The 72089-nt window shown below is 44.5% G+C and overlaps 2 protein-coding genes across 4 annotated transcripts; both read right to left on the bottom strand.

Moving 5' to 3' along the window:
* Window positions 1–17647: 17647 nt before the first annotated feature.
* LOC132387617 (zinc finger protein 850-like) lies at window positions 17648–33747 on the bottom strand. Of its 3 annotated transcripts, none has more exons than XM_059959988.1 (3): window positions 33684–33747; window positions 32591–32758; window positions 17648–21518 (listed from the first exon to the last, which is right to left on the bottom strand). In XM_059959988.1, exon 3 carries the CDS (start codon window positions 21122–21124, stop codon window positions 19223–19225), a length of 1902 nt encoding a protein of 633 aa, XP_059815971.1. In that variant the 5' UTR covers window positions 21125–21518; window positions 32591–32758; window positions 33684–33747; the 3' UTR covers window positions 17648–19222. The 3 variants fall into 3 exon arrangements, with proteins under 3 accessions (XP_059815971.1, XP_059815972.1, XP_059815970.1); XM_059959989.1 differs by having other exon boundaries at window positions 32591–32754; window positions 33684–33722; XM_059959987.1 differs by lacking the exon at window positions 33684–33747 and adding an exon at window positions 33193–33295.
* Window positions 33748–62153: 28406 nt separating this feature from the next.
* LOC132387614 (uncharacterized) lies at window positions 62154–68792 on the bottom strand. The gene is made up of 3 exons (XM_059959985.1): window positions 68674–68792; window positions 65935–66134; window positions 62154–62626 (listed from the first exon to the last, which is right to left on the bottom strand). Exons 1-3 carry the CDS (start codon window positions 68790–68792, stop codon window positions 62154–62156), a joined length of 792 nt encoding a protein of 263 aa, XP_059815968.1.
* Window positions 68793–72089: the final 3297 nt, after the last annotated feature.

Raw genomic sequence — 72089 nt, 5'->3', positions numbered from 1 at the left:
TCCCAGACCAGAAACACTCGCTCAACACCTCATAAACCGGGGCAGCTTGATCCCCGGGTCCAGTTTACTTGGATCTAAACAGGGGTGCAGTGCACCTCCGGACCTCACCGGAGCAACACACCAGCACATCTGTAAAAAACACTAGATCCCAGACCAGAAACACTCGCTCAACACCTCATAAACCGGGCAGCTTGATCCCCGGGTCCATTTTACTTGGATCTAAACAGGGGTGCAGAGCACCTCCGGACCTCACCGGAGCTCCACTCCAGCACCTCTGTAAAAAACACTAGATCCCAGACCAGAAATACTCGCTCAACAGCTCATAAACCGGGGCAGCTTGATCCCCGGGTCCATTTTACTTGGATCTAAACAGGGGTGCAGAGCACCTCCGGAGCTCACCGGAGCGCCACTCCAGCACCTCTGTAAAAAACACTAGATCCCAGACCAGAAATACTCGCTCAACACCTCATAAACCCGGGCAGCTTGATCCCCGGGGCCATGTTCCTTGGATCTAAACAGGGGTGCAGAGCACCTCCGGACCTCACCGGAGCACCACTCCAGCACCTCTGTAAAAAACACTAGATCCCAGACCAGAAATACTCGCTCAACACCTCATAAACCCGGGCAGCTTGATCCCCGGGGCCATGTTACTTGGATCGAAACAGGGGTGCAGTGCTGCCGGAGCTCACCGGAGCACCACTCCAGCACCTCTGTAAAAAAAAGTCAAATTAAACAAGCGGGGAATTTAACAGCGGCCGCATATTAAATAGAGGGCATTTTACAGAAGTGGGGGTTGGGGACAGGGGTTGGTGGATGGGGGGGTGGGGAGTGCCACTAATAACATTAAGATAAGATGTTCGATAGTTTTTGGTGAAATCCTGGAGCCGTGACTGTGGTGGTCCGTGGATTACTCGCTAATACAAAAGTAATTTTTTCTCACTTATAACCCTATGGCTTCTAAGCAAACGACTTTACTCCACTTGCTTGGTAATTATATTTTATGATTATTAGTGAATGCAACTGTGCAATACTTTGTCATATTATTAAATTAAGTGTTATTTGTTTTATTGTACCAGTTATATACTGAAATGCAGTGATTGGCTATAATCTTGTTAATGTCTTAACTATCACCGTATTTCTGTGGAGCTCTGGAATTCATATATATTTCTTTGTTTAGAGTTTGATATTATAAAAAGCCCAATTTGTGTACGTGCTCATCACATGAATGGTGCAAGGAAGTTACCCAGTACATGAAAGGAGCAGGTACACAAATTAGGTGTGACATACAAGGGGTGATTGATAAATTCGTGGCCCAGGCGGAAGGTCGATTTCAGAAAAACTAGCAATTTTCCATTATCTGAAACAGAAATACAACAAAAGTTACTGACTTCAAACTTTCTGTATAATCACTCAAAGAGTTAAACTGCAAGTGCATGTACCATGAGCTGTATAACTTTAGCCGTTCTAACAGAGGCCACAAACTAATCAATCACCGCTGGTACAGCTAAAAGATTGGCATTGCACCCCTGCTGCAGCCGTCCGGCAGAGCTCGGGTCCGGCCCTTTCCCAAAGCAAGTGGCCCCCAATGTACAGAAATCCGCCGAGGTCAGACCCCATTCACCCCCGCTCTAGTCGGAGAACTCCCAACAGCCGGAGTCGGCACTGCGCATGCGTTTAACGAGAGGTTTTCCGCAGCACCACCGGTGGCCGGAGGTCTACACATCGTCGCCAGTGGCCGGAGGTCCCTACAGCGCCTCCTGTGATCGGAGGCGGGAGGGACAACGGAGAGGCCAAGTCTGCAGATAATACACACAAAATGCTGGTGGGACACAGCAGGCCAGACAGCATCTATATGGAGAAGCACGGTCGACATTTCGGGCCGGGACCCTCCCTCTGGACTGAGAGTGGACGGGAAATGGTCAGAGAAAAGAGGTGAGGGTTGGGGATGGGGCATGAGCTGGGGAGTGAGAGGTGGATCCAGGTGAGGGGGGAGGTGGGAAGGTGGAAACAGTGACAGGGGGGGAGGTGAGTGTTTGGTGTAACACGGGGCTGCAGAAGATGGTAATTAATTCCACAGAGGATTAACAAAGAGGTTAGAGCGTATTTGTTATAGAGAGTGCAATGAAGATTCACCAGACTGATCCCTGGAGTGGTGGGTCATCATATGGAGAAAGACTAAATGTGATAATCCTTTCACTTAGAGAATCCAGAACTGAGGTGAACACTTTGAAATGCACAACATCATAACCAGTTGAACCAGGGATCCCAGTCATTGAAAAAGGGGATGGACTGTCCCAGACTGAGCGGAGGGGGAATGTCTCCACTTTGAGGGTGGTAAATGTCTGTAAATTCCCACCACAGAGGGCGGTGAAGACTCAGTGATCGTCCTCACATAAAACAGAGTCCGGCAGATGTGTGGGGATCGAAGGGATCGAGGAAATGAGGATCGGGCAGAAACATGTATCTGAGATGGCAGAGCAGCCGCCATCTTGTTGATGATTAGAGGGGCTGAATGGCCTCCTCCTGCTGTTTCTCACTTGATGTCTCAGTGTTCCTGTCCAGTGAGGCTGGAGAAATGTGAATAGACTGATTTAAATGAAACCTGCGCACTTCCTGTTTGGGTCTGATTTGTGTGTTGTACCGTGATGTCAATCGAGCCCATGACTTCGTGACCATAGCGGTGGAGGGAAAGGGATGTTTCTGATGTAAATATTAAATAATGTGGGAAATGCGGCGGATGGGGCGGGCAGTATGTGAGGGTGAGGAGCGGAGACACTGGTTCAGGTGGGACACCCTCCACCCGTCACCTGATCCCGTTTCCTGTTCACGTTTCTCTGCAGATCTGCAGCATCAGCGGGTCACTGCTCTACATGTACGTGTAGCTTCATCTTTCACCCATTCAGCCAAGGCAGTGAGATCCGGATCTGTCGCTTCCTCTCGTTGTGGGTGGACAATGTTCTCTTCCTGCAATACGTTCAGCATGTTTCATCCCACTGTTTCACCTGCTGAAGTGCAGCCGATGTTTCTGGATATGTGACCCATTTATGTGAGAATTTCGCCTTTTGATTTATCTGAGCTTCTCATAAATGTGTACAGTTCAGCTAAGCTTCACTGCAGAATTTACAAAGCAACAACCCAGTCAGTCAAATAGTTCTACACAATTAAAAGTTTATTACATTCTTTGTACTACATATATAATTTATCTATTTAATATGAATCAGGTTCTACTGCTGCCGCAGAGGCAACAAATTTCATGACATATGCCGGTGCTATTAAACCTGATTCTGATATTGATATGGGAGACCCTCCACCCGTCACGATCCCAGTTACCGCAGATCGTAATGCGAGGTTGAAGCCTTTTTTATTTATTTGCATTCCTCAGAAAAGGCAACTGTTAAGTTTCCTTCTGTGGTTCCAAAGCAGAAGCTCACTCTGTCTAATGTTTCCACACAATTATGGGGATATTGTTTATTATCATCACGTACTGAGCTACAGTGAAAATCTTGCCTGACGTACCATCCACACAGATCAATACATTATGACAGGACATTGAGTTGATATACGACAAGACAATAACCGTAACAAAGCATTATGGCTGCAGAGAAAGTGCAGTGCAGATAGACATATGGTGCAGTGTCACGTCCAGTCCATTTTATCATTCATTTGGCTTATAGCCACAGACAGGAAGCCGACCTTGAGCCTGGTGTTACGCACTTTAAGGCTTTTGTATAGCTTCCTTGAAGGGAGAGCAGGTTTGCAGCAAGAATGTCCAGGTTGTGAGGAACTTTGAGTTCATATCCTGCTTTTCTGAGGTAGGGGGAGTGTAGGAAGAGTCAATGGAGGGGAGGCTTGTTTCTCTGATGTTCTCGGCTCTCCAAAGTTCTCTACAGTTCCTTGCAGTAAAGGGCAGAGCAGTAGCCATACCAAGGCGTGAAGTGTCGACAAGAAGCTCAGAGACCACAGCCTGCCTTGTGCAGCTGGATCCTGGTCTTCCTGTCAGATCGCCGGCAGGTGCTAAGAGTGGCCTCCCTCACTTCTGTCTCTCTGACCCTCAGCACACATACCCCATAGGGTTGTCTCCCTGGCCCCCTTCTTTACTCTCTGTGCACCCACGACTAGTGTCGCCACTCACAGCTCCAATCTGCAAATTAAACTTGTTGACGACACTACATTGATTGGCCTAATCTCAAATAATAATTTTCAATCAATCTCCTGACAAGACTTGGTCCAAACAAACTTGCCACCCTTCTTCAGGAGATCAGTCAGCGGAAGAGCGATACCAGCAAAGTTCTTACGGAACTTACAATAATATCCAACCATTCCCAGAAACCTTCCAAGAGCCTTGTTACCAGTTGGAATAGAAACTTCAGAAAATTGCCTGGACTTTTGCCTGAACAGGAACCAATTTGCTTTGACCTACAACATTGCCAAGATAGGTCACAATGGCATAGCCATATTCACTCTTAGGTGAGTTAACTGTAAGGTTGGCCTGGGAAAGCCTGTCAAACAGCTTTTCTACTGCAGAGATACGGTCATTCCAAGTGTCTCTCCCTGTGACAACGTCATTAGTACAAGTATCTGTGTGTTCCAACCCTCGAATTACAGAATCAATCATTCTCTGGAATGTTCCTAGAGCATTTTTCATTCCAAACGGCAAAACATTGTATTCGTACAACCCAGAACGTGTCACAAACACGGAAATTTCTCTACCTCTGTCGGTCAATGGAACACACCGATACCCTTTCAACAGATCAATCTTTGTAAGAAATTTAGCCTTTCCAGCCTTATCAATGTAATCATCCAACCTAGGGATAGGATATGCATCTGTTTTTGTTACTGTATTTACCTTTCCATAATCAGTGCAAAATCTAGCAGTGTTATGCATATATAGGTGTAAAGATATATTTCACAAACTTAGCTGGTAAATGATGCAGTCTTACGCTGGTGTGGTAAGGATATTCAGTTCACGGCATTGAAGTGAGTGAGAGATTTTGCATCCAAACAGGTGTTGTCGACCCTCTTCCAATGTCCTCCAAATCTTCCAAGTTAGCCAAACATGACCAACTTAAGAGCACCGTCTTCAAGTAACAATCTACCAACCCAGGCAAGGGTTTCTAGCAGATTTCACAGGGTTGCTCTTACATGCACTAATAGTCACAGACTGATTCCTCCTAACTTATCCTCAACCCCACCCCACCCCCCCGTGGGCATTTAAAACATCAGTGACAACTCTTCCCACTAGCCGTTGTGTGTCTGCGTGTCCTATGAAACAAACAGCAACACTCCTTTAAATACCATTGTGCTGAACACCAGCTGTCCATCATGCAGGCCCTCCGCTCTATCTGTCTCTGTAACAAGCTGCTTGTTCTCGTCTCTCTCTCTCTCTTTTACAGACATGGTTCTTAGAGGCACAGTCCATAATCACAGGCCTAATAATACCATTGTTCAGCATATATTCAATTTCTTGCTCAGCCAATTTACACTTTTCTACCTTTGTGCAATATGGGTGTTGTTTAATCAGTTTGGCTGGACCGAAATCTACGTCGTGTACTGCGACCGTGGTTTGCTTGGGAACATTGGGAAATAAACCTTTAAACTTCAGAATTAATTTCTTCAGCTGTTGTTGTTGTTTTGGCTGCAGATGAGCCAACTTGTTATCAATGCTTTCTTGAACAACCAAGTTCATTAGCCTAACTGGGACCACGTTTGGCGTGTGAAATGTCTCAGATGGGTCAATTGTTTCATTGTCAGGGTTGCCAGATTCATATGTTTTGATAACAACACCCACAGATGGTGTCTGCTTGTCAAAATAAGTCTGTATCATATTTATGTGTACCACCTGTGTTGGTTTGCATCGGTCGGGTGTCTCAATAACATAATTCACGTCATTAACTTGAGAGACTATTTCATACGGTCCATTGAGTTTCGCCTTAAGTGGATTCATCCACGTTGGAAATAAAGCAAGCACCTTACCCCCCCCCCCCCCCCACCTGGTATTTTCTTTCACAAGCCTGTTTATGAAACCAAAACTTCATTTTGCTTTGAGAAATCTATACGTTTTGTCTTGCTAGGCTACAGGACTGGTGTAGTTTGTTTTTGAACTTCAAAACATAGTCTAACAAATTAACATGTACATCCCATCAATCCACTGTTCCTTTAACAAGGTCAAAGGTCCCTCACTCTCTGACCAAGTACAAGTTCAAATGGACTAAAGCCCATTAATTCCTGTACTGACTCTCTCACTGTGAACAAAAGCAATTATATTCCTTCATCTCATTATTTTCCATTTTCAACAAAGTATGTACTATTCATTGTTTTGAGGGTGGAATGAAATCTATCTAAAGCCCATTGTGATTCCGGATGGTACACAGATGATGTAATCCCTTTAGCTCCCAGTTCATAAACCACCTGCTGGAATAAACCAGATGTAAAATTACTTAAAATTACTTAAAATTGCTTTAGGCAAACCAAACAGAGTAAAAAAAAAACTTGGCAAGAGCCTTCGTCACAGTTTGAGCTTTAATATTCCTGAGAGGTAGTGCCTCTGGGAATCTGGATGAGGTACTCATAATAGTGAGCAAATACTGATGGCCAGCTTTAGTCTTTGGCAATGGGCCAACACAATCCACTATAACTGGAAAAGGGTTCACCGAATGCAGGTATAGGCTGGAGTGGGGCCATTGGTGTGACCTGATTAGGCTTATCCACAACTTGACAAGTATGATAGGTTCTGCAAAAGGTCATAACATCTTTCCTCAAATTAGGCCGTAAAATTCCTTCATAATCCTGTTTACAGTTTTATTCACTCCAAAATGGCCACCTAAGGGCATACTGTGGGCCAAAGTTAACATTTTTATCCTATGGACTTTAGGAACTACAACTTGGTGAACAATTGCCCATTCCTCACTCACAGGTATAGCAGGTGGCACCACTTCCTGATTAACAGTCCATCCTTGAGATAATACCCTACTTGCATTTTCTTATTATCATCATCTGAGAGAGCGGTTTCTTTTAAAACTTCAATCTCAGGGTCTCGGTTCTGTTCTGCTATAAACTCCTTTCTAGACAGGGATAAGTCTTTCTCATCAGACTTACTACCTGAATCCTGTTGAAACACTGAAGGCAGAAAAGTCCGACAGGTCAGCATTACCTGAATCCCGATTTTGGCTATCATGGGTATCAGAATCATGCTGCACAGAACCGTCTGCGTCGGCAGACTTTTTAGCCATACTTGGGAGTTACTACACAGGAAGAATAAATGTTAAAATCCATCTGTCGGTCATCAGTGGTTGGCTTAGTTGTCAACTGCACTGCAGGAACAACTTTATCATCTGCCAGGTCATTCCCTAACAGCAAAGTAACATCTTCCACCGGTAAACTGGAGTATAATCCAATCTTAACAAGTCTGGAAACCAACCGTGACTGTAAAGTTACCTTGTGCAATGGCACAGAAGCCCCAATGCCTTTAATAAAATGCTGCTCCCAATGCCTTTAATACGATTTACCTCACCAGTCTTAGTCTCATCACCAAACGTTAGAACACTGTCTAATGTAAGTGACTGAGAAGCCCCAGTATCTCAAAGAATTTTCACTGGTACAGGGGTTGACCGTTCCTTTACTTCAGATACAAACCCATCTGACATAAAATGATCGAATCCGTTCTTAACTCGGTCAGACCTCTCAGTTCTTAACTGACCTTCAACAGAATGTTCAGAAGCCTGTCGGTTTATAGGTGCTTCAACATTTGGGACTGCCTCCTTTTTTCTTTTTCTTATTCAGGATAGAACAGTTAGCCATCATATGAGCAGCTTCTTACAATAGCAACAAGTAAGACCAGAATATTTCTCCTTCAGCTGCTTCCCTTCATCCTTACTCGTGTCACTAGTCCCAGCTTTAATTTCTGGTTTACCCTGGTGATCCCTGCTACTCTTTTGGAAACTCTTATTCTGGGTAAATTTAACATTATAAGTTAAAACAAACTCATCTGCTAATCTAGCAGACTCCTGCAATGTAGCAGCATCCTTTTCATCTACATATGTCTTTATGTCATCAGGGACACACCTTTTGAATTCTTCAATTACAACCAACTCTTTCAAGCGGTTAAAATCATCATTTATATTTTTATATGTGCACCAGCCAAAACACAAACTTCTCACAAGAAAATTCCATATAAGTCTGGTTCACAGATTTCCTTGAATTTCTAAATTTTTGCCTGTATGATTCTGGGGCCAACTCATAAGCTTTGAGCACAGCCTGTTTCACTAGGTCATAATCAGCTGCTTCATCAACTGTCAAGGCAGAATATGCTTGCTGAGCCTTCCCCTTAATTACACATTGTAAGAGAATAGGCCAACCCTTTTCTGGCCACTTTAAACTATGAGCAACTTTCTCAAAATGCTGAAAGTATTTATCAACCTCTGCCTCGTCAATTGGAGGTACCAATTTAACTTCCCGACTGTGCTCAAACTTATCACCAGAGTCTAACACCAGACCCCTTTGCTGTAATCTGTCTATCTTCTCCAGCCGAACACCCTCTGTCTTTATGCTTCCTCCCTGTTTTTCTGCCTCTCTAGCCTCAAACTGCCTCTGCCTTTCCGCAGCCTCCATCTTTAACTTTTCTAAGTTGTATTGGAGCTCAAGTTCACTCGGTTTACTTTCAGGAAACACCTCCAACTCCTCCACTTTAAACACACCTCAGATACATAATGTTCAGCTATAATCCTCTGCATCTGTGCCTTTCTCATTGTCAATTTCACCTTAGCAAGTTTAAACCTTTTCACAATACACAACAACACGATCCTTCTGGTGTCCTCTAATGCCTCAGAAGTTGGTGCTTCCAGACATTTATCAACATCCATTGCTGCTGTTTTTGCACGCACAAATAAATCAAAAGGGATTTCCCCAATGAAATCAATAATTAATTAATCAACACGCCCTCAAATTTGTTCATATCCCAGATGCAGGCCCCAATTTTGTTATGAACAAAAATTTAGAATCTAAAGCTTTAGAAATGAACCAGCAGCAATACACTACTCCTGGAGTCTAGTTTTGATGTTAAAACCACTATCTTTATTAGTATGTACTAATAATAAAGTAATTTAAGCAAGATAAACAAAAGTTAACATTGTTATGTGTATATATGTGTGTAAATTGTTACGTACCCCGTAACAGGGTCACTTACCAGCAAAGATAGAGGTCCGTTGAAGTCTGATGGTACCATTTTTAACAGTATTTATTGATAAAAATACAGAAAAATAATATCAATGCAAACATACAGATAATATACGTCATCAATACTAAATCTAAAAGCGCGGGTATAATAATAATCAATAAGAAATAACTCTATTGTTGTGTAGGGGATAATGTATTGTCCGATACAAATGTAAAACTTATTCAAATTCATGCAGGCTGCAGCCTTTTGTTGGAGTCAGGAGAGAGAGAGAGATGTTTTAAACTTGCCGGCTTTCCTTTTTATGATGTCGATCCTTCGAGAGTTCCGTTTTTGAAGTCGGTCCTTTAGCTAAGCCGTTCCGTGGAAAACTCGTCATCCGGGCAAGGATGGACACACACACACACACACACACGAGTCACCACCGGCTGTCACTATTAAACGCTGTCACGGGATTTCTATCGTTTCTCCTGGTGCGTCTAAAGGGGTTGTTCCCCAGACCCTCTTTTATCCTTACTCACGGGGTCTCAGATGTCAATCAGGTTGGGATGATGCAATCCCTCAGCCAGCCCCCTCGGCTCATTCCCTGAGGGCTTCAAATAAATAGTACGGTACTGAATACACAGTTAGGTCTCCAAGAGACAATGGCCGTTTCCCGGGGCCAGGACATTCCAAACCCCATGTGGATTCTGCGTGTCTTTCTCTCATATCCTGGGTCTCCTGACATGAATTAATAGCGATCCTGCGATTCTCAAAAAGGAGGGGGCTACTTTGTACACTTCTGCTGCTCAGAGTTGGGGCACAGGCGTAACACCCTCTTGTTTCAAACCGTTTTAGTAATACAGAGTCTTACAGGATTTTAGAATCTAACAAAGCTTTTTTTTGCATTACAGAGTAATAAGGTTATACATTCAATTCGGCATCTAAACTGTTAACGATTACATTTTCACTTCCTTTAATAACTCAAAGTCTTATAACTTACTAAAGTCTTGTAGCATCAGACTTCAATTTAATAACCACCTGTGCTGTCTATATTTAGTTTATAGTATTTTCGCTAGTAATTCATTCGATAGTATTTTCTAGTTAGAATTAGAAGTGTTTAATATATATTCATAGCATGTAAAATATATCGGTATGCGATGACGTCACATCCGGTTTCGCCGCGACTTGTGGGAGAGTACCGGTTTGAAATTAACGCGAGGGTGGGTGCTCACCACAAGGCACACCTGAGCAGAAGTTGTTTTGCAGGCATTAGAAATCACAGTGAGAGCAACGCCTTTTCACCATATGTTAATGTGAAGAGTGAACAGTAAATGGTTAATCTTACTTCAAACTGGTTTCATTGACTGTGGTTTATCTCGACGTTGAATTCGGCGTTCCGTTACACCCGAAGGAGAACGTTACAGTGAAAAAGCGGCATTATCAGGTGTTTCAAGTGCTGCAATGTCAGCTCGATCCAGCATCAAGTCGATGGCGCCCAGCGACAAGGACAGTAGAGCGGCATCAAGTAAGTCCACCCAGGCAAGAGCCAAGGCAGAAGCCACCAGGATGCGACTGCGTTACGCCAGACAAGAAGCAGTTTTGAAAATGGAACAGGCCACAAGAGAAGCCGAAATCCAGAAGTAAAAGGCTGCCAGAGAAGCCAAAATCCAGAAGGAAAGGGCCGCCAGACAAAGTGAAGCGGCCGCCAGAGAAGCCGAAATCCGGAAGGAAAAGGCTGCCAGAGAAGCCGAAATCCGGAAGGAAAAGGCTGCCGGAGAAGCCGAAATCCAGAAGGAAAGGGCCGCCAGAGAAGCCGAAATCCAGAAGGAAAGGGCCGCCAGAGAAGCCGAAATCCGGAAGGAAAAGGCTGCCGGAGAAGCCGAAATCCAGAAGGAAAGGGCCGCCAGAGAAGCCGAAACCCAGTTGGAAATGGCAAAAATATCGACAGAGTTGCAAGTGCTGCAGCTAGAAAGAGAAGAAGAAGCTGCCAAGGCGGAAGCAGAGTACATAGAAGAAGCTGAAGGGACGCATGATCTGACCGAAGTAAGATCTACTTTAGAAAGGACCAGATTGGAACGCACAAGCGACTACGTACAATATCAAACAGACTGGCAGGCTCGTCTCCCCTCTCCATACGTATTCGATAACTTCCCCAGCTACGAGGAACCTCAGAGAGTCACGATTGCATCACATCCATACGAGGAAAACAATTTACCCTCGCGACTCCGTGATGAAGTCAAGAATGAAAGAGCTGACAACCAATACTTCTCGACACCAAACTTACAAGGTTTGATGCGAAGAGATGCAGAGGTCGAATCCAGGATGGCAAATTCCATAAGAAACGTACGCTCTCAGTCATATAGGCACAACGTACTTCTCCAGCCCGCATGCCGCTTACAGCTGATCCCACGATGCAGTATTTAGCACGACGGGATCTCGTCACTTCGGGACTGTACCAGTTTGACGATAAACCTGAAAATTACCGTGCATGGTACTCCACATTCACCAACGCGATCAACGGAGTCCAGCTCAGTGTAACCCAAAAGTTGGACCTTATGGGGAAATGGCTGGGGAAAGAATCACGCGACCAGGTGAGACGCATACGTTCAGTGTACATCAACAAACCCGAGCTAGCCTTAAGCGAAGCGTGGGAGAGACTTCAGGAGAGATATGGGGCCCCCCGAAATTATTGAAGCGGCGCTATATCGACGTCTGGAAAACTTTCCTAAGGTGTCAGCCAAAGATCACTTTAAGTTAAGAGAATTCGGAGATTTACTCATGGAGATCCAAGGCGCCAAAGAAGATGGCTACTCAGCTGGTCTAGTATACCTAGATACTCCATCCGGGATTAGACAAATCGTGGACAAACTTCCATTTGGGCTGCAGGACAGGTGGCTGACTGTTGCCTCAGAGTACAAGGAAGGCCACGGTGGTCGATTTCCTCCCTTTAGGCACCTCACTGAGTTTGTGTGCAAGGAGGCGAAGATGCGAAACGACCCTAGCCTCGTGGGTCCAGGAAGCAGTTCGATTTACACCAAGCCAGGTAGATCCTCTTCGAATGTTTTCAACATTGATAAACCCGTGTCAGTGCTCAAGTCTGAAGCCCTTACAACTAACAACGACCCTAGCAAGGATTGTCCACCGCAAACCGACGACGTTCTTTCACCCCCACAACAGGACGGCGGGGAGGGAGAGGCTCACTCCAGGACAACAATTGTCAGCTCGAACTGTACAGAAGTTTGCGGTCAAGCTCAGTCAAGCCGTTCTTGTTCCAAGATCTGCCTCACGAAGGTGTACCCTAAAGGAGCCAAAGACAAGGCCATCAAAGCCTATGTGATTCTGGACGATCAGAGCAATCGCTCACGAGTCAGTCCAGATTTCTTTAAATTGTTTAACATTGAGAGTGAACAGTTCCCATACTGCCTCAAAACTTGCTCAGGCAACATGGAAACCCAAGGAAGGAAGGCAGAAGGCATCCAGATCGAGTCCCTGGATGGTAAAGTCGTCATCTGTCTCCCTCCGCTCTTAGAGTGCGATGGAATCATGAATAACCGCACTGAGATCCCGACACCAAGTGCGGCGCTACACCAGCCACATCTCCACCACATCGCCAAACACATCCCAGAACTGGATCCAAAAGCGGAAATACTCCTGCTATTAGGAACAGATGTAATCCGGGTACACAAGGTTAGGCAGCTGGTCAATGGACCACACGACGCCCCCTTTGCACAACGCCTGGATCTAGGCTGGGTGGTGATAGGAGGGGTGTGCCCTGAAGACGTACACAAACCGATGGTTAACACACTCAAGACCAATGTGCTAGAGGGTGGCCGCCATTTAATCTTTCAACCCTGCCCGAGTGTCCCGTGCATTAAGGAAGCACAACAAGACGTTAACAAGCGTAAAGTAACTGACGAGACGCTAGGTCAGTCAGTTTTTGTTCAAACCGAGCACGGAAATAAACTTGCACAATCAGCTCAAGATGCCATTTCTTTAAAAACAAAGGACACCAAGGTCTTCAGAGATGAAGCAAATAATGGGGTTGCCCCATTGCCTTTCAGAGAACCACGCCAGCGCTCACCAGATAACAAAGAGCAGGCAGTCAAACGGTTCACGTCCTTACGGAAAACCCGGAAAGGGAAACCTGAGTTGCAGCAACGCACCCGATTGACCCACGAGGTACTGTGCACCCTAATGGCAGAGGTCACAGCCATTATAAACGCACAACCACTCCAGCCTGTGTCCTCTGACCCAGAAAACCTCTTCATACTTTCGCCATCAATGCTCCTTACACAGAAGGCAGGAGCACCTCCTCCACCAGGAGACTTCTCAGACAAGGATTTGTACACAAAGCAATGGAGACAAGTCCAGGCTCTGGCAAATCAGTTCTGGTCTCGCTGGAGACAGGAATATCTACCTTTGTTGCAACAGAGACAAAAGTGGACAGAACCCCGCAGGAATCTTCAAGGAGACTTAGTCCTGCTCAGGGACAAGCAAATCGCCCGCAACCGCTGGCCAATGGCCAGAATCACTGCCAGATTCCCTCGCGGGGATGGACATGTCAGGAAGATCGAATTGAAGACTACCGACCAAGGCGATGTGAAAATTTACCAAAGGCCAGTTACAGAAGTTATTCTACTTCTACCCAATGACTGATTAAGAGACTAAGTTTTGTACTCTGTTCATTATGACCTTACGAAGGTCAAGCGGGGAGTATGCTGTCTTTACGACAGTTATTTAGTTTATAGTATTTTCGCTTAGTAATTCATTCGATAGTGTTTTCTAGTTAGAATTAGAAGTGTTTAAAGTATATTCATTGCATGTAAAATATATCGGCATGCGCTGACGTCACATCCGGTTTCGCCGCTTCTTGTGGGAAAGTACCGGTTTGAAATTAACGCGAGGGTGGGGGCTCACCACGAGGCACACCTGAGCAGAAGTTGTTTTGCAGGCATTAGAAATCACAGTGAGAGCAACGCTTTTTCACCATATGTTAATATGAAGAGTGAACAGTAAATGGTTAATCTTACTGCAAACTGGTTTCATTGACTGTGGTTTATCTCGACGTTGAATTCGGCGTTCCGTTACACCCGAAGGAGAACGTTACACCACCTATTTTTATTTATTTCCTTCAGCAAACAAAACTAAAGAGTTGTGATCTTAGCTTATGTGTGTACTACAAAAGTTCATGCAAAATACTAATCTTTATGTTACTATCAAAATTAACAGTCAAGCTTCCATGGGGGTTGTCTTTATTATTCACATACTTTGGCGAAATCCCTTAAAACCGGCTTCTGCTATTTAAAAATGGTGTCCCCATTAACCCTCGCCTCTTCTCCGGTTAATTTCCTCGTGGTGATCTTGGGCACCCTGGTGAAATAGGCTTTCGCCCGCTCCTTTCATAGGAGTTATTTTATCAACAATGTGTTCCAAACTTAGACCATCTTCCGAATTTCCACCCAATGCCTTAATTTTACGCAAGTTGCTAGTTTCCTCTTCAGGACCCTTCAGGCTATTAGTTTTCAGTTTAAACTCTTTGTTCAAACAACATTTCAATTTCTGCCTTTTCACACCACACTCTGGAATAACAATAGCGTGTGGGGCTCCTTTACCTTCCAACTCAACCTGTAATTGATTCACAGGCTTTGTGGTACCAAGTCATTGTCTCTGTAGCTTGGTTGCTGCTTCTGTTATCAGTACAGCCTTTAAATTCTCTTCATTCAATATGGGAACTACACATTTCCCTTTACCTTCAATAATAATATTCAACTCACCAGCTTTGATCTCCTCATTAACTTGAAACACACCTTCGAGCACAAACACCTGGGAACTCTCACTTCCCACTATTATCAAGGTTAACCCTTTATTCACTGAACTAAGCCCATCTGACCCACAAGAACTGCATTCCTTTTCAACTGAATCAAATACCTCAGACTTTATCTGATCTCCATTACTAGGTTCAGTACCACGTGCATCCACATCTTGGACACACAGAAACGAGACATTTGCCTCTTCCAGGCTTTCAATATGCGTACCCGGTCCAAATTCTAAATTCCCCTGTTCCTCCCAGCTACTCTCTGGGCAATTCCCTTCCGGAATAAACTCAACCCCATGGGTTGAAACAACCTCATCTGCCAACTCAGCAGACTCCTTCAAGGTAAGGGTACCCTTTTCATCTAGGACTGCCCTCATTTCATCATCCGGAACACCGTTAGAATTTTCCACTTCTTCAAACAGTTCTGCCAAACCAGACAGATCATCCATGTCCAACCCTAGACATTTTAACAGCTCTGTCTGTTTCTCATCTTTATTTCGTGCCTCTAGAACTTTTCTCCTCGCTAAGGGCAGGTCTACCTCCTCTCTCTTACTCTCTTTCACTTTACTACTCTTAGTTTTACCACCCTCTAAACCCTCGTGGTACAGGGTTGGGAATAACGTCTCGGCCAACTCGATACTGGCTGGATTTAAAGTGCTCTCGTTCTCAGCTGCCTTTCTCGACATGCTGCGAGTGATCGCGTATGCGGGATAGATCTTGGAATCTGGGGCGGGGCCTCCACCGGCTGTCTCGTCAGCTTCATTGCTGACCAAACCCTACCATCGGCGAAATCATTACCCAGAAGGGCGTCCGCGTCAGTTCTCGGGAATTCTGATCGCACACCCATTTCAACTGGTCCAGAGACTAGCTCACAATTCATAATGAACCTATGCAAGGGCACCACTTCCTTCCCTTTTCCTATTCCTTTCACAGCTACCATTCCCATCTTGCAACCAAAATCCAGTACCTTATGGCTAATCAATGACAGTTCAGCCCCCGTCTCTCTCCAGATTCGCACGGGAACTGGTGGGTGTCCCTCTCTCACAGACCCGGTTCCATTTGACATACAAGTCTCAGACCCTTCTCGTACTCTGTCTACCCAGGGCTCTCTTGTCGATTTACTGATTATCACGGCACATCCAATAGGGACTGCTGCTTTCCCCTTTCCTATCTCCTTCCTCGGAGCAAAGCAGCTAGATGCAATATGTCCCCCCTTTCCATAATTAAAATAGGTCAAGCCTGGAAATCTCTGGCTGTCTTGCCTCTCCTCCCCAATCTTACCAGTAACTGCCGGCGGGACCTCTGCCTCAGCCAGCGGGCTTTCTCTATCGTTCCCACGATCTCTCTGGGAACTTTTATTCGAGGTAAGCTTTGTCTTGTGGGTTAGGGCATATTCATCTGCGAACCTAGCAAATTTGGAGATGGACGTAATAGGCTTCTCATTCAAATACATCCGGATATCCTCCGAAAAACCACTTTTAAATTCTTCAATCAGAATTACCTCCCCGAGACGCCAAAAATCCTCTTCCACTATTTCTGCTGTACACCAACAATCCAAGAGCACACCCTTCTCATAGGTAAACTCGGTATACATCTGATTCCACCCTTCCTTTATATTTCAGAACGTTTGTCTATACGCTTCAGGTACCAATTCGTAAGTACGGAGAATGGCCGCTTTTACTTAGTCATAATTCTCCGCCTCGTCCTCCTCCATAGACAACGCCACATATGCCCGTTGTGCTTTCCCTTTTAACACACTTTGTAACAACGCCACCCACTGCTCTTTGGGCCAATTCTGATACACTGCCACCTTTTCAAAAAGCAAGAAATAACTTTCAACATCCCTTTCCTCGAATGAAGGTACTAACCTCAACTCCCGACTAACATTAAAACGCTCCTCTCGGTCTGACCCTTGAGCTCTTCGCTCTTGCCTTAACTTTTCCATATCCAAGTCATTTTGCCTCTTTCTCTGCCTCATCATACTCTCTCTCCTTCTCGGCTCTCTCCTTTTCCTTTTTAGCTGCCTCCAGCTGTTTTAACTGAATTTCATGCTCTCTTTGCTTCTCAGCTCTGTCCTGCTCTTTTTTCACCTCTAACCCCTTTAGCTGGAGCTCATGCTCCCGTTTCACCTCTAACTCCTTTAGCTGGAGCGCATGCTCCCTTTGTTTGTCGGCTCTTTCTTTCTCCTTCTCAGCTCTGCCTTTCTCCTTCTCAGCTGCTTCCAGCTGCTTTAATTTAATTTCATATTCCAACCTTAATTTCTCAAACTATAATTGAGCCGTCCCACTAGCTGGTACCTTTTCAGGGATATTTTCCAATACCTCAACTGTAAACACATTCTTCACAATACAATACTGAGTTATGGCCATTCGCACCTCTGGCTTTTTCATTGACAACCTCACCTCTGCGAGATTTAGCCCCTTCGCCATATTTATCAAGTCCAATTTGGTGGCCGCCTCTAGCGGTTCCAGAGTCGGGTTTTCTATAAATTCATCCACATCCATCTTTGCTGGTTTCCCGTCTGGCTACCCGTGTACCAGATGCAAGTTTGGACTCCTTTTCCCGATTCACTGGCCTCCCAATTTGATGTCAAATCTCAAGACGAGAACCCCAAGTTGTTACGTACCCCATAACTGGGTTACTTACCAGCAAAGATAGAGAGGTCCGTTGAAGTCTGATGGTACCATTTTTAACAGTATTTATTGAAAAATATACACAAAAATAATTTCAATGCAAACATACAGATAATATACGTCGTCAATACTAATTCTAAAAGCGCGGGTATAATAATAATCAATAAGAAAAAATTCTATCGTTGTCTAGGAGATAATGTATTGTCCGATGGAAATATAAAAGTCACTCAAGTTTGTGCAGGCTGCAGCCTTTTGTTGGAGTCAAGAGAGAGAGATGCTTTAAACTTGCCGGCTTTCCTTTTTATGATGTCAATCCTTCGAGAGTTCTGTTTTTGTAGTCGGTCCTTTAGCTAAGCCGTTCCGTGGAAAACTCGTCATCCGGGCAAGGATGGACAGACGGGATTTCTATCGTTTCCCTGGTGCGTCTAAAGGGGTTGTTCCCCAGACCCTCTTTTATCGTTACTCACAGGTTCTCAGATGTCAATCAGGTTGGAATGATGCAATCTCTCAGCCAGCCCCCTCGGCTCATTCCCTGAGGGCTTCAACTAAATAGTACGGAACTCAATACACTATTCCATCTCCAAGTGACAATGACCATTTCCCGTGGCTTTGTATCGCTGAGGGGCTGGGACATTAAAAACCCCATGTGGATTCTGCGTGTCTTTCTCTCATTTCCTGGGTCTCCTGACCTGAATTCATAGCGATCTTGCGATTCTCAAAAAGGAGGGGGCTACGTTGTACCCTTCGGCCCCTCAGAGGTTGGGGCGTAACAAAATATAACTCCCAAACAAGGCTTGAGAGTCTTGAGATGGTAAAGTATGGAAGTTCAGTTCATCCACGGAATAGGTAACGAGAGAGAGATATTTGTAATCCAGGGTAAATGTCGAGAGAAGGCAATTACGTCGAATTCCAAAGGTTCCATTGTAGTAAAATGAGAGAACAGTTGCTGTAGATTTTATGCTTCATCGTTCCAAATCCACATACGAATTATCACCGAAAGTGACTTGTCACAAGGGGTATCATCTTCAAGTGTATTATCACACCACACCCCGCCAAGCGTTAACACAAAAGTAGTCTTCACAGGATACCTTAAATCTGATCCACACCTATGGATCAAACAAGGTGACAACCACACATTCGATGCATGGTGAATCAATACTTAACCCACACTTGTGGGCATAGGAAAGCTCTAAACAGTGACTCTTGGCCACTAGTTCCCTGGTTTCGATCCTTCCATTTTCCCTCCTTTATCTCCGTCTGACTCTGAGTGTCTGATTCCTCGGTTAAAACTAAACAAGCTGTGAGTGATGTAAACAAGCTGCAAGCCAGACTGATTTGCCTTCTTAATCACTCTCTCTCTTAAAATGAATGTCCTCAGCAAGCAAAAGCAAGGGATTAATAACAATGAGAACTGACTGGTGTGCCAGTAGTTGGGATGACTGAATGAATCCTTTCCAACATTCTGAGCAGGTGAATAGCTCAGAATGTGTGAACTGACTGGTGTTTCTGTAGGGTGGAGGACTGAGTGAATCCCTTCCCACAGACTGAGCAGGTGAATGGCTTCTTCCCAGTGTGAACTTTCTGGTGTCTCTGTAGGGTGGATGAATCAGTGAATCTCTTCCCTCATTCTGAGCAGATGAATGGCTTCTCCCTAGTGTGAACTCGCTGATGTCTCAGTAGGTGCGATGACCGAGTGAATGCCTTCCCACATTCTGAGCAGGTGAATGGCTTCACCCCAGTGTGAACTCGCTGATGACTCTGCAGGTTGGATATCCGAGTGAAACCCTTCCCGCAGTCTAAGCAGGTGAACGACTTCTCCCCAGTGTGAACTCGCTGATGTCTCAGTAGGTGGGATGACAGTGTGAATCCCTGCCCACAGTCTGAGCAGGTGAACGGCTTCTCCCTAGTGTGAACTCGCTGATGTTTCAGTAGGTGGGATGACCGAGTGAATCTCTTCCCACATTCTGAGCAGGTGAATGGCTTCTCCCCAGTGTGAACTCGCTGATGACTCTGTAGGCTGGATGACCGACTGAATCCCTTCCCACATTCTGAGCAGGTGAATGGCTTCTCCCCAGTGTGAACTCGCTGATGTACCTTCAGTTGGGATGAGCAAGTGAATCCCTTCCCACAGTCTGAGCAGATGAACGGCTTCTCCCCAGTGTGAACTCGCTGGTGTATCAGTAGGTGAGATGACATAGTGAATCCCTTCCCACAGTCTGAGCAGGTGAACGGCTTCTCCCCAGTGTGAACTCGCTGGTGAATCAGTAGGTGAGATGACATAGTGAATCCCTTACCACAGTCTGAGCAGGTGAACGGCTTCTCCCCAGTGTGAACTCGCTGGTGTTTCACTAGAGTCGATTCCAAAGTGAATCCCTTCCCACAGTCCGAGCAGGTGAATGGACACTCCTTGGTGTGAAATCGCTGGTGAGCCTTTAGGTCAGATGACTGAGTGAATCTCTTCCCACAGTCTGAGCAGGTGAATGGCTTCTCCCCAGTGTGAACTCGCTGGTGACACTGTAGGGTGAATAACCGTGCGAATCTCATCCCACAGTTCGAGCAAGTGAACGGCCGCTCCCCGGTGTGAACTCGCTGGTGTGTCATCAGGTTAGATGAGGAAGTGAATCCCTTCCCACAGTCTGAGCAGGTAAACGGCCTCTCCCCAGTGTGAACTCGCTGATGAACCTTCAGTTCAGCTGACTTAATGAATCCCTTCCCACAGTCTGAGCAGGTGAATGGCCTCTCTCCAGTGTGAACTCGCTGATGAACTATCAGTTCAGTTGAGTTAATGAATCCCTTCCCACAGACTGAACAGGTGAACGGCCACTCCCCAGTGTGAACCACCTGATGTACCTTCAGGTTAGATGAGAAAGTGAATCTCTTCCCACAGTCTGAGCAGGTGAACGGTTTCTCCCTGGTGTGAACTCGCTGGTGTACCTTAAGTGTCGATGAGAAAGTGAATCCCTTCCCGCATTCTGAGCAGGTGAATGGCTTCTCTCCAGTGTGAACTCGCTGATGACTCTGCAGGTTGGATAACTGAGTGAATTCCTTCCCACAGACTGAGCAGGTGAACGACTTCTCTCCAGTGTGAGATTGCTGGTGTCTCTGTAGGCTGGATGAATGAGTGAATCCCTTCCCACATTCTGAGCAGGTGAACGGTTTCTCTCCAGTGTGAACTCGCTGATGACTCAGCAGGCTGGATGACGAAATGAATTTCTTCCCACATTCTAAGCAGATGAATGGCTTCTCCCCAGTGTGAACTCGCTGATGACTCCGCAGGCTGGATGACAAAGTGAATTTCTTCCCGCATTCTAGGCAGATGAATGGCTTCTCCCCAGTGTGAACTTGCTTATGATTCTGCAGGTAGGATGACCGAGTGAATCCCTTCCCACAGACTGAGCAGGTGAATGGCTTCTCCCCAGTGTGAACTCGCTGATGTACCTTTAGGTCAGATGACCGAGTAAATCCCTTACCGCAGTCTGAGCAGGTGAATGGCTTCTCCCTTGTGTGAACTGACTGGTGAGCCATTAGGTCAGATGACCGAGTGAATCCTTCCCCAGAAATTTAGCAGATGACCAGCTTCTGACTGGTGGGTCCACAGGTGGGATGACAGACTAAATATTTTTTTTACACACAGAACAGGTGAATGACCTTGCCCAATGTGAACTTACTGATGTACCTTCAGTTGAGATGACTGACTGAATCCATTCCCACAGCCTGAGCAGAAGAATGGGCTCTCCCCTGTGTAAAATAATGGAGGTGCCAGTTGGTCAAATGACTGAGTGAATCCTGCCCCGTAGTCTGATCAGATAGGAAGGTTGATTGAATCCCTTGCTTCACCTCTTAAATATCTAGACAGAGACAGCAAAACTGGTGTGCCATGTTTGAGCTTCTGGGAGACAAATTCCTTCTCGTTTTTAACCTGTAAAAAGATTTACAAAATGCATCAACGGGAGTAGGACAACACTTCAGATGAGATTACTTGAGTTGCCAAGGTTTGATCCAGCATCACACTGTTATAGTGAGGTTCCACCCAAGTTGGACAGAGAAATCAACTTCTAACTGGGCACAGTGCTGGTATCTGGAATAACCATCAATTCCCTGATGCTCTTCTTGTTTCTATAGGAATGGGGCATTTCTGCCATCTCAAATCTGTGACCTGGCTCAGTTTGGCTCTCTCCATTGGTATTATTCCCTGTTCCTGCTGAGCTGCATGGGTGCCTGGCCACACAGTAACTGAAACATTCTCACACAAATAGTCTTTCTTAATGGGCAGCTGGAATTTTCCCATATGTATTATTAACTTAAAGTGCCACAGTTTTAATGCCTTATAAAAATTTCCTGCTGAGATGAATAGTTGGTCCACACAGCTGTTCAATGGACACAGAGTGAATCTTTGAATTATTTCAGGCCCTTGCAGAAAAGTACCAACACAGAAACAGGCCCTTTGGACAATCTAGTTTGTGCTAAACTATTTAAACTGCCCACTCCCACAACCCTACCATTCAGGTACCTACACAAACCTCCTTAAATTCAGCTCGAATTCTCCACTTGTGTTGGCTGCTCATTCCACACCCAGATAACCATCTGTGTGAAGAAGTTTCCCCTCACATTTCCCCTTAACATTTCACCTTTCACCCTTAACCCATGGCTTCTGGTTGTAGTCGCACACCATCTCCGTGGTAAAAGCCAGCTTGCATTTAGTCTATCTATGCCCCTCTATCACAATCAAATCTCCCCTCAATCTTCTACATTCCAAGGAATAAAATCCTATCCTGTTCAATCTTTCCTTGTTACCAAAGTCACCCAGACCTGGCAACATCCTTGTGAATTTTCTCTGAACTCTCAGAACCTCTTTTACAACTTTCATGTAGGTAGGTGACCAACACTGCACAAAATATTCCAAATTAGGCCTCACCAATACCTTCTACAAGTCAACATAACATCTACCTACTGTTGATAGTGCTTTGGTTCATGAAGGCCGATGGGCCGAAATCTTTCTTTCCATCTCTATCTAACTGTGGCACCACTTTCAGTGAATTACGGACTTGTATTCCCAGGTCCCTTTCTTCTACAACACTCCTCAGTGCCCAACCAGTCAAATACAACACCTCACTCTTGTCTGCATTGAATTTCATTTTCCATTTCGCAAACCATTTTTCCAGCTGGTCCAGGTCGCACTATAAGCCATGATCATCTTCCTTGCTGTCCACTACACCCCAATCTTGTTGTCATCAACAAATTTACTGATGCAGTTAACCACAGTAATCCAGATTACTGATATAGATGACAAACAACATCAGATCCAGCACTGATCCCTATGACACACCACTGGTCAAAGGGTTCCAGTCAGAGAGGTAACCATCTGCTACCATACTCTGGCTTCTCCCAAAGACAGTGTCTCGTCCGATTTACTATCTCATCTTGAATGTTGAGTGACTGAACCTTCTTGACCAACCTCCCATATAAGACTTTGTCAAGTGCCTTGCCGAAGTCCATGTAGACAACATCCACTGCCTTGCCTTCATCCACTTCCCTGATAACTTCCTCGAGACTCTATAAGATTGGTTAGACATGACCTACCATGCACAAAGCTATGCTATCCATCCTTAATCAGTCCACATCGATCCAAATACTTATTTCCAGTTCCTGCACATATGTTAGAATAACTTTCCCCCTGCTGATGTCAAGCTTACCAAGGTACAATTTCTTAGTTTATTTTTAGAGCCTTTCTTGAACAGCAGAACAACATTGGCTGTCCTCCAATCTTCCAGTACCTCACCTGTCACTAAGGATGATTTAAATATCTGTGCTTGGGCCCCTACAACTTCTGCACTTGTCTTCCACAGGGTCCGAGGGAACAATTTGTCAGGCACTGGGGATATATTCCTGGTAATTTTCCTTCATACGGCAACAAGATTACCTCTGTAATCTGTACAGTGTCCATGAAGCTGATGCTACTTTGCCTCACATCTACAGACTCTGTGTCAATCTCCTGAGTAAATACGAATGCAGAAAAAATCTCCCCAATCTATTTTGTCTCCTCATATGGATTACCATTCTGATCTTGCAAAGGATTAATTTTTTCCCTTGCAATTTTTTGCACTTAACATATCTGCAGAATCCATGCCTTCTTTCATCAGTGTTCACTTGAATTTCCTGTATCTCATAAGTAGCCCATTTGTTCCTATCTGCCTGTATGCACCTCCTTTTTATTGATCTGGGAGTGATCAAAACACTATCAAAACAAAGGGATGATACAGCTGCATGTTGGGGGGTGGGGGTAAGTGGGGTTAAACTAAATTTGCAGGGGGAATGGATGCCTGAATAACAGAACAGATAGTGGAGGGGTTTTGAAGACAGGTGTTGTTCAGAACTCAGACAAAGTCAGGAATGAAAAACATTGAGCATGATGCAGTGAATATGCTGAGCCCTGTATATCTCAATGCAAGGTGCATGATAGGAAAGGTGGATGTGTTCAGGGAATGGATCAACACCTGGAATTAAGACACTAGGATCTGGCAACTGTGGACTGGGACAGGCTGCTTTATGGCAAAGGTGTGCTTGGTCAGTGGGAGGCCTTCAAAGTGTAATTTTGAAAGTACAAAGTTGGTATGTGTTTGTCAGAATAAAAGGTAAAGATAGAAACTGCAGGGAACCTTGGATTTCAAGATATATTGAGACACTGGTGAAGCACAAAATGGAGTTGCATAACAGGGATCGGCAGGCAGGTTCTTTTGAAGTGTAAAAAATACAAGAGAACACATAAGAGGTAAATCAGGATGGCTAAGAGAAGACATGAGGTTGCCCTTGCAGAAAAGATTAATCATCAAGGACTCCAGGGATAGATTAAGAGCAAAAGGATTGTAAGGCACAAAGTTGGTTCACTGTAAGACCAGAATGGCAATCCACGTATGGAACCAAAGCAGATGGGGGAGATCTTAAATATGTTTTCATCTCTATTTACTCAGGAGATAGACAAAGGTTCTATTGGAGTGTGAAAAAGCCACATTAAAATCATGGACACTGTACAGATTAAAGAAGAGATGTTATTTCACTGTTCAACATAGAACATTGAGCATTGAAATCTACATCATATTCCAGGCCATTCAGCCTACAACATTGTGCCAACCACGTAACTTACTCTAGAAACTGCCTAGAATTTCCCTAGCAAATAGCCCTCTATTTTTCTAAGCTCCATGTGCCTATCTAAGAGGCTGTTAAAACACCCTATTGTATCTGCCTCGACCACCGCTGCTGGCAGTGGATTACACGTACCCACTATTTTCCAGGTAAAAAACTTACCCTTGCCATCCCCTCGGTAGCTATTTCCAAGCACCTTAAAACTATGCCCTCTCGTGTTAGCCATTTCAACCCTGGGGGAAAAACCTCTGACTATCCACACGATCAATGCCCTTCATCACTTTATAAACCTAAAAAAGGCTCTGAGCATTAGAAAGTAAGTTTGCTTTGAGGATCTGTTAGAATTATGAGGGTATAGATAGGGTAAATGCAAACAGCTTTTTCCGCTGAGGTTGGGTAGGATGACAACGAGAGGTCATGGGTAAGTGGGGAAGGTGAAAATTTAACGGTACCATTTGGGAAAGCTCTCTAATGAAATGGTCGTGAGAGTGGGGAATGAGATGCCAGCAAAAGTGGTGAATATAAGCCCGGTTTCAACAATAAGAGAAGTTTGATAGGTACTTGGATGGTAGGGGCATGAAGGGTGATTGTCCCAGTGCAGGTAGTTGAATTAGACAGCTTAAATGTGTTCTCGGCATTGACTAGGTGGGCCAAATAGCCTGTTTCTCTACTGAACTTCTCCATGTTTCTATGACAGAGAAGCTGGCCAAACTTGTAAGGGGAAAGGTAGCAGTGACAACAGAGCAGCAATGGCTGGAGTTTCTGGGAGCAATTCGGCAGCTGAGTGATCGATGCAGCCCAATGAAGTGGAAGCATAGGAAAGGCAGGAGAACACAACCATGGTTAAAATGAGAAGCCAAAGCAACAGAAAAACCAAAGAGAGAGCAAACAACCAAGAGCAAAAACTATTGGGAAGCTTTTAGAAACCAACAGAAGATGACTAAAAAAAAAGTCAGATGAGCTCGCATGGATTTATGATTTGTAGTCATTAATGAGTCTTGGTAGCACCCAACAGTCTGAGGCATTCAGAAGAATAAAATATCCGGGGCCTCAATATCTCTTGAAAACCAAGGTTCCCTGCATCAGTTACCTTTCAACGTTTATTTTGACAGACACATACAAACTCAACACACTCAAAATTTCACTTCTGAAGGCCTCACACTTACCAAGTACTCCTTTGCCAGAAAACAGCCAGTCACAAACCACACTTATCAGATCCTTTCTGATACCATCAAAATTGACCTTTCTCCAATTTAGAACATCAATCCATGGTCCAGACCTCTCTTTTTCCATATTTGCTTTTGATTCTCATGGCATTACGATCACTAATTTCTGTCATCAGCCCTGGATCATTTCCTAACAGCTTATTGCACACTTCTACGTTGGGAATCCTATGCACTGATTAAGGGCACATTTGACAAACTTTACCCCATCTAGTCCTTTTATATTATGGGAGTCCTAGTCAATATATGGAAAGTTAAAATCACTTACTGCATCAACCTTTGTTTCTTGGCATGGTCTGCAATCTCTCTAAAAACTTGTTCCTCTAAATCCCTCAGACTATTGGGTGCAACAAAGTCCCAATCATGGCTACAATATCATAATTCCCTGCCCTGAGCTCATCTGGCTTTCCTACGATGCTTCTTGCTTTATGATATACACAGCTCAGCACATTCATCGCACCATGCTCAGCCATTTGATTGCTGATTCCATCTGAGGACTGAACAACATCTGACCAAGCCTTTAAAGGCGGGAATCTGTCCCCCCAGTTTAACTCCCTACTGCTCCAATACTTACCAACTAAGTTAGCCAACATGATTAAAACAAATAACATGGATGGCCTGACAATGACCAAAATCGAATGTGACGAGCTTTAACATATTGTTGGGACCTGACTTTCAAATCCCAATCTACCCTGAAGGGAACTAATATTAACGGTGTAGATGTTCAGTGGGAAGAAGGACACAAGAGGGCGATATCTGGGGATCAGAAATGGGAAGAAAAACCTACCAAGAGACAGGTGGGGACAACAACCCGTTTTCAAATTAACAAGCTAGGATGCTTCCTGCCGTGAGTACCATCCCTCAGGAAGAGCCCAACGGAACATTGCAAGTTGCTGGAATTCCAATTCCGTTTATGATTGATATGCCGGCAACCACAGCCACTCTCAATCAGGAAGTAATATCGGAAAATGGATTCCAGCTATCAAACACTACAATCACTCTGTCTGGGTTCGAAGGCACGGAACGCACGTATTCACATACACAGCCACTGCAGGTGGAATTCCAGGGGGATTGAGAAAAGCCAGTATTATGCACCCCTCTAGGGACAAAGTTCCCAGTCACAGAGTGGATAAAGGAAGAGAGAACATTGTACTACTGGCCGAAGTTCCGGATTTCCTTTGGTGACAAACAGGACAGGTGGTTCCCCATACACCGTGAGGGTTTGCCTTGGGTTCAAGCCAAAGAGCCTAGGGTTCCTTGCCTACACCCTGATGCAACAAGCCTCCAGCACCTAGGGAGGCTGGCCAGACTTGGCCGCATGCCAACTCTGATACTGGAAGGACTCAGGTGAAGACAGGACATCTGGTAAGACACTCTTTTAATATTGACTGAACCCAAGAGGCTGTACCCCATCTTTGCGCAATTTCAGGCCATGAAATTGGCCTTGCTTGTTAATTTCTAAAACTGCCCCCCATCTGGATCACCATGAAAAGAGGACAGAGATTCCCATCCATTCTGCTATATCCCCTCAAGCCCGAGGCAATGTTTTATGAGAATGGAAGCCCTTTTGTGGATCCAGCAGGGAAACAATATTCTGGTGATGCGATAGTAACTGACAGTGAAGTATTTGAGCGGGATTCTTTTGAAACAGCTGTCTCGTCCAGAAGCCTGAGCTGTTTGCTCTGACTTGTGCCTGTATCCGAGCAACAGATAAAAGTGAGAACAATTACACGGACTCCCGTTATGCATTTGGAGTTGTACATGACTACCGGGCTCTCTGGGAACATGGGGATTCCTGACTTGCTCTGGCCACCCCATTAGTAATGCCACCTTTGTAAACAACTTACTCACTGCTCCACAGCTACCTTGAGTTCTGGCCATTATTAATGTGCGGCCCACACCCGCATGTCCAAACAGGTCACTAAACCCAATGCTTTAGCAGATTACACAGCGAAAAGTGCTGCACAATCCTCGATAGTTGTAGTCTCCTCGGGTTCCCATCAAGCAATCCTCCATGACTCAGGCAGAACAAGTTTGCCAGACATGCGAGAGTTACGTACTTCTCAGGGGGACACCTGTGAGGAGGAGTGCAAGCTGTGGTCCCAGATGGGGTGCCAGAAAGACCCCGACCCAGGTTTTTGGAACACCACAGTGGGACAGGTTTGTGTTCCTACACAGTTTTTACCTATATTGGTCAATTATGTACACACCTGGAAAAGGAGGGAATGGTTGCTAACCTGCACCCTGCACACCGGGTACGACTCCCTTGACCATTTTGACAGGTTTGTTTGGCACGGACTCCGCAAGGTCAGTGAATGGGCCAAAACGTGCATGCAGTGCCAAGTTGATGTTACTGAATTGCCTAGAATACATTGCTATAGATACTGCTTAGTTATTACAGAAGTATTTAATAGATGGATTGAAGCTATTCCAACTACCAATAATACTGTTATGACTGTTGTGAAGGTATTATTACGGGATATAATTCCCAGGTACGGCCTGCCAGAGATGCTGAGCTCTGACAATCGCCCACACTTCGTGGCGAAAGCAAGCGAAGGGGTGTGTAACAAACGAGCTATCAAGCAACAATTCCACTCTGTACACCACCCACGGGCCGCTGGCTTATTGTAAAGTGTCAATGGCGCTCTGAAGAGTAAATTGGCCAAACTAACAGCGGAGACTGGACTCACTTGGTTGAAGGTCCTACTGTTAGACCTATTCCACATGAGGGTCACCCCACAGGGGAAATCAGTGTTGTCACCAACTGAAATCATTTATGGACGGCCCATGAGGACACCCTGTGGACCAAGACCTTGTGCACCATTGTTCTCAGAAAGTCTACCAGGTAAATTGGATATGCATACCCTAGGGGAAGAGATGGGGAAATGCATATGCCAACTAAACAAACTTTTCCAAGCATTACATTCACAGGTACGATTGGCTTACAAGGAAGAGAACTACCACGCAGAGAGGAGTGACTATCCCACCCAAGAACCTGGGAATTTTGACCTGACCAAGAACTGGGATTGAGGGAAACTCAGAACTTGGTGGAGAGGAGCATATTAGGTGTTACTGACCACTCCACGGCTCTGAGACTGAAGGGGCAATCTCGGTGGATATATCGAACAGACTACAAACGTGTTACTGAAGGAACTGAGTAGAAGGGCTCTCTCGGAATAAAGGAAAATGTATTGGTTGATAGTGGTGTGTCGAACCTCGAGGTTTCTTGCCATGGACTGTCATTTTAAGAGAGAGTGCCTGAGTGATGTCATCCGCCAGCTTTCTCAGCTGCTGTTTGATTCTTACTGAGAGAGAGGGAGGGGTGGAATTATTTGACTCTGCAGCGTGTTTACACTTGCTCACAGCTTGTGTTTACCTAGCTCGGAGTTTGCTTTATTTAAGCAAGGACAGTCAGAGACAGACAGTCAGACGGAGAGAAAGAAAGAGGATGGAAGGTTGGAAACAAAGGACCTAGTGGCCGAAGTTCGCTGTTTGAACTCTCCTGTGCCCACAGAACAATACTGAATGTGTGATTGTCACTTGGTTTGATCCACTGGAGTGGATCTTTATGTTTGGCAGTGTCCTGTGAAGACCACTTGTGCCAACCCTTGCCTGGGGGTGGTAACTCACTTGTACAGGGTACCCCGTGACAAATCACTGTTGGTGATAATTCCTATAATCCATATGGGGATTTTGATGGAGTATCCCGTGGCTACTACTTTTGTTAACCCTTAATTGGATTTGGGTGCGTTATCTGGTGACCACTTGTGAGAAAGGTATTCTGTGGAAATCACTGTCGGTAATACTTTGTGTGTTGGATCGGGATTGAGAGTACCTTGTGGAATCTACCTGTGTGTTAACCCTTGCCTGGGTGGTAGTTCCCTTTGAAGACGGTACCCCTGTTATCAGCTAGTTTTGGTGATAATTCAAATGTGGATTTGGAACGAAGACGGATAAGATCTTCGGCGACTGTTATCCTGTTTTACCACCGTGGAACTTGTGGAATTGGAAGCAATTGCCTACTCTCGACATTCACCTTGGATTACAAATATCTCTCTTTCATCATTTATTCGGGGGATGAGCTGAACTTTCATACTTTACCATCTTCAGACTCTAAGCTTGGTATTCCCTGAGCTCAATGGTTTGGGAGTTATATTTACACATATGTATACACATAACACTGTTAACCATAGAACACTACAGCACAGTACAGCCCCTTCAGCCCTTCATGTTGTGCCGATCCATATAACCCTTAAAAAAAATGTACTAAATCCACACTACCATATAACCCTCTATTTTTCTTTCATCCATGTGCCTGTCCAAGAGGCTCTTAAATAGCCCTAATGTTATAGCCTCCAACACCATCCCTGGCAAGTCATTCCAGGCACCCACAAACCTCTGTGTGAAAAAAACTTACCACTGATGTCTCCCCTAGACTTCCCTTCCTTAATTTTGTACATATGCCCTCTGGTGTTTGCTATTGCTGCCCTGGGAAACAGAGACTGACTATCCACCCTGTCTATGCTTCTCATAATCTTGTAGACCTCTATCAAGTCCCCTCTCATTCTTCTACTCTCCAAAGTGAAAAGTCCCAGCTCTGCTAACCTTGATTCATATGACTTGTTCTCCAACCAGGCAACATCCTGGTAAATCTCCTCTGCACCCTCTCCATAGCGTCCACCTCCTTCCTATAATGAGGTGACCAGAACTGAACATAATACTCTTAAAGTGCAGTCTCACCAGAGATTTGTAGAGTTGCAACATGACCTCTCTACTCTTGAACTCAATCCCCTGTTAATGAAGCCTAGCATACCATAGGTCTTCTTAACCACCATATCAACCTGTGCAGCAACCTTGAGGGATGTATGGATTTGAACCCAAAGGTCCCTTTTGATTGTTTTGATTAAGTTGTTATAGTATAAGTAGATACAAATAAAGATAGTGGTGTTAATATCAAAACCAGACTCCATGTCTGGTCTATAGCTGCTGGTTCAATTAAATTGTTACAGGTATGTAACACTGGTGTTCGTGTTTATGTCTTTGAGAGGGATCACCCCAGCATCCAGGGTCCCCATTTTAACACATTTCTGTGTCACTGTCACACCGATGCCGAACAGGTAGTACTAGGGGCCTGCTGGGTTTGTGCCGAAATTCTGCAGCATAGTAAAACTATGATTCCAATGTCAGTAATCCCTCTCAGCCAGAGTGAGGAACTCTCAGCCTGGGCTTTCACAAATTACGCCAGGGGAAGAGAGATGAGGAACTGTGGTCCAGTCAGAGATGATTGTGGCTGTCAGTGTTTTGAGGGATGGTATCTCAGGCTCCCACCAAACACAACTTCCTAGACTGGGAAACATGCATCCTGACCATACTTGCAGGGGCCTAGCAGCGGAGAGGAATAACTGAGACTGAGTGATTTTGGATGATCACTTTTCTCTCCTGTGGAGTAGCCAGGAATCCACCAAAGATAATCAATTTGGCTACAGCACTTGAGGAGCCGGCCACAATACTGCAGAAGCTCTGACAGAAACAGAGACCCAAGTAACAGAAATATCCACTGAAATGATTGCAATCCAGCAAACAGTCATACAGAATCATATGGCTTTAGATTTTATCCTCACTTAGAAAGAGGGAACCTGTGCTATTAGTGACATAGAATGCTGCACCTATATCCCTGATGAGTCTACCAACATTACATCCCTTTCCGAGCACACTGCCAGGGAGATTGATAGCATCAAGAAAGTAGGGCAGGATTTACACAGGTTCACCGAAGGGTCGAAATGTTAGTATTTGAAGGCCTGTTTGGTAATATGTGAGGCATGATATTGCATTATGGCTTAATAGTTGTGCACATCATTGTTATATTTACTGTTGTGCACTGTTTTTATCCATTGATAAGTCAATGTTGTACACGGTTGCTTTCTCTGTGAAAAAATTACTGCTTGATCATGTAATGATCAAAAGGAGGGAGTGGTGAACTATGTAAAAGGGTTAACACTTCCTTAAACAATAGCCGCCTGTTCCTCTGAAAGAAATTGCTGATGATCAGCCAATGTACCAAGCCATGCTGAGCCATATTTCTTCTTGAGGGTAGCTAGCTAGGGTTTCTGGATGTTTATCTGAATTGTGCCCTCATGCGTAGAGATAGGACAGCTTCAGTCTGTCCTGTGTGTGTAAGCCATTATGACTATTTTGTAATTTATCTTAAGGGTCTGTAATATAGTAAATAACTTTGGTTCCAACCTGCCTTGTGTGGTGGGTATCTGGACAGATATACCTGTGGTGTAAGGGGAATTGTTAGTCAGTTAGTGGATTGGGCGGGAACAGTCACAGACTGTTCCTGTTTGAACGACTAACTGAGTAAGTCCCAGGTGCTTGAAGTAAAGAGTTTGTATTTATATGGTCTTTGAGTGACTTTTTCCAGATTCGACTTCCACAGAATGGGAGTGGTTTTAAAGGGCTGGGCTGCTGGAAGCACATTACCAGACCTGGAGTGATTGCAACTGGGTCTGACAGAGGCATAACTGGTTCTGCTGGGCACATTCAGTCTCCCTCCAACTATTTCTCACCATCCTTTGTACAGGTATGTAATGTCTAAAGGACCAGTGTTTGAGTAAATGAGACTCACCAAACTTTCTCCTGACTGAATCACTGGAATCTCCGAGTCAGATGGATTCTCTTCAGTTGATGCTCTCAATCCTCGGGCTGGTTCACTTGTTGATGTTCCCTCATCTTCAGTCGTGGTTTGCTTCCAGTTGGGGTTTTTATTCCAATAAATCTCTCACCGCTGGTCTGACTTTAACATGAAAAATAATGAAGCACATTGACAATAGTAAGGAGAACCAAACATTTCTGCTTAATGCGACTAAGAGCAAAACTCATTGAAATTTAAATGTTGAATATAATGATCTCAGTGAACAATCTTTTATTGTCACTCACACGTCACAAAAAGATATGGGAGAAGAAGGAGCCATCATTCAGTCATGGTAAGACACAAGATACAGGAACAAAATTAGTTGATTCGATCAATCTGGTTTGCCCAACATTCAACCATGGCTGATTTTCATTCCAACACCATATTCCTGCCTTCCTCCTGTAACCCTGAAGCTACTTAGCAATCATCAATATATTAATCTCTGTCATAAACATAACCAAATGGCAGCCTCAACCACCCTCTGCGGCAACAAATTCCACAGATCAGACATCCTTTGGCTGAAGAAATTTTCTCACCTCAATTTTAAAGGGAAGTGTCTTTATTCTGAGCCTGTGCTATCCTCTCCATGTCCACTGTATCCAGGCTTTCCAGCATTCGGTAGGTTTACTTAACCATACATCCCTCCACAAACCCCACTGTCCCTCTGAACTCCATTGAGCACAGGTCCACAACCATCAAATGCTCCTCATACATAAAGCCGATCATTCCTGAGATTATTCTTGTAAACCTTGTTCGCAACACACCACGTGATCGTGCGTCACAAAGCGGGGGGCGGGGCAGATCTGCGGCACACAGCCTCACGTGACCTGTTGGCGGGACTCCCCTTTCAGTGCTGAGAAAATAGACAGCCTGGGCTCCTGGTTTGGATCGCTTAATGCAGATTCCGTGAAGCCGATACATTTCTGACGAGCCCAGATAACTGGGTACTAAATGAGTAATAGGCCCTCATTTCGGGGCTCAAGGCCAACATCGGATCTCCCCGCCCGGGATCGGTCTCAATACTCACCGATTCTTCAGCCCGCAGACAGTGATCCCAAATCCGCAGAACGCAACCCACCTGGAGACTGTGAGCATGCGCAAAGATATTGGCGCATCATCCGGAGGGCGGGGCCTCGGAAGCGACGCAGAGTTGCAGCTCATCTGTGGTTAAATGGGAGGGGCAAATCGGATCACGTGACTCCTCCTCGCGCGCGCGCGCGCGCGCGCTCTCTCTCTCTCTCTCTCTCTCTCCACCCACCCCCCCCCCCCCCCCCTTCCCGGGGCAGTGACTCCAGCTGTCCATTACTCTTTGGAAAGAAGCAAACATGCCACTCACATCTCCTCTCACCCTAAATGTATTAGACATTTCACCCCCAGGAAAAATATATCGTCTGTCCACTCTATTTATTCCTCTCGTAATCCTATAAATGTCCATCCAGTCTCACCCCAGTCTGCGCCGCTCTGGAGTAAACAACACAAGTTTGTGCAACCTCTCGTTACAGCTCATGCCCTCTAATCCAGGCAATATCCTGGTAACCCGCTTCTGCGCCTCCTCCAAAGCCCCGACACCCTTGTGAGAATGAGGGCGACCAGAACTATATGAAATACTTCAGATGTGGTCTTAAAACTGTGTTACGAACTGTTACTTTTAGAGACGAACCAGCAGCAATAGAGTTCACACTGGAGTGAAGTAGTATCTACTTATAGTAACAACGAAATAAAGGAAAGGTGACAGTGTTATGTGTGTATATGTTTAACTATAACTCCTAAACTATCGAGCCTGAGGGAACAAAGCTCAGAGTCTTGAGATGGTAAAGTAGGAAAGTTCAGTAATCCCCGGAATAAATGATGGGACAGAGATATTTGAGTTCCACGGTGAAACGTAGAGAAAAGGCCGTTACTTCGACATAACCGTCGTCGAAAATTTTATCCGTTGAATCTGTCCATATACGAGTTATCAGCGAAAGTGACCTGTCACAGGAATACCGTCTACCAGGGGTTACCGTACAACATACCCAGGCAAGGGTTAACACAAGTGACAACCACACACGTTCGTTGTGGTTCTGTGCACCAATGGTCAACCCACTCTTCTGGGCATAGGAGAGTTCCAAGCCACAGCTGCGACAAACTGAAGCTATCAGCTTTTCCAGTATCTCCTTCTCTCTTTAGACTAGCCGACTGCCTGTCTGCAGATCTCTCTCTCTCTCTCTCATGGTTAATCCACAGTTAGCGCCGTCAGCCTGTGACTGACGTCATAGTCCCGCCTCCTCACGCCGGCGCTCTTAAAGAAACAGTCACAGAACGACCGCAGGCTCGTAACGGCTGCAACACAACTTCCCGACTTTTGAACTCAATGCTTCAACTGATAAAGACAACCACGCCATTTGCCTTCTTAACCACCCGATCAATCTGTGCAGTCTCTTTCAGGGAGCGATGAACTTGGAGTCTGAGATCCCTCTGATCATCAACAGAGTTCAGGATTTTGCATTTAACAGTGTACTCATTGTCTCATACATTCGACCTACCGAGCTGCCGAGATTATCATCACTAATCAAATCTCACTGAGATTTCTCAGGTCCTGTTGAATTTATTGCCAAGTGCACAAGTACGGGAAGGTACAGGTACAGAGAAACACTGACTTGTGGCAGCATCACAGACAAGTACATTCAGATAACACACGGAACAAACAATGATACGATTCTCTGTCAGTAACAATCTATTATCTATAAATATGTCATTAACCGTATTTTAAATACAATACGTTCTGTCATGTTCAATATTAAAATGTGCAATAACGGACTTGGAAATGTTGAATTTGGTCCCTGTCTCCATTCCTCCTGTAATCCACCACCAGCTCCTTTGTTTCTGTCACAATGAGGGAGAGATTGTTTTCTTGACACCACTGTGTCGGGGGGATGACTTCTTCTCTGTGGGCTGTCTCGTTATTGTTTGAGATTAGGCCAGTCAGTGCAGTGTCCTCACAAATTTAATAAACTGATTGGAGCTGTGGGTGGCGACACAAGTCATGGATATACAGAGAGTAAAGGAGGGGGCAAGGAGACACCCCTGTGGGGTATGTGTGCTGAGGGTCAGAGAGACAGAGGTGAGGGAGCCCACTCTCGCGATCTGACAGAAAGTCCAGGATCCAGCTGCACAAGACAGGGTGAAGGCCGAGGTCTCTGAGCTTCTTGTCGATACGTCACGCCTTCGTATGGCTACTGCTCTGCCCATGACCGCAAGGAACTGCAGAGAACTTTGGTGTGCAGAGAACATCAGAGAAACAAGCCTCCCCTCAATGGACTCTTCCTACACTTCCCCTGCCTCGGAAAAGCAGGCCATGTACTCAATGATCCTCATAACCTGGACATTCTTGCTGCAAACCCGCTCCCCCATCGGGGAAGAGATACAAAAGCCTTAAAGCCTGTACCACCAGGCTCAATGTCGGCTCCCTGTCTGTGGTTATAATCCAAATGAATGGTCTTCAGTCCGATAAAATGGACTTAACCTCACAATGTAACTCGACGTGACCCTGCACCAGATGTCTATCTACACTGCACTTTCTCTGCAGCCATAATGCTTTGTTACAGTTATTGTTTTGTCGTATATCAGCTCAATGTACTGTCGTAATATATTGATCTGTGTGGATGGTACGGCAGGCAAGATTTTCACAGTAGCTCAGTACGTGATAAGAAAAAAACGAATTCCCCATTTTAATTGTTTGGAAATATTAGACAGACTGAGCGTCTGCTTTGGAACCTCAGGAGGAAACTTAACTGAACTGTTGTCATTTCTGAGGAATGCAAATAAATAGAAAAGGCTTCAATCTCGCATTACGATCTGCGGTAACTGGGATCAGGTGACCGGTGATCAGTTTACCACCGATAGATGCCGGGGGGACATAATAATCAGAAAGTCCCTAGTCGCAGCCGTATAAATAAAATGTGATATCAGTAGGTGTGTGGTGCATGACAATACACAATAGGTGCCGGAGTAGGCCATTCGGCCCTTCGAGCCTGCACCGCCAGTCAATGTGACCATGGCTGATTATCCACAATCAGTACCCCGTTCATACCTTATCCCCGTATCCCTTGACTCCGCTATCTTTAAAAGCTCTACTTAACTCTTTCTTGAAGACATCCAGGGAATTGGCCTTCACTGCCCTCTGCAGCAGAGTATTCCATAGATCCTCATCCCTGTGGGTGAAAATTTCCTGAACTCCGTTCTAAATGGCCTACCCCTTATTGTTAAACTGTGGCCTTTGGTTCCGGACTCCCCCAACATTGGGAACATGTTTCCTGCCTCCAGTGTGTCCAATCCGTAAATAATTTTATCTGTACCAATCAGATCCCTTCTCATCCTTCTAAGAATGTGAAGGAGATAGACAACCTGAGCAAAGTCACAGATTGATGAAGGGGAGGAATGATCCATTTTGATACAGAGGGAAGCGGAGAGTTTGATATTGTTCCTGATGCCGGAACTGTAGCCAGTAAGAAGATGAAATCTTGTTTCTCCAAATTGTTCTGAGCTGTGACAGAGTTTTTTTTTTATCAGAAGACACCATGGAGACTAAAATTATCTGAGTTGAAATGTCCTTCACCCACTGACGTGCTTTGTAACGTTTTAACAGTGTAGAGAAGTCAAAGGATTTGTGTATGGGAATCTCAAACACAACAGCACGTTAGTTCCGCTGTATCTGTCAGTTCGCCAGTACTTGAATGCCACCGATCCTTGAATGTGGAGGCAGAGATGTTGGGGAAGACAGCGCCCCACTCGCTGCAAGGAGAGCCCGAACACGTGTCCATGTCCGTGATCTGATTTGATACATTGCCATGACTTGATAGCAGTGTGACGTCATTCACTGACGAAAGGTCTCGGCCCGAACGTTGACTGCTCGTTTCAACGGATGCTGCCCGACCTGCTGAGTTCATCCAGCTTGTTTGTACGTGTTGATGTCATTCACTGGCTCTCATTTTGGAAGGGATTCAGTCGGCCATCGCAGATACACCAGCAGCTTCGCACTGGGAAGCGGCCGTTCACCTGCTCCGTGTGTGTGAAGAGACTCATTCAGTTAACCCACCTTGTCATGCTCCGGTGAGTTCACAATAAATAGAAGCCACATTTCTGTCCGGAGTGAGCAAAGAGTTTTACTCAATCATCCCGGCTGCTGCAACGCCAACAACTTCACATCAGGGAGGAAGTTCGAATCAGCTCCGTGTTAAATGTTTAACCATCACGGTGACAGAAGGCAGCTGCAGGTTCATGAGGGACTGTTACTGTCAGATTCTGCAGTTCCTGCGACTGCTCATCGCACCCAGGACTGAACCCTGGTCACTGAGCATTGGAGGTTTCTGTTCTGCTGATGTTAGCCTTGAACTAGACTGGTGTTTAATATTGTGGATCCGTGAAAGATAAATCAGTTCTGTATTCACTCCACTGTCTCAGGTAGTTACTGTCTTTACCACACTCACAATGTACGCTAGAAAGGCCACTCGGCCTATCTTACCCCTGCCCATGTTTCTGTTCCATATCAGTACATCAAAACCTATCCGTGCCATTCCCCTATCACTCTCCCTGAGATGATAGGTTTCAACTAGTCACCACACAGTGGGATAGGAGATTTCCGTTGAATTTCATAGAATCATAGAAGTCTACAGCATATTACAGCTGTGCCGACCATGTAAATTACTCTGGTAACTGTCTAGAATTTCCCTACCGCATAGACAGCTATTTTCCTGAGTTCCATTTACCTCTCTAAGAGTCTCTTAAAATACCCTATTGTATCCGCCTCTACCACCGGCAGTGCATTCCACACAGGCACCACTCTTTGTTTAAAAAAACTTAGCTCTGGCATCTCCTCTGCAGGTACTTCCAAGCAGCTTAAACCTATTCCCCCTCGTGCTAGCCGTTTCAGCCCTGGGAAAAAGCCTCTGGCTATCCACACGACCAATGCCTCTCATCATCTCATACACCTGCATGAATCTCCTGCATGATTTTCTCCGGGCTGAACAAGACGATGAGCTCAATGTGGTTGTGACGTTCTTCAGGGCTCCGGACGAAGTTGGTTAAACTCCTTCTTCCCCGCTCTTTTCAACGTTTTGGGTCATTTTCACCAATTTTAAAGGACTGTGCCTCAGACAGCTGGGTTGTTGCAATTGTTACGTACCAGCAGCAATAGATCACTAATGGAGTCTGGTTTCGATGTTAAATCCACTATCTTTATCAGTATCTACTCCAAATATAAAAGATTAAAAGAAATAAACAGAAGTTAACAGCGTTATCGTATACATATTGTACGTAGAGCTTCCAAACTATCAAGCTTGGGAAACAATGCTTAAAGTCCTAAAATGGTAAGGTAGAAAAGTTCAGTAATCCACGGAATACGTGAGAGAGGGGAGAGATTTATAAATCCACCCGAACATGTAGAGAGAGGGCAATTACGAAGAATTCCACACACATTCCACGCTGGGTAAACGAAATAACAGTCGCCAAAGATCTTATCCGTTGATTCGTTCCAAAATCCACTTCGAACTATCACCAGGTGACAGTGACAGGAATACCGTCTTCAAGTGGTTACCGTAGAACACCCCGATACCAGGTAAGGGCCAACAAAAGTGATACCACAGTATACTCCAGCAAATTCACAAATATGGATTATACGAAGTGACAGTCACACATCCGTTGTGCACGGCGTGCCGATCATGAACCCGATTTTCTGGGCATTGCAACCCATAGCAGTGACAAGCTGAAGTTCCAACAACTTCCCTCTCTCTCTCTCTCTCTCTCTCCCTCTCTCTCTGCCGCAGCTTGTGTCTGACGTCACAGTCCCGCCTCACTCAGACATTTAAAGCGACACTCACAGTAAAAGAACCTGCGGTCTCGCAACACAATGCATCTTTAAAGTCTGATAGTAGACTAGCTAGTGAATCTTCCATGGTGCAGTCGGAAACCAAAGAGTTGCCAGCCTTAGTCAGGGCTTTGGGGCTCCAGAGAGAGATGGGGCCTGGAGTTCACGAGGAGGAGGTGGAATCAAACCAGCAGGCTGTGGCTACAAAAGAAAGATCGGAAACATTTGGAAACAGGTTGCCCGAAAAAAAAGGTGGTTAATTTCTGGAAAATAGTAGTGGAAATTAACAGATCAGGCAATAAATGTGGAGAGGAATAAATAGACAACGTTTAGGCGGAGCCCTTCAGCTCGATTGTGTATTCCTCTAATTAGTTGCTCCCTGAATTGCAGAGTTCCTTCTGCATTTTGTGTGTGTGCGTCTCTGTATTTCCAAAATGCAGAATCTCCTGCGTTTCAGACCTGCATTTTACTTTGGCATGAGATACACGTTGATACTGAGTATATTGTTTATCGGAGCCGCTTTCTGCGTTAAAACAGCTGCAGATTTTTCTATACACACGAAAAAAAATGAGGTACGGACATTAAACCAGTGCTTGCAGAAATGTTTAATGGCACCGTGACTACCCATAAGCCCCTGCGTTATAGTTTTTGGCCGGCATTGAAGCACAGATGAAATGCGCAGGCGTCAGGGTTGTGGCGTCTCTGAGTATGACGCATGCGCACAGTACTCAGAAGGCCTTTGAAATATCGTGTGCAGGTAAGAGCGATTTTCTGTCTCTTTACCTTAAACACCGATTTCGGGGCAATTCCTGTGACCCGCAACCCCAGGAGAGTCCTGCTCTCTTCCCTCTCTCTCAGCCCCCGATCCGTACACGGGCCCCAGGGAATGGGAACCGATGGTTCTCAGACAGAGCTGAGCTCCAGCTTGGGAACTCGGAGAAAGGGCACAAAATCTTTTACATCACCAGTTGAGAAACTCACCTTTGGTCTACCTCCAGTCGCAAGCAAGAGAAAATCTGCGGATGCTGGAAATGTAAGCAACGCACACAAAATGCCGGCGGAATTCAACATTAGCACTTTTTTCCATAGATTCTGCCTGGCTTGCTGAGTTCCTCCTGCCTTTTGTGTGTGTTGCTTGTTCTAACTCCTCTTGCTCTGGACTTTTCTACCAGTGAGAACATGTTTTATCTCATTCTGTCTGGGTACATAATGATATCAAACACCTTTGCCCTGGCAACAAGTAGCGTTCACATCTCAGATGTGCCAGACTACAATGAGACAGACTACAATGAGACAGACTACTGCCCTTCCCTTCATATTCATTGGCATTGCCATCACTGAGTTCACCACTGTCAGTCATTTGGGGGTGGGTTCAGGGGAAATATTTATGTCCAATATAGAAACTGTTGTTACCTGTGTGGATTGCGGTGATGCAAAAGTTGCTGGAGAATTTGCAAGTGGGAAGAAGTGGAGTGATATTTGGAAATCTGACTTTTTAATGTGTAATTTAGCAAGCAAACCACATATGAACAAAGTGCAAAAGCTCTGGTGAGAAAATCCTTCATTACCCTGTTATGTACCCCGTAACTGGGTGTCTTACCAGCAAAAATAGAAGTATCTGTTTATTTTCAAAACAGTGTTTATTAGTAAAATATACAAATCAATATCAACAATGCAAATATACAGATAATACACGTTAGCAATACTAAAAAGTGTGGGTATAATAATAATCAATAATAAACAAGCTATCGTTGTCTAGGGGATAATGAATTGTCATATGTGAGTATAAAGTTCAGTTCATACAGGCTGAGGTAGTTGTTGGTTGATGTGTTGTAATTGTTGGAGAGAGAGAGAGTGAGCAAACAGTAACAGCTATTGTCTTGCAAACCTTCCTTTACGATCTTGATCTATTGATGTGTTGTTGTGGCCATTCAGGTATGACCCCTCTCACCTTTAGCTAGACCGTTCTTCTATGGTGGACTCGTCACCCAGGCAAGGGTGGACTCACCCACAAGCCCCCACCGGCCTCGCTATAAACACTGTGAGTTAAAATTCTTCATTCGGACTCCGATGCCACCAACTTTTCTCGTGGGTTCCAACACTTAAACAGTGCTCACTAGTGTGTCTCTTGGTGCGTCTGAGGGGTGTCTCCCCAGACCTCACTTTTATCCCTACTCACAGGCTCTCAGGTGTCAATCAGTTTTCAATGGCTGAGCCCATCAAACCAGCCCACTCCGGCTGTCCACTGAGGAATTTTAATGAACAGAATAGTACCAAGTAAACAGCCCTCTCCGGAGCCATGAGTCTTACAGGAGTCATAATATGGTCTCTCTCCCCCGGTGTTATCTAGCCCCTGTCTGAAGCAAATGTTCCATTCCAATATGTTTTGCTCCATCTCTTTCTCTCTCATTAACAGGCTGGCAACAGTAACGGTTTGTAATTCTCCCAGGGGAGGTGGACATGGGCAACCCTGCACCCTTCTGCCCATCAGAGCTGTTCATCTTTCGTAACAACCTGTTCCAGGCCTGTTAAACCAGTTGCGTGAGAGTGCAGATGAACTCGATTGAACCCAGAGGAGATCAATGTTCCTATCGACAGTGATTTGCGAGCTGTTAAAATGAATGCCTCTCCATATAAAATTCACTGTGCACATCTTGTCACTGGCTAAAAATGCACAGTACAAGATTTATGTGCACACTGGTCATTACAAATTCGGGGGGGACATTGGTGGGTAGGTGGGGAGACCTCCAGTGTCCTTGAGGCCCTCACCTACAAGATGTGCATCCAGCTGCAGCTTGTAACCCTGCACTTGAAGGAGTTGGAACTTGAAATGGATGAATTCTGGATCATCCAGCAGTTGGAGGGCGTGATAGATATTACATGAAGAAAGGTGAGTTACACACAAGGTGCAGGACACAGGAAATTGGGTGAGAGTCAGGAAGGGAAATGAGGTTAAATAGCCATCGCAGAGTACTCTTGTGGCCATCCCCCATAACAACAGGTGGACCACTTTAGAAACTGTTGAGGGGAGTTGCCTGGCAGAGGAAAGTCAAAGGGGTGAGAGGGGATTGGTGAGTTAGGGGAGCAGAACAGGAAGGGGTCTAATATTCTAGCAGTGAGGCTTGCTAGAGCTAGTGCGGGGGAGGGTGATGTAAATTGTAAGGGGAATAGGAGGCAGAATGACAGAGCAGATAGTGGAGAGATTGAATTGAATTGACTTTATTATGCGCATCCTTCATATACATGAACAGTAGAAACCTTTATATTACATCTCCATCTAAATGTGCAATGTGTAATTTATAGTAATTAATAACAAATAGGACTGTCAATACAACATGAAAGTGCAATTGTATCAGCATGAATTAATCAGTCTGATGACCTGGTGGAAGATGATGATCGGAGCCTGTTGCTCCTTTTGCTTTGGTACCGTTTTCTGGATGGTAGCAGCAGGAACAGTTGGTGTTTGTGGTGAATTGGGTCCCCAAAATCCTTTGGGCCCCTTTTACACAGCTGGCTTTGTAAATGTCCTGAATAGTGGGAAGTTCACATCTGCAGATATGCCGGACTGTCCACACCACTCTCTGTAGGTTCCTGCGATTAAAGGAAGTACAGTTCCCATAACAGGCAGTGATGCAGCTGGTCAGGATGCTTTCAATTGTGTCCCTGCAGAAAGTTATTAGGATTTGGGGCCCCATCGCAAACTTCTTCAGCCGTCTGAAGTGAAAGAGGTGCTGTTTTGCTTTTCTCACAACATAGCCAGTATGTGCAGACAAAGTGAAATCTTGGTGATTTTTATACCAAAGAACTTAAAGCTGTTCACCCTCCGAACCCCAGATCCATTGGTGTCAATGTAGGTTAGTCTGTCTCCATTCCTCCTGTCGTCTACAATCAGCTCCTTTGTTTTTGTGATAATGAGGGAGAGTTTGTTTTCTGACACCAGTCAGATGTTGTTCAGACCTCAGACAGAGTCAGCAATCAAATGGCTGAGCATGGTGCGATGAATGTGCTGAGCTGTGTATATCACAATGCAAGAAGCATCGTAGGAAAACCAGATGAGCTCAGGACAGGGAATTATGATATTGAATCAATTACTAGGACTTGTTTCCACCCAACAGTCTGTGGTGTTTGGAGGAACAGATTTGTCGGGAGATCACGATAGACAATAGGTGCAGAAGTAGACCATTCGACCCTTTGAGCCTGCACCACCATTCTGAGATCATGGCTGATCAACTACTATCAATACCCGGTTCCTGCCTTGTCCCCATATCCCTTGATTCCCCTATCCATAAGATACCTATCTAGCTCCTTCTTGAAAGCATCCAGAGAATTGGCCTCCACAACCTTCCGAGACAGTGCATTCCAGGCCCCCACAACTCTCCTTAACTCCTTAGTTTTTCCTTAACTCTGTCCAAAATGACCAACCCCTTATTCTCAAACCATACCCTCTGGTACTGGACTCTGGAACATATTTCCTGCCTTTATCTTGTCCAATCCCTTAATGATCTTATATGTTTCAATCAGATCCCCTCTCAATCTCCTTAATTCCAGCGTGTAAAAGCCCAGTCTCTATAACCTCTCTGCGTAAGACAGTCCAGACATCCCAGGAATTAACCTCGTGAATCTACGCTGCACTTCCTCTACAGCCAGGATGTCCTTCCTTAACTCTGGAGACCAAAACTGTACACAATACTCCAGGTGTAGTCTCACTAGGGCTCTGTACAAATGCAAGAGGATTTCCTTGCGCTTGTACTGAAATTCCCTTTGTAATAAAGGCCAATATTCCATTAGCCTTCTTCACTGCCTGCTGCATTTGCTCATTCACATTCAGTGACTGATGAACAAGGACTCCTAGATCTCTTACCTAACTCTACACCATTCAGATAATAGTCTGCCTTCCTGTTCTTACTCCCAAAGTGGATAACCTTACACTTATTCACATTAAACGTCATCTGCCAAGTATCTGCCCACTCACCCAGCCTATCCAAGTCACCCTGAATTCTCCTAACATCCTCATCACATGTCACCCAACATACCACCCAACTTAGTATCATCAGCAAATTTGCTGATGTTATTTTCAATGCCTTCATCCAAATCGTTGACATAAATTGTAAACAGCTGTGGTCCCAATACCGAGCCCTGTGGCACCCCACTAGTCACCACCTGCCATTCCGAGAAACACCCATTCACCACTACCCTTTACTTTCTATCTGCCAGCCAGTTTTCTATCCATGTCAATGCCTTCCCCCCAATGCCATGAGCTTTGATTTTACCCACCAATCTCCTATGTGGGACCTTATCAAATGCCTTCTGAAAATCGAGGTACACTACATCCACTAGATCGCCCCCGTCTAACTTCCTGGTTACATCCTCGAAAAACTCCAACAGATTAGTCAAGCATGATTTAACCTTGGTAAATCCATGCTGGCTCAGCCCAATCCTATCACTGCTATCTAGATTCATCCTTAATATTTCATCCTTAATAATGGACTCTAGCATCTTCCCCACCACCGATGTCAGGCTGACAGGTCGATAGTTCTCTGTTTTCTCCCTCCCTACTTTCTTAAAAAGAAAGATAACATTAGCCATTCTCCAATCCTCAGGAACTGATCCTGAATCTAAGGAACATTGGAGAATGATTACCAATCCATCCGCAATTTCCAGGGCCACCTCCTTTAATACCCTAGGATGCAGACCATCTGGATCTGGGGATTTGTCAGCCTTCAGTCCCATCAGTCTTCTCAACACCATTTCTTTCCTAATGTTAATCTGTTTCATTTCCTCTGTCACCCTATGTCCTTGGGTATCACAGACCATGCCAAGAAACAAAGGTTGATTCAATAAGTGATTTTAACTTTCCATATATTGACTAGGACTCCCATAATGTAAAAGGACTAGATGGGGTAGAGTTTGTCAAATGTGCCCTTATTCAGTACGTAGAATTCCCGATGCAGAAGTGTGCAATAAGCTGTTAGGAAATGATCCAGGGCTGGTGACAGACATTAGTGATCATAATGCCATGAGATTCAAAGTAAATATGGAAAAAGTTAGGTCTGGACCACGGGTTGAGATTCTAAATTGGAGAAAGGTCAATTTGGATGGTATCAGAAAGGATCTGACGTGTGGTTTGGGACAGGCTGTTTTCTGGCAATGGTAAGTGGGAGGTCTTCAGAAATGAAATTTTGAGCGTGTGGAGTTTGAATGTGCCTGCCGAAATAAAAGCTGAAAGGCACCTGGTGCGGAGAGCCGTGCTTTTCAGGAGATATTCAGGCCCGGATCATTTTGTTCCTCTGAATGCCTCAGACTGTTGGGTGCTACCAAGACTCATTAATGACTACAAATCATAATTCCAAGCCTTGAGCTCATCTGACTTTTTTTTTTACTCATTATCTGTTAGTTTCCAAAAGCTTCCCAATAGATTTTGCTCTTTTGTTTGCCCTCACTTTGGCTTTTATGTTGGCTTTGGCTTCTCATTTCAGCCAACGTTGTGTCCTCCTGCCTTTCCAATACTTCCACTTCTTTGGGATGTATCAATTACTCGGCTCCCGAATTGTTCCCAGAAACTCTAGCCATTGCAGCTCCATTGTCCCTCCTACCTTTTCCCTTCCAAACAAGTTTGGACAACTTCTCTGCCATAGAAATATGGAGAAGTTCTGTACAGAAACAGACTATTTGGCCCATCTAGTCAATGCTGAAAAAACATTTAAGCTGTCTAAAACAACTACCTGCTCCGGGATCATCACCCTCCATAACCCTACAATCCAGGTACCTATCAAACTTCTCTTAATCGTGAATTTGAGGTCATATTCACCACTTGCGCTGGCATCTCATTCCACACTCTCCCAACCATTTCAGTAAAGAGCTTTTCCACACTATCCCATTAAATGGTCACCTTCCACTTACCCATGACCTCTGGTTATCATCCCACCCAACCTCAGTGGAAAAAGCTGTCAGCATTTACCTGATCCATACCCTCATAATTTTCTATACTTCTCACAAATCCTCAAAGCAAGGTTTAATTTCCTTGTTTATATTTAGAGCCTTTTTTAGGTGTATAAAATGATGAGCGGTATTGATCGTGTGGATAGCCAGAGGTTTTTTTCTCAGGGTTGAAATGGCTAACTTGAGGGGGCATAGTTTCAAGGTGCTTGGAAATAGCTACCATGGGGATGTCAGCCATAAGTTTTTTATACACAGAGAGTTGTGGGTGACGGTAGCGGTGGTCGAGGCAGGTACAGTAGGGTCTTTTAACAGCCTCTTAGATAGGTACATGGAGCTTAGGAAAATAGAGGGCTATGCGCTGGGGAAATTCTGGGCAGTTACCAGAGTAAGTTACATGGTTGGCACATTTTAGGCTGAAAAATCTGGAATATGCTGTGGACTTCTATGTTTGAAGTTGAACAGCAAAGTAACTTCTCTTCTTTAAACTGTACATGTCTAGGATTTTAATGCCACTTTCCCACACTCCCGTAGGTCCTTTGTCCATCTCCTGAGTAAATAGAGATGAAAAATTATTTAAGATCTCGGCCATCTGCTTTGGTTCCACACGTGGGTTGCACTCTCTCTTGGAGGCTGCTTCGAGGGTCTCTCTCCCCTGAAGCAAATACAGTTCTCTTTATATCATGCAGTCACGTACACAGATACCTGTGGGTTCACCCCCCTTAGTTTCTCTACAGATGGGTATTGTTAACTTTATCAGTCATAAATTGTTTGTATAACAGTTTTATTTGCTACTATGTCTGGATGCAGACAGACACAGGCCCACCACCCAAAGTCTGCTGCCCTTGTAAATAGTCACTCGCTCTAATTGCTTATCTTGCAGGAGCCATGAGAAACACAAGGCACAATGTGCTTCTCACACCAAGGCTGCTCACCCGCTCAGCTTATCTCATGGGAAAGCAATTGTGCCTTTATACTCTTATTCTCAAGCTCATGGATGCTATGACCTTTAAAAAAAATAGCCAGGGTCACAAGCGGCCTACGAGATGCTAACTTCTTAATATGACAGTGATATCTTAATTCCAGGTGTTGATCCACGCCCTTAACACATCCACCTGTCCTACACTGTTACTTGTATTGAAATATACCGGGCTCAGCATATTCACAGCACAATGCTCAACTTTTTCATTCCTGACTTTGAGGACAGAACAACATCTGTCTCCACCACCCCTCCAATATCTGTTCTGTTATTCAGGCTCCCATTCCCCCTGCAACTTTAGATTAACCCCCCCCCCTTACCCCCACCTCCCACCATGCAGGTCTATCAGCCCTTTGGCTTTCCTCTCCCAGATCTATAAAAAGGAGGTGCATACCAGCTACAGGTAAATAGGAAGAAATGGGGTACAAGAAATTCAAGTGAATACTTATGAAAGAAATAAAAGAAGGCATGAGGTTGTCCCAGCAGACAAGGTGAAGGGAAATCCTCAGAGATTCTGCAGATGCGTTGAGAGCAAAAAGATTGCAAGCGAAAAAAAAAATCATCTGAAAGATCAGAATATGAGGAGACAAAATAGATGGGGGAGATATTTTTCTGCTTCCGTATTTACACAGAAGATGGACACAGTATATAGAAGTGAGGCAAAGCAGCATCAACTCCATGGACCCTGTACAGATTACAGAGGTGGAGGTGTTTGCTGTCTTAAGGGAAATTACCATGGATAAGTCCCCAGGGCCTGTCAAGTTGTTCCCTTGGACCCTGTGGACGACAAGTGCAGAAATTGTTGGGGTCAAAGCACAGATACTTAAATCCCCGTTAGTGACAGATGAGGTACAGGAGGATTGGAGGGCAGCCAGTGTTGTTCCACTGTTCAAGAAAGGCTCTAAAAATAAACTAGGAAATTATACGTTGGTGAGCCTGATATCACTGGTGGGAAAGTTATTGGAAAGTGTGTGCAGGTTGCAGATATTTCATTTTAAAATCTTTTTTTTTTAATAAATTATTATTGATGATTAACAAAAAAGATACATTAAGTCGATATGTCATTATGTACAATAAAAAATTAAATTAGCAAATAACTGATTAACAAAGCTAAGCAATATATCAGTAATAATAAGAAAAAATAAATTTTTAAGAATATTTTTTGAAAGAAAAAGAAGCAAAAAAATACCCTGTTAACTAAAAAAAAAACCCTGAAGGAAAAAAACAAAAAAAAAGCATTAGCAGCAGAACCCCGGAGCTATACATCATACACGCTTGCATAAAAAATAAACATCAATCCACTAACTCAAATCCATTTAAAGAAAAATCAGAATGAAACCATATTAATTAACTCAAATCAGATGATAGAGGTGGGCAAATGAACTCCACCTTTTCTCAAAATCAAATCGAGAATCAAAAGTTCGACTTCTGATTTTCGCCAAACTAAGACATAACATCACCTGAGAAAACCATTGTATCAACGTAGGAGCAGAAGCATCTTTCCATTTCAACAAAATAGCCCTTCTGGCCGATAATGTGACGATTGCAATTACATGTTGGTCTGATGGAGAAATACCATGAAAATATTGAGGGATTATGCCAAATAAAACAGTCAATTTATTAGGTTGTAAATTAATTTTTAAAACTTTAGAAATTGTAGAGAAAATAAACTTCCAAAAATGTTTCAGTACAGAACATGACCAAAACATAGAGGAGCTGGATATACAAGTATTTGGATCAATATGGACTGATTCAGGATAGGCAGCATGGCTTTCAGCATGGTAGGTCCTGTCTAACCGATCTTACAGAGTCTCTCGAAGAAGTTATCAGGAAAGTGGATGAAGATAAGGCAGAGGATATCTACGTGGACTTCAGCAAGGCATTTGACGAAGTCTCATATGGGATGTTGGTCAAGAAGGTTCAGTCACTCAACATTCAAGATGAGATAGTAAATTGGATGAGTAAATTGGGAAAAGCCAGTGTGTGGTAGCAGATGGTTGCCTCTCTGACCGGAGGCCTGCACCTAGTGGTGTGCCACAGGGATCACTGTTGGATCTGTTGGTGTTTGTCATCTATATCAGTAATCTGGATGTTAACATGGTTCGCTGGATCAGCAACTCTGTGGATGAAACCAAGATTTGGGTGTAGTGAACAGCAAGGAAGACTATCACGGCTTGCAGTGTGATCTGGACCCGCTGGAAAAATGGGTTATTTATGCAAAATGGAATTTAATTGAGACAAGTTGCATTTTGGTAGGACCTAGATCGTACACAGTGAATGGGAGGGCACTGAGGAACACTGTTGAAGAAAGGGATCTGGGAATACAGATTCACTGGGAATTCACTGCAAGTGGTGTCACAGTTTGATAGGGACGGAAAGAAAGATTTCGTCACATTGGCCTTAATAAACCAAAGTACTGAGTACAGGAGATGGATGTTATGTTGACTTTGTACAAGACATTGGTGAGGCCTAATTTGGAGTATTGTGTGCAGTTTTGGTCACCTACCTACATGGAAGATGTAAAAGAGGTTGAAAGAGTTCATTGAAAATTCACAAGGATGTTGCCAGGTCTGGAGCACTTGGGTTATAAGGGAAGATTGTACAGGTCAGGATTTTATTCCTTGGAACATAAAAGACTGAGGGGAGATTTGATTGTGATAGAGGGGCATAGCTCGGGTAAATGCAAGCTGGCTTTTACCACTGAGATGGGGTGGGACTACAACCAGCGACCATGGGTTAAGGGTGAAAGGTGAAACGTTAAGGGAAACATGAGGGGAAACTTCTTCACACAGACGGTCATCTGGGTGTGGAATGAGCAGCCAGCACAAGTGGTGCAATTTCAGCTTTTAAGATCTTTGTATAGGTACCTAAATGGTAAGGGTATGGGAGTGTGCAGTTGAAGTAGTTCAGCACTAACTAGATGGCCAAAATGGCCTATTTCTGTGTTGTAATTTTCTATTACTGTAACAAGAACCTGAAATAATACAAAAATTCATTCTAAATCCTTTTAACAGCTGTGAAGACCAACCATTCATCTCAGCAGGAATTTTTTTTTATATATGGCATTAAAACTGTGGCACGTTAAGTTAAGGAAAATCCCAGTTGCACATCAAGAAAGACTATTTGCATGAGACTGTTTCAGTACCTGTGGGGCCAGGCACCAATGCTGCTCAGCAGGAACCGGGAATAATACCAATGCATAGAGTCAAACTGAGCCAAGGTACAAATTGGAGATGGCAGAAATGCCCATTCCTATAGAGACACAAGAGCATGAGGAAATTGATGGTCATTCCAGATACCAGCACTGTGCCCAGTCAGGAGATAATTTCTCTCTCCAACTTGGGTTGAACCTCACTGTAACAGTGTGATACCAGTTCAAACCTTGGCAACTCAAGTGATCTCATCTGAAATGTTGTCCTACACCCATTGATGGATTTTGTAAATCTTGTTACAGGTTGAGAATGAGAAGGAATTTATCTGCAAGACTCTCAAACACGGCACACCAGTTTTACTGTCTCTGACTAGATACTTAAGAAGTGGAGCAAGAGATTCAATAGACCATCTGTCCTTCACAGACTGTGGGGAGGGATTCACACGGTCCTTTGGCCAACTAGCATGTCTGTCATTTTACGCAGGGGAAAGGCTGTTCACCTGCTCAGACAGTGGGAACGGATTGACTCGGTTATCTCGATTGAAGGTACATCAGCAAGTTCACACTGGGTAAGGCCATTCACCTGTTCCGTGTGTGGGAAGGGATTCAGTCAGTCTTCCCACCTGTGCACACACCAGTCAGTTCATAACACACCAGGCAGAGGCTGGTCATCTGCTGAACTTCTGGGAAAGGATCCACTCAGTCATCTGACCTAATGGCTCATCAGCGAGTTCACACTGGGGATAAGCCGTTCACCTGCTCAGATTGTGGGAAGAGATTCATTCATTCATCCAGCCTACAGAGACATCAGCGAGTTCACACTGGGGAGAAGCCGTTCATCTGCTCAGAATGTGGGAAGGGATTCACTGATTCATCCAGCCTACAGAGACATCAGCGAGTTCACACTGGGGAGAAGCCGTTCACCTGCTCAGAATGTGGGAAGAGATTCACTCAGTCATCCACCCTACAGAATCACCAGCGAGTTCACACTGGGGAGAAGCCATTCACCTGCACAATCTGTGGGAAGAGATTCACTCAGTCATCCACCCTACTGAGTCATCAGCGAGTTCACACTGGGGAGAAGCCATTCATCTGCACAATCTGTGGGAAGAGATTCACTCATTCATCCACCCTACTGAGTCATCAGCGAGTTCACACTGGGGAGAAGCCGTTCACCTGTTCAGAATGTGGGAAGGGATTCATTGATTCATCCAGCCTACAGAGACACCAGCGAGTTCACACTGGGGAGAGGCCATTCACCTGCTCAGAATGTGGGAAGAGATTCATTCAGTTATTCCACCTACAGAATCATCAGCGAGTTCACACTAGTGTGAGGCCATTCACCTGCACAATCTGTGGGAAGAGATTCACACAGTCATCCACACTACTGAGTCATCAGCGAGTTCACACTGGAGAGAGGCCATTCACCTGCTCAGACTGTGGGAAGAGATTCACTCATTCATCCACCCTACTGAGTCACCAGCGAGTTCACACTGGGGAGAGGCCGTTCACCTGCTCAGAATGTGGGAAGAGATTCACTCATTCATCCACCGTACTGAGTCATCAGCGAGTTCACACTGGGGAGAGGCCGTTCATCTGCTCAGTCTGTGGGAAGAGATTCACTCATTCATCCACCGTACTGAGTCATCAGCGAGTTCACACTGGGGAGAGGCCGTTCATCTGCTCAGACTGTGGGAAGAGATTCACTCGGTCATCCGACCTACAGAGTCACCAACGAGTTCACATTAGGGAGAAGCCGTTCACTTGTTCATTCTGTGGGAAGGGATTCACTGAGTCATCCACACTACAGAGTCACCAGCGAGTTCACACTGGAGAGAGGCCGTTCACCTGCTCAGTCTGTGGGAAGAGATTCACTCAGTCATCCAACCTACAGACTCATCAGCGAGTTCACACTGGGGAGAAGCCATTTACCTGCTCAGAATGCGGGAAGAGATTCACTCGCTCTTCCACCCTACAGAGACATCAGCAAGTTCACACCGGGGAGAAGCCGTTCATCTGTTCATAATTTGGGAAAGGATTCACTCAGTCATCCCAACTACTGGCACACCAGTCAGTTCACAATGGGGAGTGGCCGTTATTATGAATCCCTAGGTTTTGTTTGCTGTGGACTGTCATTTTAAGAGAGAGAGACAGAAATTAGGATGGTGAGTCAGTCTGACTTGCAGGTTGTTTAATTTGCTCACACCTTGTTTAGTTTTAACTGAGGACAGAGACACTCAGACGGAGAGGAAGGAGGAAAAGTGGAAGGATCGGAACCGAGGAACTAGTGGCTGAGGGTCACTGTTTGGAACTTTCCTGTGACCACAAGGGTGGGTTAATTATCGATTCACCATATATCGAATGTGTGGTTATCACCTCGTTTGATCCATAGGTGTGGATCGGATTTGGCGTATCCTGTGAAGACCACTTCTGTGTTAACCCTTGTCTGGGTTTGATGTGATAATTCACTTGAAGATGATACCCCTTGTGACAAGTCACTTTCAGTGATAATTTGTATGTGGATTTGGAACGATGAAGCATAAAATCTACAGCGACTGTTGTCTCGTTTTACCACAGTGGAGCCTGTGGAATTCGACATAATTGCCTTCTCTCGCCATTTACCCTGGATTACAAATATCTCTCTCATCACCTATTCTGTGGTTATACTGAACTTTCATACTCTAACACATCAAGACTTGAAGCCTTGTTTCCCCCAAGCTTAATAGTTTGGAAATTATATTTACACACATATATACACATAACTTCTGATTATCTTGCTTAAGTTACTGTATTATAACTAGATTCTAATAAAGATCCTTTTATCATCAAAAACAGTCTTCAGGTGTCATCTATTGCTGCTGGTTCGTTTCTAAAGCGTTACGATTCATAACAAAATTGGGGGTGTGTCCTGGATATGAACAGATTTGGGAGCATATTGATTGATTAATTATTGATTTCATTGGGGAAATCCCTTTTGATTTATTTGTGTGTGGAATATCAGCATCAACAGATGTTGATAGATTTCCGGAAGCCTCAACCTCTGAGGCATTAGAGGATGCCAGTAGGATTGAGTTGTTGAGTCTTGGTAAAAGGTGAAATTGACAATGAAGAGAGCACATATGAAGAGGATAATAGCAGAACATTATTTACCTGAGGGTGTGTTTAAAGTGGAGGAGTTGGAGGTGTTTTCTGAAAGCAATCTTAGCGAGCTGGAGGTCCAGTACAAGATAGAAAAATTAAAGATGGAGGCTGCAGAAAGGCAGAGGCAGTTTGAGGCTAGAGAGGCAGAAAAACAGAGGGAGGAAGCAGAAAGACAGAGGGTGTTAGAGCTGGAAAATATAGAGAGATTGCAGCAAAGGGGTCTGGCATTAGACTCTGGTGATAAGTTCGAGGCCAGTCAGTAAGTTAAATTGGTAGAACAAACATGAGGAAAGTGGTTCGACAGTGGTTCTCCCTATAGATGCTGCCTGGACTGCTGTGTTCCTCCAGCATTTTGTGTGTGTTAGTTAAATTGGAACCTCCTTTTTACGAGGCAGAGTTTGATGAATACTTTCAGCTGTTTGAGAAGGTTGCTCAGAGTTTAAAGTGGCCAAAAGAGGACTGGCATATTCTCTTACAAAGTGTAATTAAGGGGAAGGCTCAGCAAGCATATTCTGTTTTGACAGTTGATGAAGCAGCTGATTTTGACATAGTGAAACAGGGTGGGCTCTAAGCTTATGGGTTGGTCCCTGAAGCATACAGGCAAAAGTTTAGACATTTTGAAATCTGTGAGGCAGACTTATATGGAATTTGCTTATGAGAAGTATGTGTGTTTTGACCACTGGTGCACATATAAGAATATAAGTGATGATCTTAACAGCTTGAAAGAGTTGGTTTTAATTGAACAATTTGAAAGATGCGTCTCTGATGACATAAAGGCATATTTAGATGAAAAGGATGCTGCCACTTTGCAGGAGTCTGCTAGATCAGCAGATGAGTTTGCTTTAACTCATAATGTTAAAGTTACCCAGAATACGAGTTTCCAAAAGAGTAGCAGGGATCACCAGGGTAAACCAGAAATTAAAGCTGGGACTAGTGACACGAGTAAGGATGAAGGGAAGCAGCTGAAGGAGAAATATTCTGGTCTTACTTGTTACTATTGTAAGAAAGCTGCTCATATGATGACCAATTGTTCAATTTGAACTTGCATTTGGTCAGAGAGTGAGGGAGCTTTGACCTTGTTACAGGAACAGTGGATTGATGGGGATGTACATGTTAACTTGTGAGACTATGTTTTGAAGTTCAAAAACAAACTACAGCAGTCCTGTAGTCTAGCAAGACATCTGAAGAAGAAAAAGAAAAAGGAACCAGTCCCGAATGCCTGTGTTCAGTATGTTGAAGCACCGATAACCCCACAGGGTTCTGAACATTCTGTTGAGACTCAGTTAAGGACTGAGAGGTCTGACTGAGTTAAGAAGGGATTTGATTATTATATATCTGATGGGTTTGTATTAGTAAAGGAAGGGTCTGCGAAGGTACCAGTGAAAATTCTTCAAGATGCTGTGGCTTCTCCGTCACTTATATGAGACAGCGTTCTAAAGTTTGGTGATGAGACTGACACTGGTGAGGTAAATCTTATTAAAGGCATTGGGGGCGGCGTGGTTTCTGTGCCATTGCACAAGGGACCTTTACAGTCAGGGTTGATTTCGGGACCTGCTAAGATCAGATTATGCTCCAGTTTACTAGTGGAAGATGTTACTTTGCTGTTAGAGAATGACCTGGCAGATGGTAAAGTTGTTCCTACAGTGCAGTTGACAACTAAGCCAACCTCTGTCGACCCACAGATGGATTTTAACATTTATCCTTCCTGCGCAGTAACTCACAGTATGGCTAAAAAGTCTGCCGACACAGACAGTTCTGTGCAGCATGATTCTGATACACATGATAGCCAAAATCGGGATTCAGATTATGCTGACTTGTCAGGGACTTTTCTGCCTTCAGTGTTTAAACAGTATTCATGTAGACAGTCTGATGAGAAAGATTTATCCCTGTCTAGGAAGGAGTTTATAGCAGAACAGAACCGGGACCCTGAGATTGAATCTTTAAAAGAAACAGCTCTTTCTGATGATGAGATTAAGAAAGTGCCAGTAGGGTATTATCTCAAGGATGGACTGTTAATGAGGAAGTGGATGCCGCCTGCTATACCTGCAAGTGAGGAATGGCCAATTGTTCACCAAGTTTTAGTTCCTAAAGTTTACAGGACTGAAAATTTAACTTTGGCCCACAGTATGTACTTTGGTGGCCATTTTGGAGTGAATTATACTGTAAAAAGGATTATGAAGGAATTTTACTGGCCTAATTTGAGGAAAGATGTTGTGATCTTTTGCAGAACCTGTCACACTTGTCAAGTTGTGGGTAAACCTGATCAGGTCATACCAATGGGCCCACTCCAGCCTATACCTGCATTCGGTGAACCCTTTTCCAAAGTTATAGTGGGTTGTTTTGGCCTATTGCCAAAGACTAAAGGAAGCCATCGGTATTTGCTAACTATTATGAGTACCTCTTCCAGATTCCCAGAGGCACTACCTCTCAGGAATATTAAAGCTCAAACTGTGACAAAGGCTCTTACCAAGTTTTTTACTTTATTTGGTTTGCCCAAAGAAATCCAATCTGATCAAGGAAGTAATTTTACATCTGGATTATTCCAGCAGGTAGTTTGTGAACTGGGAGCTAAACGAATTACATCGTCTGTGTACCATCCAGAATCACAAGGGGTTTAGAAGGATTTCATTCTACCCTCAAAACAATGATTAAGACATACTGTGTTGAAAATGGAAAAGACTGCGATGAAGGAATACATTTGCTTTTGTTTGCAGAAAGAGAGTTAGTACAGGAATCACTGGGCTTTAGTCTATTTGAACTTGTATTTGGTCAGAGAGTGAGGGACCTTTGACCTTGTTACAGGAACAGTGGATTGATGGAGATGTACATGTTAACCTGTCAGACTATGTTTTGAAATTCAAAATCAAACTACACCAGTCCTGTAGTCTAGCAAGACAAAATTTAAAGATTTCTCAAAACACAATGAAGTTTTGGTTTGATTAGCGGGCTTGTGAAAGAAAATACCAGGTGGGGGATAAGGTGCTTGCTTTATTTCCAATGTGGGTGAATCCACTTAAGGCGAAACTCAATGGACCGCAAGAAATAATCTCTCGTTAACTATGTGAATTATGTTATTAAAAGACCAGACCAACGTAAATTAACACAGGTAGTACACATCAATAAGATAAACCCTTATGTTGACAAGCAGGCACCATCTGTGAGTGTTGTCAAAACATATGAACCTGGCAACCCTGAGAATGAAACAGTTGACTCGTCCGAGACTTTTCACAAGCCAAACACTGTCCCAGTTAAGCTAATGAACTCGGTTGTTCAAGAAATCATTGATAACAAATTGGCTCATCTGCAGCCAAAGCAACAACAACTGCTGAAGGAATTAATTCTGAAGTATAAAGATTTATTTCCTATCGTTCCCAAGCAAACTACGGTCACAGTATATGACGTAGATATTGGTCAATCCAACCCAATTAAACAACACACATATTGCATGAATGTAGAAAAGTGTAAATTGGCTGAGCAAGAAATTGAATATATGCTGAACAATGGTATTATTAGGCCTGTGATTATGGACTGTGCCTCTAAGAACCATGTCTGTAAAAGAGAGAGAGAGAGAGAGACGAGCACAAGCAGCTTGTTACAGAGACAGATAGAGCGGAGGGCCTGCATGATGGACAGCTGGTGTTCAGCACAATGGTATTTAAAGGAGCGTTGCTGTTTGTTTCATAGGACAGGCAGACACACAAAGGCTAGTGGGAAGAGTTGTCACTGAAGTTTTAAATGCCCTTGCGTGTGGGGTTGAGGATCGGTTATGATGAATCGGTCTGTGACTATTAGTGCATGTGAGAGCAACCCTGTGAAATCTGCTGAAAACCCTTGCCTGGGTTGGTAGATTTCACTTGAAGATGAAGCTCTTTAGTTGGTTGCATTTGACTAAATTGGAAGATTCGGAGAACATCGACACCTGTTTACTTGAATGCCAAATTTCTCACTCACTTCAATCCTGTGAACTGAACTGAATATCCTTACCACACCAGCGTAAGACTGTATCATTTACCGCCTAAGTTTGGGACATATATATTTAAAACTATATATGCATAACACTGCTAGATTTTGCACTGATTATGGAAAGGTAAATGCAGTAACAATAACAGATGTCTATCCTATCCCTCAGTTGAATGATTGCATCGTAAGGTTGGAAAAGCTATATTTCTAACAAAGATTGATCTGTTGAGAGATTATCGATGTGTTCCGTTGACGGACGGAGGTAGAGAAATTTCTGTGTTTGTGACACCATCTGGGTTGTACGAAAACAATGTTTTGCTGTTTGGAATGAAAAATGCCCCAGGAACATTCCAGAGAATGATTGATTCTGTAATTCGAGAGTTGGAACACACAGATACCTGTTCTACTGACGTAGTCACTGGGAGTGACACTTGGGAAGAGCATATCTCTGCAGTAGAAAAGCTGTTTGACAGGCTTTCCCAGGCCAGCATTACAGTTAACTTAGCTAAGAGTGAACTTGGCCATGCCACTGTGACCTATGATGGCTATGTTGTAGGTCAAGTCAAGTTGGCTTCTGTTCAGGCAAAAGTCCAGGTAATTTTCTGAAGTTTCTATTCCGACTGGTAACAAGGCTCTTGGAAGGTTTCTGGGAATGGTTGGATATTATTGTAAGAACTTTGTAAGAGCTTTGCTGGTATCGCTCTTCCGCTGACTAATCTCCTGAAGAAGGGTGACAAGTTTGTTTGGACCAAGTCTTGTCAGGAGATTGATTGAAAATTATTATTTGAGATTAGGCCAATCAATGTAATGTCGTCAACAAATTGAATTCACAGATTTGAGCTGTGAGTGGCGACACAAGTCGTGGGTGCACAGAGAGTAAAGGAGGGGGCAAGGAGACACCCCTGTGGGGTATGCGTGCTGACGGTCAGAGAGACAGAGGTGAGGGAGCCCATTCTCGCGATCTGACAGGAAGTCCAGGATCCAGCTGCACAAGACAGGGTGAAGGCCGAGGTCTCTGAGCTTCTTGTCGATACGTCACGCCTTCGTATGGCTACTCCTCTGCCCATGACCGCAAGGAACTGCAGAGAACTTAGGAGAGCCGAGAACATCAGAGAAACAAGCCTCCACTCCATGGACTCTTCCTACACTTCCCCTGCCTCGGAAAAGCAGGCGATGTACTCAAAGCTCCTAAGGACCTGGACATTCTTGCTGCAAAACCGCTCTCCCTTCAAGTAAGCGATACAAAAGCCTTAACGCGCGTACCACCTGGCTCAAGGTCGGCTTCCTGTCTGCGGTTATAAGCCAAATGAATGATAAAATGGACTCGGCCTCACAATGTAACTCGACGTGACCCTGCACCAGATGTCTATCTGCACTGCACTTTCTCTGCAGCCATAATGCTTTGTTACAGTTATTGTCTTGTCGTATATCAACTCAATGTACTGTCGTAATGTATTGATCTGTGTGGATGGTACATCAGGCAAGATTTTCACTGTAGCTCAGTACATGATGATAATAAACAATATCCCCATTTTAATTGTGTGGAAATATTAGACAGACAGAGCTTCTGCTTTGGAACCACAGAAGGAAACTTAACTGTTGCCTTTTCTGAGGAATACCAATAAATAGAAAATGCTTCAATCTCACATTACGGTAACTGGGATCAGGTGACCGGTGATGGGTCTCCCATATCAATATCAGAATCAAGTTTAATTGCACCAGCATATGTCATGAAATTTGTTGTCTCTGTGGCAGCGGTAGAACCTAACTCATAACAATAACCAAACCAGAAATGTGGAGGATTCATTTAAATCAGTCCATGTTTATAAACACTAATTTCTATTCATATTCCTCCGGCCTCACTGGACAGGAACACTGAAACATCAAGTGAGAGACAGCAAGAGGAGGCCATTCAGCCCCTCTAACCATCAACAAAATGGCGGCTGCTCTCTCATCTCACCTGTTTCTGCACAATGCTCATTTCCTCGATCCCTTTGGTCTGCACATTTCTGCCGGCCTCTGTTTTATGTGAGGACGATCACCGAGTCTTCACTGCCCTCTGTCGTGTGTTTTTAGGGACATTCCCCACCCTCAGAGTGGAGACATTTCCCCTCATCTCAGTCCGGGACAGTCCATCCCCTTTTTCAGAGACTGGGATCCCTGGTTCAACTGGTAATGATGTTGTGCATATCAATATGTTCACCTCTCAGTCTTAAGTGAAAGGGTTATCGCATTTGATCTTTCTCCATATGATGACCCCACCACTCCAGGGATCAGTCTGGTGAATCTTCATTGCACTCTCTATCACAAATACTCTCTAACCTCTTTGTTAATCCTCTACGGAATTAATTTCCATCTTCTGCAGCCCCGTGTTGCCCCAACCACTCATCTCCCACCCCCGTCACTATTTCCACCTTCCCACCTCGCCCCTCACCTGGATCCACCTCTCACTCCCCAGCTCTTGCCCCATCCCCACCCCTCACCTCCTTTCTCTGACTATTTCCCGTCCACTCTCAGTCCAGAGGGAGGGTCTCAGCCCAAAAGGGTCCATTTCCCTCCACAGATGCTGCCTGACCCACTGAGTTCCTCCGGCAGTTTGTTCTTTCGTCTGTATAACCCGTGTTAGTATGGGGAGCGGGATTTTACACCATATTCTAGGTACAGTGTCAACAAAACCCAAATAATTGTCACTTTGCGCGGACCATTGGCTCCAATTGCAGGGTAACAGTGTGCCGGTGTTTGCCCCCCAATGTGGTGAATCCCTCTGCTCGCCACCACCATGGGTTTCAGTCATTTCCAGAGATGAGCCCCTCCTGTCCCCACCGGGACAAACATCCTGTCCGCCCCCCTCACACCATCTTCATCCTTTCAGTAAAATCATCCTCCTCTCTCCCGGAATCGCCGATGGGCCGAGCGGTCTCCTCCTACCTCTCAGTGATACATCAGACTCCGGCCTCAGGAGATGCTTCACAAACTCCGCAACTTCCCTTGGACGGAAATGGAAATAAATCAGAAAGCGGACATTTACTTTGGGATTTGTTCCGCCCTGACGGGAGATTGACACTTTAGTGGGAAAGTTTCCGCGAGGCAATGTCCACTTGGCTTGTCTGCCTCCATTACTGGTTGTAACCAGTGATTGACATTGCTTCGCATCAATGGGAGTAGCGCAGCCCCTGAAGCTTTGGTTTACAGCGGTCGGGGTGGGGACGGTCACGCGATTGGTGGCTCAGCCGTTAAACCGATAAAGCTCGAGCTCACCAGCGTGTGGGTGATGTAAGACACCACGCACATGAGGGCAGCCCATGTGTGACGTCAGGCGCGTGAATTCGCGTGTGTGACGTCACCTGTGTGGGAGCGCTTGTAATTAAAGCACCTGAATGGACGTTTCTGATCATTCCAGTGGGACAACAACATTTATCACGGGTTTCATCACTGAATCCAGTGTTGTGAGATATAAAGTCCCCTGATATGTGTCCGGCTGTGCCGTGTTGTTGGTGGAGTGGGCAGCGTGGTGTTTGTCTCGATTCGGGTCACAACACCAGAATTGCCAGCGGGGTCCACACACAGTGTATTAGTCAACAGAAAACCTCTCGTCCCTGCAGTCTTTGTCTCCTGGTAAACTCAACACCCTGACACTGTGGACCATAGACACCCCTTCCTCTCAGAGTCAGGGAATCATTCAGAGAGCTGTTTGCTGGGAGGAATTATATTTATTGGTCATTAAAGTTCGCCCAGATTCGTTTGGACGGATTTGATGTGGAGTTCGGGGTGTCACAGTGAAAGGGCCGGACGGCCGATCTCTCTCCGTTGTACAAACATCTTTCCAGGTGAGGCGACACTTCACCTGTGAATCTTCCGGGGACGCCCGTTGTGTCCGCTGCTCCCGATGCGGCCGCCTCTACACTGGTGACACCAGCTCCTCCGCAGTTGTGCGGGGTAGGGTTGTTTTTTTGGGGGGCGGATCGATGTTATTGTTCCGTTTTGTGCGGGAGGGGAGGGTTTTGGGGGTTGATGATCGGGATGCCGTTCTTGTTGATGTGGGGGGTGGGGTGGGAGTTTGATTTTTCTCTCTGAAAGACTTTCATGCTCTTTCTTTGTTTTGTGGTTCTCTGGAGAAAAAAAAAACGCAAGAGTTGTTTATGGATACCTGCTTTGATAATAAACTGACCTTTGAACTATCCGCTCCCGGCGGGACTTCCCAGTGTCCAAACATTTTCATTGTGATTCCCATTCCCATTCCCGTTCCGACGTGTCAACCCATCGCCTCCTCTTGTGCCAAGTTAAGGCCACCCTCAGGGTCCAGGATCTGCACCTTATATTCCGTCTGGGTAGCTCCTCCCCCTAACCTGATGGCATGAATATCAATTTCTCCTTCCAGTGAACACTCCCCCTCTTCCTCTCTGATTTTTCACGTCCTCTCACGTGCTTATCACTTCCCTCTGGATTCTATTTTCTTCAGCTCTTGAGCTTTCCCATCCACCTGGCTTCAACCTGTCACCATCCCGGCAGGCATTTTCTCGCCCGCCCCGATTTTATTTAGATATTTCCCCCATTCCATCTCAATCTTGAAGGAGGGTTCAGCTGGAAACGTCGACTGTCGACCCTTTTCGATCGATGCTGCCGGGTCTACTGAGTTCCACCAGCCTTTTGTTTGTGCTGAGCTGGATTTCCTGCATGTGCAGACTTTGTCACGTTTGTGATTTGCCTCTCCGTTGTCCCACACGCCTCCGAGCACTGGGGGCGCTGTATGGACCTCCGACCACTGGTGGCCATGTGTACCTCCGACCGCTGGTGGTGCTGCGGAGAACATCCTGATAAACGCATGCGCACTGCCGAAAGCAGCTGTCGTTGGCGGTTCACCGACTCGAGCGGGGGTGAGTGGAGTTTGATCCCGGCGGGTTTGTGTAAATCCGGGCCGGTTGCATTGGGAAAGGGCCGGGCCCGAGCTCTGCTGGACGGCTGGAGCAGGGGTGCAGTGCCAGTCTTTTAGCTGCCAGAGCTGTACGAGGGGTGATTGATGTTCGTGGCCTAATGTTATACAGCTCTTGGTACCTGCACTCTTTGAGTCATTTTGCAGAAAGTTTGAAGTTAATCAGTTTTGTGCTGTTTCCGTTGCAGATAACTGAAAATTGCTAGGTTTTGTAAAATTGACTCCTTTCATCTTAGGCCATGAACTTATCAGTCACCCCTAGTATGTCACACCCAATTTGTGTACCTGCTCCTTTCGTGTACTGGGCAACTTCCTTGTCCCATTCATTTGATGAGCAGGTACCCAAATTGGGGGTGTGTATATGTATGTGTGTATGTGTGTGTGTGTGCGTGTGGAAAGCTGCCGGAGCTGTACGAGGGGTGATTGATAAGTTTATGGCCTATGTTAGGAGGTCTAAAGTTATACAGATCTCGGTACATGTATGTGATGTTCAACTATTTGAGTGATTATGAAAGTTTGAAATTAATCACTTTTGCCATATTTCTGTTTCAGATAATTGAAAATTGCAAGGTTTTCTAAAATCGACTCGTTCCACCTTAGGCCACGAACCTGTCAGTCACCCCTCTATGTCACACCCAATTTGTGTACCTGCTCATTTCATATACTGGGCAACTTCCCTGTCCCATTCATGTGATGAGCAGTTACACAAATTGGGGGGGGGGGGTGCTTGTGTGTGTGTGTGTGTGTATATGAATAGAGCTTTTTATAATGTCAAACACTAAACCAAGGTGAAAGAAATATATATGATTTCCAGAGCTCCACAGAAATACAGTGATAAATAAAACATTAACATGCTTATAACCAATCACTGCATTTCAGTATGTAACTGGTACAATAAAGCATATAACACTTAATTTAATAATAAATCAAATATTGCACAGTTGCATTCACTAATTATCATAAAATATAATGATCAACCAAGTGAAATAAGGTTGTTTGCTTAGAAGCCATAAGGTTGTTAGTGAGAAAAATTTACTTTTGTATTAGTGAGTAATCCACGGACCACCACAGTCACAGCTCCAGGAGTTCACCAAAAGCTATCAAATATCTTATCTTAATGTTATTGGTAGTATTTTCCTCACCAGCCACCAACCCCTCTCCCTAACCCCAGTTTCCTTAAAATTCCCTCTATTTAATATGCGGCCGCTGTTAAATTCCCTGCTTGTTTATTTTTTTACTTATTTTCTAACGGAAGTGCTGGAGTGGTGCTCCGGTGAGGTCCGGAGGTGCTCTGCACCCCTGTTTAGATCCAAGTAACATGGACCCGGGGATCAAGCTGCCCGGGTTTATGAGCTGTTGAGCGAGTATTTCTGGTCTGGGATCTAGTGTTTTTTACAGAGGTGCTGGAGTGGTGCTCCGGTGAGGTCCGGAGGTGCTCTGCACCCCTGTTTAGATCCAAGTAAACTGGACCCGGGGATCAAGCTGCCCCGGTTTATGAGGTGTTGAGCGAGTATTTCTGGTCTGGGATCTAGTGTTTTTTACAGAGGTGCTGGAGTGGTGCTCCGGTGAGCTCCGGAGGTGCTCTGCACCCCTGTTTAGATCCAAGTAAAATGGACCCAGAGATCAAGCTGCCCGGGTTCATGAGGTGTTGAGCGAGTATTTCTGGTCTGGGATCAAATGTTTGCTTCTGGAGTTCCTTTGGAAGCAATGCTGCTAATCTGAGGAGAGAATGAGTTTGTATTCCATCCCTCACAAGGACAGGCTGTGAGTAAATGAGCTGATCTGTGTTTGAACCAGTAGAAATAGACCTGGGGGGTTCAGTGTTCGAACTGTGTTTCGGAATTCCTCCTCGCTGTTACCTGTCAGACAGTAGGAATCAAACAGAAACTCATGTTGCTGGAAATCTGCACTAAAAATAAAAAGTTCTGAATCCATTCTGACACAAGATTGTGAACCTGAATCGTTAAATTTGTTGCTCTCCCCACAGCAGTTCCTTACCTTTTGAGCGATTCTGGTGATTCCGGTTTCTTTTTATTCCATTCACTCGGGAATGGTTTAAATTTCCTGATGGTCTGTTATACTTGGGAATGTGTTCAGTGCAGTTGTTACTAACAAGTTTCACCTGAATAATCTCAGGGATGATCGGCTTTATGTTTGAGGAGCATTTGATGGTTGTGGACCTGTGCTCAATGGGGTTCAGAGGAACGGTGGGGTTGGTGGAGGGATGTATGGTTAAGTAAACCTACCGAATGCTGGAAAGCCTGGATACAGTGGACATGGAGAGGATGTTTCCATTAGACAGAGAATCTGTGACCTGACAGCACAGGCTCAGAATAAAGATGCTTACCTTTAAAATTGAGTTGAGAAAAATTTCTTCATCCAAAAGATGACTGAACTGTGGAATTTGTTGCTGCAGAGGTTGGTTGAGGCTGCCATTTGGGTATATTTATGGCAGAGATTAATATACTCATGATTGCTAAGTAGCTTCAGGGTTACAGCAGGAAGGCAGGGATATGGTGTTGGAATAAATCTCAGCCATGGTTGAGTGGTGGAGCAGATTTGATGGATGGAATCACCTAATTCTGTTCCTGCATCTTACATCTTACCATGACAGAACGATGACCCCTTCCTATCCCACATCAGGTTTTGTGACGTGTCAGGGACAATTACAGATTTGTTCACTGAGTTCATTATATTTGTCTTCAATATTTAGATTTCAGTGAGCAGAAATATTTTGTTGTCCTTTGTATTGTTAACATGCTTCATTATCTTTCATGTTAAAGTTAGACCTGCGGTGAGAGATTTATTGGAAGAAAAACCCACAACTGGAAGCAAACCACGACTGAAGATGAGGGAACAGCAGCAAGTGAACCAGCCCGAGGACTGAGAGCACTGACTGGAGAGAAACCCTTCTGACTCAGGATTTCCATTGATTCAGTCAGGAGCAAGTCTGGTGAGTCTCATTTACTCAAACACTGGTCCTTTCGACATTACATACTTATAAAAGGAAGGTAGGGAATAGTTGGAGTGAGCTGAATGTGACCAGAAATACTATCAGACCAGTTGCAATCATTCCAGGTCTGGTAATGTGCTATCAGTATCCCAGCTCTTTAAAGTCTCTCACATTCCCTCAGTGTTTGCTCATTTGAAGAACTTGTATCTTCTGAAGTAGCTTTTGGTCGGTTCTGAGTGTGGGGAGGGAAAGAGGGGTGTTTATATTTACTATCCTGCAAAAGGAGGTAATTGTTTGCAATTACCTGCTGCAGACTCACTGCCCATACCCTGTACATTCTCAACCAGATTATTGACATAGATGACAAGTAGCAATGGGTGTCACCCCGGGGAGCTCCAGGAGGCACGGGCCTTGACTCCAATAAACAGCCTCCCATCATCACCATCTGCTTCCTACCATCGAGCTGTTCCCAGACTCTGGGCTCTGTGACAAACACAATGTTAGTAGAAAGATTAGACTGTGAGTAATATAAAGAGATATTTGTTGCTTCCTGAAAGCTGTCTGATGCAATGGACCTGATCCTCCTTTTCTCACAACATGATCTGCCCTAGGACTCTTCCTCCCGGGTCACACTGTGTCCGATAACCCACATCCCCAACCTCCCTCCACCCTGCCAGTAACCCCACAACTTTCCCACCATTTACCCCACACCCATACACGTAAACAGATCCTCGTTACCGACATCCACTCTCACTGCTTGGGGAACCAGAACTAACTGATCCTACATTCCTGGCCCAGACTGTCCAGCCGTCTGGGTGGGTCCCGGCCCTTTCCCACTGCAATCGCCTTTCGATTTATACAAACTTGAAATCAGATCCTTCCTCATCGCTGCCCAACCAGGCTCAGAACTTGTTAAGGAGCCTCATGTGTGGCACCTTGTCAAAGGTCTGAAAATCCAAGTACACAACATCAACCAATTCTCCTTTGTCTACTCTGCTTATTATTTCTCAAAGCATTCCAACAAATTCATCAGGCAAGATTTTCCCTTGCAGAAACAATGTTCAGTCCAGCCTATTTTATCTTGTGCCTCCAAGTCTCCCAAACTCACATCCTTAACAACATCGACTCCAACATCTTTCTTACCACTCTCAGACTAAGTAGCCTATAGTTTCCTTTCTTCTGCCTCTCTCCCTTCTTGAAGAGTGGAGTGACATTTCTGAAATCTTTATGGGTTGAGCTAAGAAATCGCAGGGGTAAAAGGACCATGATGGCAGTTATCTACAGGCCTCTAAACAGCTGCAGTGATGTGGACTGCAAATTACAACAGGAAATCGGCTGTACCGGATTGGGTATTGTGTAATGAACCAGAGGTGATTTGAGAGATGGAAGTGAAGGTAGTGATAACAACATGATTGAGTTCACTGTGAAATTTGAGAAAGAGAAGCCAAAATCCGATGTGTCGGTATTTCAGTGGAGTAAAGGAAATTACAGTGGCATTGGACAGGAACTGGCCAAGGTTGACTGGAAAGAGACACTAGCGGGAAGGACGGCAGAGTAGCAGTGGCGGGAGTTTATGCGAGAAGTGAGGAAGGTGCAAGACAGATATTTTGCAAAGAAGAAGACATTTTTGAATGGAAAAAGGATGCGTCAGTGGCTGACAAGAGAAGTCAAAGCCAAAGTAAAAGCAAAGCAGAGGGCATATGGTTATGGGGTTCTGCTTCTACAACATGATACAAAACATGGCCAAAGGCTCTGTAGGACACAGACAATAATCAAAATTAATACAATCAGACTTCCGAAATGCAAAAACAACCTCCAGAAGCCCTCGAATATGTTGAAGGGCCAGGGCCACCCCCCTGCCTTACTGGTCCCAAAATTATGTAGCTTACTGCCAACATCTTGAATTTTCTGAATCTCTTGGGTTATGTGTTTAGACAAGTCAGTAATATTGGAAGATCTATCATGGATTTAAGAACAGCATTCATTACCTGTGATAGCACAGGTCCCTCCTTTTTCTGCTAATATAAAGTCATGGACCACCCGATTCTGTCGCACTGTTTGGCGAATTTGGGTGTGGTTCCATGCCGCTGCCCTGTTCTTTCTCCCGGCAGCCAGGGGTCGGCCCTATTTCCACAAAGCCAATAAGTTCCATTTAGTGGTTCAGGGGTATCATTAGTTTGACTCTTGGTACAGTTACTACTTCCCACTTGATAGGGTGAACTCTCATTCTGGTTACACCAGCAAGTTGTACTAGTGTTACGTATTCAGGCAACAATAAATATATGAGTTCGGCAAGGGTTTCTTATAACAAACAACACGTTTATTAAGCACAGAAAACAAACCCCCCCAAAAGTAAACAAACACTACCGTAACCGGAAACAGCTGCTGTGCGGCAGCCCAAACAGTTCTTAAAGTGATATTGCAAAAACAGTTCTTTAAAGTGGTATTGCCAAAAGTTCGATATGCTCACAGTCCATTTAAAAGGAGAGACTTTATAAGACGATTTAAATTCTCTTTCACGTCGTTTGGCTTCGATCCCCGACGTCGAACTTCCCATGAAGAATTTACGAAACGAAACGGCTTAAAGGCACTGACCTTTCCTTCTTCACTACCTTCAATCCTTTCTGGTAAAACCCAGGGATTAACACGAAGATAGTCAACAAAATCCTTCCGTATAAGGATCAAACAAACGTTGAAACCCGTTTCACCGTAGAAAGCGATTCTCCTCGACCTTTAACTCTCGAACTTCGATCTTCACTCTCCACTGTCTCTAGCAGAATCGTAAAGAACCTGTTGGCAATGACCTTTTAAACTTTAGGCATTAGATAAAAGCTTCATCCTTCAACTAAACTGCGTCATCACCTAAAACACGCAGTGGCATGAAGTCAACTTGGCAAATCCAGCCACGAACTGCCCCTCCTCACAGGGTGGGGTCTTCCTTTTATAACCTGTAAAAAAAAACCTGTCGCATGATCTCTACTGGCGGGAAAATTATGTCATTCCACCATCACAAGACCATACCTCAAGTCCAGTATAGCTTCAACCCCAGTCATGTGACAAGTGTACCACTGTCATGTGTCACAAGCACTTAACACTAGCCACTGCTGGAGACGTAACTCCTACCCCCGGCCATAGCTTGGAGGGGTCTTGTGGAGGAGGTCTACGACTCCAACACTCAAAGCAACACCATCCCCAGTCTCGCCTTCCAGACCTGGATATGGTGCAATTGACAATGCTACCATTACGGCTATCAGAAAACACCAGAACTGAATTGACTGCGCTAGTATTCAGGGGCACCACTGACATAGTCTTACCCTGTTGGAGAATTCTGGCACATACCCAACATGCTCCCCGCTCAACTTGCTTAGCATAGGTGTGGTAGAGGGACAGGAAACTGTTAAACTGGGGGCCTCCCAAGACAGGGGCAGGTTCCCTTAGGGTCATTAAAATCAGCATTAACCAGTACATTATTCTGTCTTATCAGTTCTGCCAGTAACTTGTTTACAGTCCGTTCGATGTATCCGCCGGAGCTGCCCTTCCACCATCACTGCAGGAGGTGTTGTCAGTAGCACTTGGTACAGTCCTCTCCTCCTCGGTCCCAACTTCTTATCATCCCAGTTCTTGAGCAGGACAATTCTCTAGGCTGGATGGTGGAGTAGTCACCTGTAGTTTGGGGTTCATCCTCTCGATAGGCTTGTCGTACCTGTGAATGCAAGCTTTGGAGAGTGTTAGTTAATTTCCATAAGTATTTTCCCATCTCCTCCCCCAAGGTATGAATATCCAATGTTGCGGGTAAGCTCTCAGGGAGGAGCGGCAGACAAGGTCGGGGTCCCCATGGGGTTCTCATGGGCTTCCTGTAGATAATTTCTGCCAGTGATAGCCCTGTCTAACTTGATGGCGTGATTCTCATCTGGAATAGGACTAAGGGTAAAACCTTCAATCAGGTCAATCCAGTTTCTTGTGTAAGTTTTGCCAACTTATCTTTCAAAGTACCATTGGTTCGTTCCAATGTCGCTGCGTTCAGATGATGGGTGCAGTGGAACTGCTGTTTTATAGCAAGTTCTTTACAGATTTCCTCATTTATTTTGGCCCATTGTCCGAACTTATCATTTCTGAAAGTCCATAGTGTTACGTATTCAGGCAACAATATATATGTGAGTTCAGCAAGGGATTATATAACAAACAAAACTTTTATTAAACACTGAAAACAAACCCCCCAAAAGTAAACAAACTTGATGAGTTTGTATCTCCTTAGGTAATCCAAAATAAGTGAAGAATTTTATAATTCTTATAATTTATATTTTTCAATTTGTCATTGTTTTAGCTTTTATATTGGTAAGTGGTACTAACTTAAGTGGCTAAGTGGCTAAGTGGTGTGGCTAAGTGGCTTATATTGGCTAAGTGGTACTGCCTCTGGAAACCTAGACAAAGTACACATAATAGTCAACAAATACTGATAACCAGTTTTTGTCTTTGGTAATGGACCAACACAATCTATAATAACTTAAGAAAATGGTTCACCAAGTGCTGGAATAGGTTGTAATGGAGCTACTGGTGTAACCTGATTTGGTTTACCCACAATTTGACAAGTATGGCACATTTTGCAAAACATCGCCACATCTTTTCTTAGACCAGGCCAGTAAAAATGTTTTAAAATGTTGTCCACAGTTTTCCTTACCCCTTGATGTCCACCGAAAGGCACACTATGAGCTAAAGTCAAAATCTCATTTCAATAATCTTTGGGTACAACTACCTGGTAAACAACATTCCAATCCTCACTTGCAGGAATTGTAGGCGATCTCCACTTCCTCATCAACCCCCCTTTTTCCAAGTAATATCCTAATGGCACCTTCTCAATTTCACTACCTAGTAAAGCTTGCTCTCTTAATTTTATAATCACAGAGTGTCTATTCTGCTCTGCTATCATCTCCTTCCGAGACAGAGATAAATCTTCATAGTCAGATTTCCCCCAAGAATCTTGATCAATCAACGAAGATAAGAAAGTCTCTGACACATCCGCAAAACTCGAATCCTAAGTTGAACAGTCCTGAGTAACAACCTCATTTTGCACGTCAATCTTTTTAGCCATAGCTCTAGTCACAATACAGGAAGAATCTGTGTTGGAATTCAACTCTGGTTCCTCTGACTCCATTGTCAAATGCACTTCAGGAAAAACTTGTCCACCTGCCAAGTCATTACCTAACAATAAAGAAATACCCTTCACAGGTAAGCTATGCTGTAATCGTACTTTAACAAATCCTGTAACGAACCCTGACTTTAAATTTACTTTATTTAATTTACCTCACGAGTATCAGACTCTTTAAACTTAAACACACTGTCTAACATCAGTGATTGAGAAGCTCCAGTATCCCTAAGGATTCTTATTGGCACCAGAGTAGATCCTTCTTTCAAAGATACAAAAGCTTCAGTTATAAAATGATCATATCCCTTCCTAACTTGGTCAGCCTGTAACAAAACCTCATTTGTGTTTATCAAACCCTGTAACTTTACAGGTGCTTCAGTATGTTGCACACAAGCATCTGGAACTGCTTCCTTCTCTTTCTTTTTCAAGCTGAAACAGTTAGCTATGACATGGCCAGGCTTCTTACACTAGTTACAATTAAAACCAAACTGACTTTCTGGTGTTCCAGAAACAAACTGGTTTTCCTTCCTCCTTACCTTTCTCATTAACTTCTGATTTAATTTCTGATTTACCTTGAGTCTCCATGTTATTTTTCCTCTTAAAAATTAAGCCCTGAGGAAATTTATTCGTATGGATTAAAACATACTCATCAGCTAATCTAGTACAGTCTTGCAATTTATCAGTATCCCTCTCATTTAAGTAGGTCCTTACTTCAACGGGAATGCTTCTTTTAAATTCCTCCATTAAAAACAGCTCTCTCAATTTATCATAGTCCCCATTTACATTTATAGAAGAAACCCATCTCTCAAAACACATAGCTTTATCGTAGGCAAATTCCACATAGGTTTTATCCCCAGACTTTTTCAGAGTTCTGAATCTTTCCCTATAAGCTTCTGGGACTAATTCATATGCTTTTAGAATATGCATTTTCACAATATCATAATCAAGTTCTTGTGCAGCAGTTAAAGCTGTGTAAACTTGTTGTGCTTTGCCTTTAATTACACTCTGTAACAACACTGACCGTTTATCTCTCGGCCACTCTGACATCCGAGCAATAGTTTCAAAATGTTGAAAATATCTTTCCACTTCTGTTTCACTAAATGGAGGGACCAATTTAATTTCTTGACTAGCAACAAATGGTTTTCTAGAAGCAGAAGACTGTTTCCCAGACCTTAATTCCTCCATTGCATATGCAAATGCTCTCTGCTTTTGTTCAGCCTCTAATTTACAACGCTCTAACATCATTTGTTCGATTTGTAACTGCATCTCCAGAGCACTTATTGGAAACGACTCTAAAATAGATACATTAAAAACACCCGAATCCACATAGTGTGACGCGATTTTTCTCTGTATGACAGCCATAGATGTAGTCGTCAAAATACTTTTAAGTTGCAAT

The sequence above is a fragment of the Hypanus sabinus genome, unplaced genomic scaffold, assembly GCF_030144855.1.
Source record: "Hypanus sabinus isolate sHypSab1 unplaced genomic scaffold, sHypSab1.hap1 scaffold_204, whole genome shotgun sequence".
NCBI classification, from domain to species: domain Eukaryota; kingdom Metazoa; phylum Chordata; class Chondrichthyes; order Myliobatiformes; family Dasyatidae; genus Hypanus; species Hypanus sabinus.
Note: the sequence above shows the minus strand (reverse complement) of the source record. Positions and strands in the feature narration are given on the sequence as shown.

What these genes read in the sequence shown, in the direction of transcription:
- LOC132387614 (XM_059959985.1), bottom strand. Translation starts at nt 68,792, where the DNA reads ATGGTAGCATTGTCAATTGCACCATATCCAGGTCTGGAAGGCGAGACT. An exon ending in CCTCCAAGCTATGGCCGGGG is followed by an intron (nt 66,135 to 68,673) that starts GTAGGAGTTACG and finishes TTGTGAGAAAAG; the next exon opens with GAGGATCAGGTCCATTGCAT. An exon ending in GCCTCCTGGAGCTCCCCGGG is followed by an intron (nt 62,627 to 65,934) that starts GTGACACCCATT and finishes CCCCTGCTCCAG; the next exon opens with CCGTCCAGCAGAGCTCGGGC.
- LOC132387617 (XM_059959988.1), bottom strand. Translation starts at nt 21,124, where the DNA reads ATGGCTCACCAGTCAGTTCACACAAGGGAGAAGCCATTCACCTGCTCA.